At 35.4% G+C, this 56,422-nt stretch overlaps 12 protein-coding genes across 13 annotated transcripts; 8 read left to right on the top strand and 4 right to left on the bottom strand.

Annotated features, from left to right (window-relative positions):
* Window positions 1-7,948: 7,948 nt before the first annotated feature.
* Window positions 7,949-21,627, bottom strand: wgn (Tumor necrosis factor receptor superfamily member wengen). Its single transcript, XM_088043475.1, has 4 exons — window positions 21,268-21,627; window positions 15,585-16,080; window positions 9,038-9,181; window positions 7,949-8,643 (listed from the first exon to the last, which is right to left on the bottom strand). Exons 1-4 carry the CDS (start codon window positions 21,289-21,291, stop codon window positions 8,573-8,575), a joined length of 735 nt encoding a protein of 244 aa, XP_087899601.1. The 5' UTR covers window positions 21,292-21,627; the 3' UTR covers window positions 7,949-8,572.
* A 5,062-nt stretch (window positions 21,628-26,689) lies between these two features.
* On the top strand, window positions 26,690-28,042 carry stas (Transmembrane protein stas). 2 transcript variants are annotated; one of them, XM_088043709.1, is made up of 4 exons: window positions 26,690-26,856; window positions 27,106-27,208; window positions 27,255-27,383; window positions 27,449-28,042. In XM_088043709.1, the coding sequence occupies exons 1-4, from the start codon at window positions 26,832-26,834 to the stop codon at window positions 27,954-27,956; spliced, it is 765 nt and encodes a 254-aa protein (XP_087899835.1). In that variant the 5' UTR covers window positions 26,690-26,831; the 3' UTR covers window positions 27,957-28,042. The 2 variants fall into 2 exon arrangements, with proteins under 2 accessions (XP_087899835.1, XP_087899834.1); XM_088043708.1 differs by having other exon boundaries at window positions 26,690-27,027.
* On the bottom strand, window positions 28,025-29,252 carry LOC148170281 (uncharacterized). The gene is made up of 4 exons (XM_088043707.1): window positions 28,869-29,252; window positions 28,670-28,821; window positions 28,189-28,615; window positions 28,025-28,140 (listed from the first exon to the last, which is right to left on the bottom strand). The coding sequence occupies exons 1-4, from the start codon at window positions 29,221-29,223 to the stop codon at window positions 28,049-28,051; spliced, it is 1,026 nt and encodes a 341-aa protein (XP_087899833.1). The 5' UTR covers window positions 29,224-29,252; the 3' UTR covers window positions 28,025-28,048.
* Window positions 29,253-33,860: 4,608 nt separating this feature from the next.
* Ork1 (open rectifier K[+] channel 1) lies at window positions 33,861-36,642 on the top strand. The gene is made up of 5 exons (XM_088043687.1): window positions 33,861-34,127; window positions 34,175-34,319; window positions 34,366-34,652; window positions 34,701-34,923; window positions 34,971-36,642. Exons 2-5 carry the CDS (start codon window positions 34,175-34,177, stop codon window positions 36,359-36,361), a joined length of 2,046 nt encoding a protein of 681 aa, XP_087899813.1. The 5' UTR covers window positions 33,861-34,127; the 3' UTR covers window positions 36,362-36,642.
* Window positions 36,643-40,716: 4,074 nt separating this feature from the next.
* LOC148170279 (lipase 1-like) lies at window positions 40,717-42,080 on the top strand. Its single transcript, XM_088044271.1, has 5 exons — window positions 40,717-40,822; window positions 40,869-41,555; window positions 41,601-41,685; window positions 41,732-41,874; window positions 41,931-42,080. The coding sequence occupies exons 1-5, from the start codon at window positions 40,736-40,738 to the stop codon at window positions 42,078-42,080; spliced, it is 1,152 nt and encodes a 383-aa protein (XP_087900397.1). The 5' UTR covers window positions 40,717-40,735.
* Window positions 42,081-42,206: 126 nt separating this feature from the next.
* Window positions 42,207-43,775, top strand: LOC148170278 (lipase 3-like). The gene is made up of 6 exons (XM_088043688.1): window positions 42,207-42,278; window positions 42,349-42,462; window positions 42,507-43,226; window positions 43,275-43,359; window positions 43,407-43,549; window positions 43,597-43,775. The coding sequence occupies exons 2-6, from the start codon at window positions 42,376-42,378 to the stop codon at window positions 43,744-43,746; spliced, it is 1,185 nt and encodes a 394-aa protein (XP_087899814.1). The 5' UTR covers window positions 42,207-42,278; window positions 42,349-42,375; the 3' UTR covers window positions 43,747-43,775.
* Window positions 43,776-43,912: 137 nt separating this feature from the next.
* LOC148170277 (lipase 3-like) lies at window positions 43,913-47,237 on the top strand. The gene is made up of 5 exons (XM_088043346.1): window positions 43,913-43,996; window positions 44,046-44,832; window positions 44,881-44,986; window positions 47,003-47,039; window positions 47,088-47,237. The coding sequence occupies exons 1-5, from the start codon at window positions 43,922-43,924 to the stop codon at window positions 47,235-47,237; spliced, it is 1,155 nt and encodes a 384-aa protein (XP_087899472.1). The 5' UTR covers window positions 43,913-43,921.
* Window positions 47,238-47,765: 528 nt separating this feature from the next.
* LOC148170276 (lipase 3-like) lies at window positions 47,766-49,150 on the top strand. Its single transcript, XM_088043501.1, has 4 exons — window positions 47,766-47,885; window positions 47,937-48,656; window positions 48,705-48,935; window positions 48,984-49,150. The coding sequence occupies exons 1-4, from the start codon at window positions 47,769-47,771 to the stop codon at window positions 49,131-49,133; spliced, it is 1,218 nt and encodes a 405-aa protein (XP_087899627.1). The 5' UTR covers window positions 47,766-47,768; the 3' UTR covers window positions 49,134-49,150.
* Window positions 49,151-49,330: 180 nt separating this feature from the next.
* On the top strand, window positions 49,331-51,656 carry LOC148170275 (lipase 1-like). The gene is made up of 5 exons (XM_088043869.1): window positions 49,331-49,417; window positions 50,221-50,919; window positions 50,968-51,052; window positions 51,264-51,406; window positions 51,458-51,656. Exons 1-5 carry the CDS (start codon window positions 49,346-49,348, stop codon window positions 51,602-51,604), a joined length of 1,146 nt encoding a protein of 381 aa, XP_087899995.1. The 5' UTR covers window positions 49,331-49,345; the 3' UTR covers window positions 51,605-51,656.
* Window positions 51,657-51,667: 11 nt separating this feature from the next.
* Window positions 51,668-53,113, top strand: LOC148170274 (lipase 3-like). Its single transcript, XM_088043868.1, has 5 exons — window positions 51,668-51,806; window positions 51,849-52,568; window positions 52,614-52,698; window positions 52,746-52,888; window positions 52,935-53,113. The coding sequence occupies exons 1-5, from the start codon at window positions 51,717-51,719 to the stop codon at window positions 53,082-53,084; spliced, it is 1,188 nt and encodes a 395-aa protein (XP_087899994.1). The 5' UTR covers window positions 51,668-51,716; the 3' UTR covers window positions 53,085-53,113.
* mRpL53 (mitochondrial ribosomal protein L53) lies at window positions 53,099-53,752 on the bottom strand. Its single transcript, XM_088043870.1, has 3 exons — window positions 53,524-53,752; window positions 53,353-53,475; window positions 53,099-53,303 (listed from the first exon to the last, which is right to left on the bottom strand). The coding sequence occupies exons 1-3, from the start codon at window positions 53,667-53,669 to the stop codon at window positions 53,162-53,164; spliced, it is 411 nt and encodes a 136-aa protein (XP_087899996.1). The 5' UTR covers window positions 53,670-53,752; the 3' UTR covers window positions 53,099-53,161.
* Window positions 53,753-54,384: 632 nt separating this feature from the next.
* Window positions 54,385-56,064, bottom strand: LOC148170272 (cytochrome b5-like). Its single transcript, XM_088043780.1, has 4 exons — window positions 55,883-56,064; window positions 54,711-54,839; window positions 54,554-54,618; window positions 54,385-54,507 (listed from the first exon to the last, which is right to left on the bottom strand). Exons 1-4 carry the CDS (start codon window positions 56,003-56,005, stop codon window positions 54,468-54,470), a joined length of 357 nt encoding a protein of 118 aa, XP_087899906.1. The 5' UTR covers window positions 56,006-56,064; the 3' UTR covers window positions 54,385-54,467.
* Window positions 56,065-56,422: the final 358 nt, after the last annotated feature.

The raw sequence follows: 56,422 nt of genomic DNA, 5'->3' as shown, positions 1-56,422 counted from the left end.
GTCGGCAGGCTCCTACCACTGCATCCCCCTCTAGGACACATGAAGCACTCACTCACTTTTTTTCAAAAACGGTTTTAATTTTAACTTTAAGACACTAAAGTAGCTCGCGCACTAAAAAGAGTTTCGGCACTGTTTCGCAGAACTCGACTTTTAACTTTTAACTCGAGGTGGAACCACTCCGCGAACAACTTCCATCGCGAGGTCCATCGTCGTTCAAATCCCGTCATCCAGAAGGAAAAATTCCTACCTTGTGAGATCCAACGTCGCCATCGTCTTCGTACACGGACTTACTGCAATGAATTTTTTTATTAGAAATTTGAACTAACATTTTAAAGTTAGCAGTTAACTTACCCTTTAATCCTGATCCCGAAGCTGCATCGACAGGCTCCTACCACTGCATCCCCCTCTAGGAATCAGGAACCACTCACTCACTCACTCACTTTGTTTTAAACGATTTTAATTTTATTTTTAAGACGCTTCAGAAACTGAACTGAACTATCTACCGCACTAAAAATGTCGGCACTCGAAATTAATAGTAAAATTAAAATAGGAGGAATTTTATGAAAAAAAAAAAGAGGACATTAAAATAGATAAAATGACAAGATGAGGAACGTCGTAAAATGGTGGAATGGAGGAAAATTTAATAAAAATAGTGTTCAGATGGGGAATGAATGGGTGGTTGGGCAGAGTGACTCATCGAAGATTGAACAAATAGGACATAAGTTGAAGTTGAAAAGTGTAAAGTGGCAAGAAAAAATGAATGGAATTCGGGTGACTTTCCCCCTATTTTTTAATAAGAAAAAAAGAGAACATTGAAATAGATAAAATGACAAAATTAGAAACGTCGTAAAATGGAATGGAGGAAAATTTAATAAAAATAGTGTTCAGATGGGGAATGAATGGGTGGTTGGACAGAGTGACTCATCGAAGATTGAACAAATAGGACACAAGTTGGAGTTGAAAAGTGTAAAGTGACAAGAAAAAATGAATGAAATTCAAGTGACTTTCCTCCTATTTTTTAATAAGAAAAAAGAGAACATTGAAATAGATAAAATGACAAAATTAGGAGCGTAGCGAGAAAGGTGGAATGGTGGAAAATTTAATAAAAATAGTGTTCAGATGGGGAATGAATGGGTGGTTGGGCAGAGTGACTCATCGAAGATTGAACAAATAGAACAGAAGTTGGAGTTGAAAAGTGTAAAGTGGCAAGAGAAAATGAATGAAATTCGGGTGTTCCTCCCCCCATTTTTGGTCTCAAAATACACCCCTTTTCGCGAACACAGACACCGTAGGGGATCTTGGTGGATTCAAAATGAACTCAGCTCCCGAAAGTCCACCATGTTTAACGAAACAAAAGTTTATCCCGTGAGTAAGCATCTTGACCAAGGTGTCCCGTAAAGTGTGTCCACCCTTCTAGCAAAACTAACCGGACATTTACTTTCAAACCAACTCCTAGCTAACCGTCTTGAAAAATAAATTACACAAAATCATTCTAAACCTATTCTGAACGCTATGGTAAATTTTGATTCGAAGGGCAGTTGTGCTTTCAAACGACAGCTAGCTAAACTCCCGTCCCTATAGTGTCCTCGTCCCCCTCAACATGATGTTCGTTCATCGCGCGCCCACATACTAAGGTCTGTCGGCTACCAATTGTCCAGTCGAGGCCAGTTTTTCGGTGGTGCCAAATGAATACTGTCCAACCAGTGTTGGAGAAATGAAAGCAAAATACCTCAATAGTTCCGTTCCAACCATTATGGTATAACACAATCCGAGCCTGGGGTATTGAATGACTAACATTGGCCCTGTTTCTAGGTTAGCATGTGATGCGACCGGCATTCTACTTCGGCTTTCTAGCTAATTCCCCCCGCCTTAAGGTTCATCCACCCCCCTAAAGTCAAATCGTGGAGATATGCAGATACAGCTTCAACTAAATGCGCTCTGAGAGTTTAGAGCGGCAAATGAAGTCATTCGTACCCGACGTCTGCTGGTCGGTATCGGATTGACACCGTCGCATCATTAGCTCATACAAACTGAACACCTTTAGAAGACTCTGTAAATGCCGTAACTTGACAAAACTAATGTGTCGGCTACAGAACATGCATGGATGTTTCCATAGACGCACGCAAAAGGTACCTAATTTCCTAAATGTGTGTGCCTACGTGGATGAACGTGGGTCCCCTTACTAGTGTTGGTATGCTTAAGTGTACAGGGTAGGTGGCAGCAAGTGTAGTGATGTTAAATTATGTGCAGAATACAGAACATACATGGATGTTTCCATAAACTCACGCAAAAAGTGTGTGTATCTAATTCCCCAATTTTGTCAACCTACTTGTTTCCCCTTGGTTGTGTTGGTATAAAAGAACTGGACAGACTTTTCCAGTGTTAAGAAAGAGAGGGAATAGAAGTTCATGGTTGTGTTGGTATAAAAGAACTGGACAGAATTTTCCAGTATTAAAAAGAGAGGAAATGGAAGTTCATTGTTGTGTTGGTATAAAAGAATTGGACAGAGTTTTCCAGTATTAAGAAAGAGAGGAAATAGAAGTTCATGGTTGTGTTGGTATAAAAGAACTGGACAGAATTTTCCAGTATTAAAAAGAAAGGAAGTTCATTGTTGTGTTGGTATAAAAGAATTGGACAGAATTTTCCAGTATTAAGAAAGAGAGTTCATTGTTGTGTTGGTATAAAAGAATTGGACAGAGTTTTTTTGGTATTAAGAAGGAGAGGAAATAGAAGTTCATGGTTGTGTTGATATAAAACAATTGGACAGAATTTTCCAGTATTAAGAAAGAGAGGAAATAGAAGTTCATGGTTGTGTTGGTATAAAAGAATTGGACAGAATTTTCCAGTATTAAGAAAGAGAGGAAATAGAAGTTCATGTGGTAAAAGAGCAAAACGTCATAGAAAGGAGAAATTTCATTTCGATAGACATGAGACTAAGAAAAAATATAAAATAGATAAAATTGGTAAATGAAGAAACGATGCAAAAATGCAACAAGAACAGTGAACTAGAAAGATGCAACTAAACTGTCCTACCTTAATCCTTCGTCTTACATTTTGCAAGATGTTCCAAGATTTCGAGTGAAAATTCCGAAGTTAGGATGATATCTGTAACAAATAAATACGAATAAGTAAAAAAGTCGAATATGTATCGAAAAATAGTACACGCCTACATTTAAACCGTCGTAGCAATGCAAGTCCTACCATTAAACTCTGGCAATCACTAAACTGCACTAAAATAAATTTCGAGTCACTGTAGCACGTCTTTCTTACTCAAAACTCGGAGTACAACTAAATAAATAATGGCTTTACGAACGTTATTAGATAACAATGATTTAACTCTTTTTTCTTGAAAAAAAATGACTCCCAATTTATTTGTGATTGCACTGACCTTTTACTAATTAGGAACAATTCCATAATCTGCATTAAAAACAAGCCTCAAACGTACGGAAAAATGCCATACGGTCAAAAAATATATCTCCTGATAGAAAATCTATCAAATTGCTATGAGATTTCGTTACTATTTCACCTCGCGTTTTCAAAAAACATTTCATTTCAACACTCGCGGAAAATATCGTTTCGCCAATATTAAAACTAATCAATCGGAAATTTACCGACGAAATTTTTGTTAAAACAGTTCCCTTACATTAAAACTTGTTGTATTTACCCTGCCTTGCAATATGTATCTAACTTTCTTTAAAATCCGATTGTTGCTAAACATAAACACTCTGTATATTAAACTGTTTGCGTTAACGCTAACAAACTGAAAAAATGGACAATCAAACGCGCCTAACGTGTTTATAAATGAATATAGGTTAGTACTTTACCTTACAAAATATTTTATCATTAACAACACTCTGTAGCACACATCTCTGAAACGACCGTCTTTATCAAAAGTCGAAACAACTGTTTTCAATAATGAGATTAATATGTAATTTCCTAATTGCTTGTAACAAAAACGTACTTTTTTCTTGAGCGAACAAAAAGTACCTAATCAGGTGGCGCTATTGCCATAACCGATTTTTCAGAAGGTCGAGTTCCAAAATAAATCCAAATATACGATTGGTAGACAAAACAGATTTTGCAACTTTACATAGTTTGAAAAATTTTCAATCTAATAATGAAAGAGTAGCAACAATAGTGCGAGAAAAACGTTAAAGAAAACCGCATATTTCTATCTGTCATAGGTCCACAAAATGGATTTACATTCTAATTTAAACAATCGAGTTTTGGAGGTAAAACACGACTTAAAAGTAGTAACTTCTTCAAATTTCACTAAAATTACGAGAGTTATCACTTTTAGTGAAGCATTTGGGCGTTAAAAATATAAATTTCTATTTATGTCTTTTGATTTACAATTTTGCAATTTGGCAGAGTTAATATTTGATAAAAAACTACTAATTTCCCGAAATTTCATAACTGTAGCACTAAAATTACCTTAGTAATATTTTACCTTGCAAGATATTTTCTCAGAGCAGCACAAAACGACCGTCTTTATCAAAAGTCGAAACACAACTGATTCTAATAATGAGATTTATTATGTAATTTCCTAATTGCTAACTACCTTTTTCTTGAGCGAACAAAAAATAATCAGGTTTTTTCAAAAGGCTTTTCATTTCAAGACTTGCGGAAAATACCATTTCGGCAATATTAAAACCAATCAATTAGAAATTTACCGAAAAATGCAATGCAGATTTTGTTAAAACTGTTCCCTTACCTTAAAAACTTGTATTTAGACTGCCTTGCAATAATCAGATTTAATAATTAAACTAAATTTCGAATTTTTAAAACGAAACTCCGAACACGCCTAAATAATAAATAATGAAGCACTGATTTCACTATTCCAGAAAATTTAATCATTTGATTTTCGTGGAGACGCTGATTTTGATTTCTTGTTAAGTATGCAATAAGACGTCTGGGTCACATCAGAATTTTTTAGCGAATTTGTCATATTTCCTCCAAAAAGAAAATCAAAAATCAAGGCATATTTCAACAAAGGTTTATTAGTGTGGTCTTTTTTCTTATAATTGGACTTGAAATTGAGCACAATAACAGCGAAGTTATCAGTATTGCTATCTAACTATTTTTTTGCCAAAAAAACGAATTGTTTATGGGTGGTGCGGTACTGCTCAACTTGTCTGCCTTTCAACTAATTACGTAATTGAAGGATGAAATGAATACATGAGACCTAAGTGAATTCCAGCACGGTAGCGTGAGACGACTATGGAAATTTTTACGAAAAATCCAAGCAAAGAAAACAGAGTTTCTAGTATAGAACACGATTGAGTTCCAATGTGCTTTCAAATAAAATTTAAATCGCAAAATTAATATTGGGTGGCTAATTTTAAGAAATGTTTTCGTCTAAATGAAAAATTTCCAAAATTCTTTGAGCAACCTTCTAATTTTGTTCATTGTATTCAACAGTCAAACACAGGTCTTAGATAAACATTTGTCAGAACAAAAAAGTTTAAATGTTTCTTTAAATTCTGATTACTACTAAGCATAAACACTCTGTATATTCAACTGTTTTTGTTAACATTAACGAATCGAAAAAATTTATGGACTATTAAACGCGACTAACGTTTATTTGATTTGAAAACTCTTTAAAATGTCTATAAATGAAAATAAGATAGTACTAACCTTACAAGATGATTTCTCAGAGCAGCACTGTGTAGCACAAATTTCCGAAGCGACCGTCTTTATCAAAAGTCGAATCACAACTGATTCCAATAAAGAGATTAATATGTAATTTCCTAATTGCTTAGAATATAACTTCCTTTTTTTGGGCGAACAAAAACTAATCAGGTGACGCTATTCTCATAACTGAAGGTAATGAATGACTTTTCAGAAGGTCGAGTTCCAAAATAAATTTAAATATAGGGTCCAAACGATTTGTAGACAAAACTGATTTTGCAACTTTTATAGTACATACTTAACAATTAGTCATATTCGATAATTTCAAATGATTTTCACAAATGCGGCATGACCATAAAAATACGTAGTTTGAAAATTACACTTAACTTTTAGTGAAGCACTTGGACAATTTTTGCTTGGCATGAAAATAAAAATTTTCGTCTTTCAATCTGCAATTTTGCAATTTGGCAGAGTTAATAAATGATTAAAAACTAGTTATTTCCTTAAATTTTATAACTGTTGCACTAAAATTATCAAAGTAACGAATTTTAGAGATGGATTTCTACTTCGCCCTAAAAATAAAAATTTCTAAAATTTGTGTCTTTCGATCTACAATTTTGCAATTTTGAAAAGTTAATATTCAATTGAAAACTAGTAATTTCCCTAAATTTTATAGCTTTTGCATTAAAATTACTAAAATTACCAGGTTTAGGGAAGGATCTTTATTTTCGATTTCGGCTTGAAAATAAAAGTTTCTAAAATTTGTGTCTTTTGATTTAAAATTTTGCAATTGGGCAGAGTTAATACATGATCAAAAACTAGTAATTTCCTAAAATTTCATAGCTGTTGTTCTAAAATTACCAAAATTACGAATTTTAAGGTAGGTCAGAACTTAAAAAAAGGCTAAACTAAGCACAACCACTGTGTATATTAAACTTCTTTTATTAGCTCTATCGAACCGAAAAAATGACAATTAAACACATCTAACGGTTCTTTGAATTAAAAATCCACCAAAACGTAAAAATGAATAGTGTCCATGCATGTACCACTTACCTTGCAAAAATTTTTCTCAGAATAGCACACAGACGCGCGAAACGACTCCCTTCTCAAAGTCCGAAACACAACTGATTCCAATAAAAAGACTAATACGTAATTTCCTAATTGCTTATCACTACCTTTTTCTTGAGCGAACAAAAAATTATCCGGTGGCGCGCTATTGCCATGGCCGAATGTAATATTGAATAACAATGAATAAATAACAAATTGATTATTTTGTTTTAACGCTGCGACTTCTCTTATTTCGCCCATTTTTTTTTAGAAAATCGTATTAATTTAATTTAGAAAAATCAGAAAAATTAGTTTGGTTTATTCTCGACTAGTTAAGACTTTTGCTTCTAATTGAATCGGAAAAATCATTAGGTAACAACTAAAATCGATTGAGATTTTCACTCCAATATTTGCTTAAAAATTTTCATTTTGTAACATGGAAAAAAAACAAACTCGTCTTCTAAACATTTCCCTATTAATTTAAATTGTATTTCCCTGAGACTATAAGTAGTCCCAAAATGTTGACATTATTTTGGCTCTAAGATTTCCGAATAAAATTTATATAAAACTCATCTGTAAAATATTATATTTGACTCAGCATTTCAACTAGCTCCTCGTGAGTAATATGACATTTTCCTGACTTAAATAAATAACTATCACTTTGTGTGCAATATTGCAATGCAGTTCGTGGTCAGGAACTTACTTATTCTTATTACCTATTATTACAAATTTAATAAAATATAATAAAGCAGGTCGTCGAGTTGCAAGGATGTTTCCTGCTGTTTTACTCCAAGAAAGCAAAAACTTAATTTGCAGCATGTAATTAATATTTAGCACGGTACGACGACTTGCAAGACTGTCAAGTATAAGATGTTATCGTTTTTTTATTTTAATATTTAATTTAATATAACGATTGAAATTATTAACCCACTCTGAAATTCTTGACTTTTTTCTCGTTTTATTGTGAGTTTGTTGTTTCCTTTATTACGTCTAGCATAATAAACGTTTTTACATAAGTGTCTCGTAAACCTGTGCCTCGGCAAATGGATAAGAAAATTTAAACTCCCTAAATCTACGTTCTTGCAGAAGACGTCTGTTTAATGTAGTTGGATGTAATAATAATAACTAATGTTCGTTTGACTTTATGGTCGTTATTTATTTTAATTTTGTGTATTCTTGTTCATCAAGAAAAATAGACATTCGAGAAAAAGTTTGACGTTACTTCCGACAGTTCCGGTCGCAACGCAAACAAACAAAAAAAAGGGAAAAGTAGATCTGATGATTTTATTTCATACACTTATACAATAATGGTGATAACATTGTTGATTACAATAAATAAATCTATACAAAAGTTGGAGGAAACGGATTTGTACCACTAAAACTATATCTACAGTAGAGTTTGTACTACCGTTTCTATTACTAAACAAAGGTACTTTTGAGTAATACTAAAAATGGACATTTTATGTCCACGTCTAATTTACAAATGGAACTGACTCCTAATTAACCGAAAGTATCTACCGTTGACAGTTTGATACAGGAAGGAAGTAATGTCGAGGACCGGAAATTGAATTCAGTTCTGAGACACACCTGCTAGTGTTCGTTAACAGCCACGTGGGTGTGAATTTTTCGAAATTTAGGTACACTGAGAATCCAGATGTTGCTTCATATTTTTAGAGCCTCGGTATATTCAGAGTTCATTCATACTTCGGTCTAGACTTTTTACTTTGATTTATTTACATCTGATGCCAAGAATTCTAATTTTAACTAAATCTAATTAAAATAAATAGATTTTTATTGGCAATATTTTACACGTTCAATTTAATAAATAGCGATCCGATTATCTACGCTGGTCCCGGATGCTCGTCAAATGGTCCACATTTTCTTCTCTTGGATGCTATGTCTTGGTGGATTCCTCAATGTAGACATTGCCGCCGTTTTCGGTTCCAATCTTGGTGTCCTTCCGCACTGTAACAGGAAATATTCTACATCACTCATTCCAAAATAACTCGGGCACTCTTTGCGTAATGCGACACATTCAGACTTCCTGTCAGGTCCAGACACGGCTCGATTAGATCCAGGAATCCTAACTTGCCCCCGGTAATCATTGAGATTTTTAAAGGAAAACGAGCAATAAAATCTGAGTATGTCGCGTGCCTCGAGTTGCTCAGATTACATTTAATGGCTACAAGTTGTACACAAAATGTTACATCTGGACAACCCAAATGTGCCCAAACTTGTGATTTTTGAAGGATTTTGGGTGCTTTTCAGTTGTTTGTTATCTTTTTTCTGATCGTTTTTGGGCGATTTAACATTTTATGTACTACCTACCGCTACATGTGTTCATTATCTGGAATCTTACCGTTGAGCAGTTGTTCTAAATAAACACATCTGTTAATGAGGTAGTTTCCGTCGGCGATCGGGCTTATCTTGGGGTCTAGGATTTCACCCTTTTCGCAAGACGTCGCCGCCATTAGACTCAGCTTAGCGGAAAGTTCTTCCACATCTGCAAAATAACACGCGAATTTAACACTTTTACAGACCAGACTTCATGTTTTATTCATGAGGGAATACATTGTTGGAGGAAATACACAAATTGGAGGTTTGGGGGAATAAATCGATTCGACTACAAGTTTACATTTTTAGTCAGTTTATACGAGAGTGGCTTTCATGAACAGAGTTTACTTGTTTTCAGCACATCTGCTGGATGTAATATGAAAGTTGCACACCGGAGTTTTTCGCCGAGGAAAAGCAATTTGCAGTTTCTAATGAAAAACAAACAATTTTACACTCTGGGTAATTTATTAGAGTTCTGTTTTAAAGAATCAAAATTTTCGAGCGTGCGCTAAAAATGAACATCTCTCCTGCCACATTGAGGTATTAACGCATTTCTTTCTCGCTGTTTATTTTTCGGAAATTTCAATTACTATAATGGAACGGAGATGTAGCTTTTATTTTTAATCTACACATTTTCGACGTTGATGGATAGCGATTTAGAGTTTTTCCAAAATTCGAGGCAAACCAACACAACAGGAAGCCCACGATAGGCGGAAATGTGCCTCATTTCCTAGTGAAAACTATCTCGTAAACTACTCACGCCTCGTCCCATTTTTCGCAGACATGGGTTTGGTCGCCCACTCACCAACCCATCGCCGTATTTTTAGCCGTTTTTCCTCCACACGTGTGTCAATAAGATTGAAAAATCGTGGTTTTTTGCACAGCTCGTGTAACTTTTGTTGATTAATGATATAACACCGCTCCCATCCCTCAAGCGGGCATTTTATAATTACCAGAGTATTAATAGAAGCAACGGCTGTTGAAAAATGTTTTTCCATGGATTTCACCTTAAGTTTATTTCTGCACACGTGTATATTTTCGTATTGGGATCGGTAAATGGAGTAACTCGAATTATTGTTTACAGCTGGAAGCTCGCCAACCACAATATGCTAAATCGTTGTTACAACCTATCGATTGCTGAAGGAAAATTGATTGAATTATAAGAAATTTTCAAATGTGCGTAGTTGCTAAAATTAGAGACATCTTCGCTTATCCATTGACATAAATTTTGTTTGTGTGGTCTTGAGAGTTGAGACGACATTCGCGTTTAATGGGTACTAAGAATTAATTGCAGCGTGCGGGAAATAGTAGCTTTTTAAATTTTCTTCAAATTCAAACGAGACAAATCGTTTTAGTGCAACCATAAAAATTAGAGACAGTTTTTGGTAAGGGCGGCGCGCATACAAATTGCGTTAAATCGACTATTAACAGCCATATAAACACTATTAATTGGTATGAAATATTCTACGCTGCTTCTGGTTAGTATGCATCCTTCGTGGTAGAAAAATTCAAAGTTGATTATCGCGAATCTGGTTAACGTAACCGAATAAAGGCAGTGGAAAGCAACAATTCCGTTCTAAATCGAGTTTTATTGCAGAAAGAGAAATAAAAACTCCACGACTCCATAAATCAGAAAGTCCATTACGTTTCTCATAACCCACAAAGCGACAGATCTGCACCTGTGGGGACAAATCAGACCATATTGGGCCAATGCGGCCATGGATAGCATTAAATTAAAAGCGAGATTGCATCAGTGCATTCGTAATCAGCTCCTCCATAATCTATGTCATTGATAACGCTCCATAAAGTCTGCTTTAAGCTTTAAAGTACTTTAAAGTCGCTCCATAAAGTGTCTCCATAAAGCTACCATTGAAGATATCTTCCTGTGTTTACGTAAAGTCCACCATGTGCATTACGCATGTTGATTTTGAGTCGCTATCGCGTGTTCTGCATCTTGTATACAAAAGAAATGGCATAAGAACAACCATTTCCGTTTTACGATTTTATTACACGTGCTGTGAACTTGATGTAAACAATTAATCGTTTACAGCTGGGCCCTTTAATCCGGGGATAACGACCTATTATCGAAAGTGCCGACTTCCGGAAAAATTCCACAAAATTTTAGAAACACAACCCAATTAAAATCCGACACTTTCCGCTATAAACAACTCCAGGGCCCACGTCCAAATCTGCTAAACAAACCAATCCGTTGATTGATTATGATAAACCGTTGTTTTGTCGAAAATTAGGGTAACAAGCCTGTTCTGTGGATTTATTTGATTAGCGAGGAGGCTCGAGTCGGCAAATCAGCAAAGCGCAGAACAGCACGACCACAAGAAGTGCTTCCGATTAGAATCATCGAAATTCTAAGCACGGATATCCATGGCCTCGCCGCTACGGAAGTGACGTACACTCATCTCGAAACATTACCGATGGATTTATATATTTTCACGAGGTAGACATGTAAAATTATAGACAATTTAATTTAGCTCCATCGCTGTGTGGTTGGCTGCACTAAGAGGTTTTTGCGCCGACAGAATCAGCATTCAGTTCATCTTCTGCTTGCAAATGCGGACAGGTCGTATATAAAATCGTAAATGAGACGTCCAACGAAAAAAGCCCACAAGGACGTCGGATAAGTCTTGCCAACAAAATCAAAAGCGTGGATTATTAATATGAGCAAAGAAAGGAGCTGTCTTTGTTTCAAAGGGGCAGTTGTTTGTGTTCAATCTTCGTGTCCATCCCTTATGCAACACCGGAGTAAAAATAACCAGATCCCCGCCAGATTTTCGATGAAGAAACAGGAGGAAAAATGAAAAATAAATAACCTGAGAATGTTTAGATATCTGCAGCTTCTCTTTTGTCACCGTCTCAGGATTTTCGGAAGTGGAACAGGACACGTATTGCCTACGTTTGCATGCACGATTGGTGATAAGCCCGAGGTTATCCGGGAATGGGACAGCATTGAATTTTAATCATGCAGTGTTTACGAACAACTGGAAAGAACCGTCTTTTTGTCTTTCACAAACTGTAATAACTCCAAGGAACGAATTTCACAGTTCGTAGATCCACTTTGAGCTCTAAGTTTCTGCGACTTAATGTGATTAAGTCCGACCGGACTTCCATGACCCAAGTGCCTTCGGAATTACCACTTTAATTTACCATCCCCGGGCCAATTTTCCAAATTGTAAAAACTTGTATTTTAATCAATCACATTTCCGTCCCACCAAAATACCGTTCCGTCGCTATAATCTACATCACGTCCTATTCAAAGACCCATTATAATGCAGTTAGGTATTCAATCAAGAAAGAAAGAAATATGCAGTGGCCATTACACGCCTGGAATTTCAATACAGTGTCGAAACATTTTAAACATGCCATAGGAGAATTGGTGCAATTTTTTTAACGTGGCTCTATCTCTAGCTTATTAAAGATGCTAATTCATGGGCCCCGGGTTCTATTATCCTCTCGCAAATTCCATTAATATTGATGTCTCTAGTGTCACATCGGCACGTGCAAATGGGGCTTTATGTTGCTTTATTTACTCCTCTATCAAATTAAGAGGAAAGTGAGCCGGTATGGCGGGGGCGCTCAATTTCAGAAAGCCCGTTTATTGCACTTAAAATCCAAAAATAAGTTTGAATATTCTATAAACAAGTTGTACGAACGGCAGTATAATTTTTACTATCAATTATCCAGACTTTTTCTGCGAGTGGAGTTTCTCCAATCACTCCGAGCCATCCATTTGGAGATTAAAGTTAAAATTGCATGTAAGATGCATGTTGGCGGCGTTATTTAAAGGCTCGTGTATGTTTTTATTCGGGTAAAAGCAGCGTGCTTTTACTTCTTTGAAGATATTTCACCGAAGGTGATTTACGAAGGGACGGTGAAATTAAAGGGAACGAGTTTTAGCTTAGAAATTGGTGTTTAATTTTCTTGTTGCATGCCTCGCGTATAAATTACATCATAATTTACAAACAATTTAATGGATTAGTGCTATTAATGGTATTGTTATCAAAGCAAGTAACCACCTGGACAATCGCATGTTTGTAAACCGCCAACAAACCGCATAAGAACGTCGCTTTGAATTAATAACGTGCTTCAAAAGAATGGAAATGAAACCCTCCACTAGCTTGTAATTAGAAGCAATTAATATAATGGCTAACCTCATGTCATCGCACTTAATGTAAAACAGATGGCTGTAATTGATACGAAAGCGATTTCTTCTCGTGTTTACACAATGCTTGATCGCTCGCAGTTGATTCTTCCAAAAATAGTGTCACATTGCCAGACGTGTTTTATTGTCGCGCTAATATTAAACACGCCAAAACGAGAATTTACAGTCTTCGCGAGATTTATACAAATGGCCAAAAAACGTTTTTTCCCTCCGCGACACACCTGTGACAAGTGCAGATCTCGTGAAATATTGTGTTTCACTAGATTAATCATACAGACGTTTCGACTGCTCTATTTCCAACGACCAACAAAGGAATATTTGCGCATATGAAGACTATTTATGTAACTGTCTGTTGTGTTGAACATTCCTAACGATTTTATCGACATCAAAACACTTTTAATAACAACCAGTCGTAAATCTGAAACTGAAACATCCATCAAGTCCTTCACAATTGGAAAATGCCAGCGACTTGAGAGAGAGCGTCTTCATCATATTAAAATAATTTATCGCGACTCATTATTAAATCCTCACTCGGTATTACCCTCGTAAATCAACGCGAACTGACAACACGGAAGTTATACGGAGCACGGGCTTTGTCTTAATTACTTAATTCGTTTTTGATTCGGAAAAACTTGGGGCTTCGATTTCTGGACTCTTTCGCTTTAATCGGAGGCCTGGGGCTCCCATGATACGGACCCTTCCGTCGTTTCCGTCAGATGCTCCGATTTCAGAGGACGATATTGTCCTATTCTCCACTATTGCAGCATTTTATTATATTAGGAAGTGTACTTTCGGAGGATATCCTCAAGATTGCGGCAATTTAGAGGTTTAAAGTTGGGGGATTTACAGAGGAATTGCCCGGATTTAGCCCGTACCCACTGTGTAATCTTCATTTTCAAATTTTAATTTTCGCGCCCTCAGTTTTATCACAGTCTGACAGATGTCAACTTCATAGTGTGACGTTCAATCCAACGCAAACTGTCAAACGTCGCAGATAATTTTAGGTTATTTCTCCTGCAGAGAATTTACATTTGGTTGGATTTGCGGGCTGTTTGTCCCCGACAGTTCGTCCCCGCAAATTGGTCCCCAAACGTTTTCGTCTCCGGTCAATTCGTCCCATTGAAAATTCGTCTTCTGCAAATTTGTCCCTGAAAGCCTTATTTACATGCGCTGTAATAATAATTCTTCGTCAGATTCTTATTTATTTGTAATACGTCTTTATCGCATGCTAATATTGCATTTTTTTGTATGTTTTCTCTATAAATGTTTTTATTACCAATTATTACAGATATCAATTTATATAAATCACATTCTTCAGTTATTATCAAAGATCACACAAAGATAGCAATCTCTCCAAATTTCATTCGAATAGCATTTAAATTACGGGAATTACAAATTTAACTAGAAAATGTCGAGATTCTCGTTCGCCCTAAAAATAAAAATTTCTATTTTTTTTCTCCTTTGCCTTATAATTTTGTAATTTGGCACAATTAATAAGTAGGTTTGAAATAGCAATCCTCCAAAATTTTGTTCGAATAGGATCAAAATTACGAAAATTACAAATTTAACTACAATATGTCGAGATTTTCGTTCGCCCTCAAAATAAAATTTTTTAAAAAATTTCTCTTTTGCTCTATAATTTTGTAATATGACACAGTTAATGAAACGGTCTAAAATAGTAATCCCCCAAAATTTAGTTTAAATATAGGATCAAAATTACGAGAATTACAAATTTGACTAGAATTAGAATTTTTCTCTTTTGCTCTATAATTAAACTGGGGCTAAATTGCATTGGGGACAAAAGAATCCGGGACGAATTGTGGGGGGCAAACTGTCGGGGAGGAACTGGTTGCATCCAATTTGACTGTACGAGCTTGAAAAAACATTTAGTAACTCGGTCTGCTAAACGACCAATCACAGAGTCGCATTTTAAATTTAGCGCCTACAAAAAAATTCTCTTGAAGAAAAATAGTCTTTTTTGTGATTTTGTTTTTATGACCCTAAAAAATCTGCGGCGCGAGTTTTGAACCGCACTTTGTTTGCAATTAACGTGTCATTGCCACATCTCGCAGTTCTTTACTCAATTAGAGCCAGAGAAAAAGTGTCGACACCGTTAAACAAAACCGTTAACGTAACAATGTGGGTATTATCTACCTCGCTCGGGCTCAGCCCACATCAAATTACCAAAAGTGCGAAATTTGGTGCCGATTTCCAGTTGAGAAACTGCAAATAGAACGGACTGTTTGAGGCTCAATTCTATTTAAATTAGATAATGAGGAGCGTCAAGTAGATTTACATTTTGATGACTTCATAAAGTGGCATTTACATACGAAATTTATAGCGGACGCTGCTCAAGTGAACACTGAAATTTCTGAAGGATTTCGAAAAAACTTACCGGCATCGAAGGTGTCCTTCAGCCGCCTCCACTGCTTTGCTTGATGTAACGAGTACAAAGTAATCGCTAGAAAAAACAGAAAGCAGGCAAAAACCGCCGAACTCAACGCGATGGCTTGCCAGTCCCAAACCAACGTTTCGGCGTTTGAAAAAGGAGCTTCAGTGCTCGTTATGTCAAGTTCCGGGACTTCCCCGGAGCCTCGCTCATGGGGGTGTCTTTCATCTTCACTTTTACCATGATGCACCGGTCGAAACTGGTGCCCATGTCGATGGTGATTGGGTTGGATGATTTCTTCTAAATTTTCTTTGATCGCTCGACATAACGTATCACGATGTGCTTCACACGGACGAATTACCATCTCACTGATCGCGCACTGTGTACAGTTCACACATGTTTCTAGTTTTGTGTTAAGATACTGTTTGCCTTGGATACAAAATGAAGCCGAACTCATGCACACCAAGCTTGAGATTACCAGCAAGGAACCTGACACCATCACCTGGAAAAAAAAACGGAAATTTTACAACTGTGGCCACAAGGGACACGGAATGCGGAAAAGTGGCCAACAGGAGAATTTTAATTGGAATGAATGGTGAAGGCTCCGCTTCCTGGAGCCACTTTTTGCCATCTATATCTATTAAAGCCTCAGCTATTGTCCGCTTTTTGCCTTAACGAGCGCACATTATTCATTTTTCAAAGAATGTACGATACAGATTTCGAAACTTCAAACAATTACTGGAACAAAATGACGAAGAAGCTCGTACTTAATCAAAAAGAAAAGTTTTACCACTCTGATCGAGCGGTGTTAACGTAGCGGAAAAGCTTAAAAATTCCCGGCCAGCAGAGTGGTTATCTACATTTTCCGTTACATTTACTTAGTCACTTTGGATCTGGTATTTACATACGAGAAGCATTGTTATGGAAATGATCACAAGATGAAATTTTCATCACTGTTTATAATCGGGACTTATCTCGGAGCTAAGAGGATGAAAGACATTTTTAATTCGTGGTCTGTTTTGAGGGAAATTTTTTTGTTGAAAGGACTTTAAAAAACATTTTTCGCCAGATACTGTAATAAGTCATTAAATTTTAACTCTGGTTTCCTTCGTGTTTCAATTCTGTGCCTAAAATGCGGCAAATTTCCCCCTCGCCAGTGGCGTAGACAGATCATTCCGTTCCAACTTCGCAGAACTTGTTTCATTTGTAATGTGTCAAGATTAAAAGACAGTCGACAAGGAAATTATGTTTTACAGTTTTAACTCCCTGCAAAATCCCACTTTCCAACTCAAGAGCGTGTTAAACCCAAGGCCAATTTCGCGTTCTAAATCTGCTGAAGGAGTTACTTCCTAATTCCACCTCCGATATATTTGATTCGTAATAAAAAATAAAAATAGCCCTGTAATCATAAACATAATTCTGTCTGGATCGTAAAATTCCAAGAAAGCACAGCTGATATTATTTTCATATTACCATCCATAATAAAAAGTTCCATTTTATTATTTATGACTTCCTGAGTCAGTAGCAGCGACCTTTAAGGGTGGATCAAAGACAGGTGCGTCCTTTGTATCCATCGTTTACCTTGCGGAATCAATTTATTTGGGTCACCTACTTGTTTCTAGGCCACCACGGCTGATTTAGAACCAATTGTCTATTATCAATTAAGAAAATTTCCAAGAAATCGTCATTAGTCTGGCAAGAGACCAGATGTTGGATGACAATAGAGAAACATCCACTAATTTAAACACAACACTAACAGACGTCGGAACGACACGAAGACATTAATTATTTTTGAGACTGTTTCTCGATTTGCATTTTGCAGTTTTCGGTAGGAATTTTTAAGCAAGAGGTCGTCGCCTTCCACGGGAACGCGTCGCAAATATTAATAATTTCAGCGATGAAGGGTAATGTTTAGATCATTAGGAACTAAATGGGAGGAGTTAAATTTTGTTTTATTTGATAAGTTTTAGCTTCTTAATTACACCAAGCTCACTTATGTTTATTTTTAAAACGGGCTCTAGGCTAAACTTGTCTTCAAAGATATACATGCAGATGCAGAGGTCGAATCTTTAAAACAATCAATTTTCTTGTGGTGAACATTAATATTGTACTCAAGGTGACTTTCGCAATGTTACATAATTCGGTGTTAGCTTCGATTAGATGTTTCGTTAGTGTGTGCATTTATTTGTTGTTTTGTAACGGCAAACGAACCGAACATCACTGAATTTCATAAAACTTGGCTGTTGCGGTATGCGTGCTATAAACCAATCATTTACCATAACTTTTCAATTATCAAAATATTATTTATTATTTAGGTAAAAATAGACAGCCTTGTACGCTCACCAATTTTAAAATTATCACAAAAACTGGTAGTCGAAGGTCGGAAATTATTGCTTGCCCATTATTGGGAATATCTTTTCAAATAATAATCTAGAAAATCCATCAATTGCACTTGTCTCATGCAGAATTTCTCGACAAAATCATCCTTTCCAACAGCCAAAGAGGATAAAAGAAAATAAACACAAAAATAAAAATTATGTGTCTAATATTCAATCAATTTCATCGTTATTTACATTCCTACTGTAAGTAGGACTTTATGGCTCGACATACATTGTCGGCTCAGGTGGCATTTGCTAGAGAGACGTAAAGTCCTTACAGTGCTAAATTTGTAAAAAGTTTTTTTGGTGTATAATTTTTGTTCTGGTAAAGATTGCATTCCTTTTAAATGCCCCTGAGCAACCAGTGACTTTTTTGCCGCACTGCTGCAACTTTTCCGCACTGATAACCATTGCACAAAAAGTGTGATTTACAATTTAAGAGGCCAAACATTAAATTTTCTCCGCTTTGATTTCAACTATAATTCAAGTGATTCAATTTAAAATAGAGAGAATTTTTTTAGACGAAATTGAAGTTTGTAATTTGAAAATTTAATCCCGGCGCTCTTATTTTAAGTCAACCCCAAGAGCATCTCCTCTCAGCTCTCAAGAACAGTTTTAATTGCCACTTCTTGCGCCTCCGGTTGTTGCACCCTGAAGTGAAAGCGCAGCGATCCCGAAAACCTCAAGTAAAAAGTGAAATTCCACTTTTCCCTCGCTTTTTGTAAACAGTGACTGTAATAAATTATGTATAAATCTGAGTCAGCACGACAATTTTACACGAATTGTGTTGCAATTCCATTCCGAAACACTACCCGACGCGACGTCTTGATAAATCATCCTTTATCCTTTGGATTAACATAGATTATCGCAGTCCTTAATATTCAAGACGTCAGTCGAAACTGTCCTTCATCCCGATTTTTTGCTTTCCATTTTCGGTTTAATTAGTATTCATGTTCGTGCACGAATTCAATTTAACAGTCCTTTTGTCGAGGGAATTTGTTGAACATATCTGTATGAAAATCATTGATTTTGCGTGGAGGAAAAGTGGATAAAAGGAATAAGCAGATTTCGTGGAAAGCTGGTTGTTCTTTAATTAGCAAAGTAATTAATTGCCGAAAAATAGCAACGCGAGGACATGAAGTACAGGGAAAATTATGTTATCGTGCAAGTCGTGGAACTGAACCACAGAGCTTAATTAAGCTTTATAATAGCACCATGTCTTAAGCTTTGTTAGCAGAGCTTTGGAAATTTATGGTAGGTTTATTGATTGCGTGCACTCAAATTGACTCTTTCTCAACATACGAGAACCGTGGGAAATCATCCCTTTGAAAGTATCTTGACTAACCGCCACAATTATGGCAGCTTCCATTAATTACCATCGAACTTTTTCCCGTAAAACGCTGTCCATTAATCATGGCGACATCTCAGAAGCTCGTTAAATTCATCAATGATTTTCTTGGGGTGAATCAACTCGATAACTGAGCTAATTGCTGCAATGTCTGGACTTAAGGATGTTGTTAAGGTTTCCGGTGCACATCTTTTCTTTAATTTAAAACACCGTGTAATTATGAACATTCTGTGCGCTTTGAAGAGATTTTTTAATCAGGAAATCGGGAACATCTGGAGTTTTTATTACGGTAATGCAAACATGGGAGATTTTCATTCCATATTTGCATGCAAGTTGCGAACGCGGAATTAAGTCTTTTGCTAGAATTCGTCCCTTTCGAACCCAAATCGCATTAGAGGAATCTTAGGTACAACATTCCTCTTCCAGGAACAGAGTCCCGTTTCTGCAAAAGCACAAATAGCATTCCCGTTTATCTATAGCATAAACCTACAATAAAATCGTCGCGTAAAATGTCGAAAATAAACACAAGGCAGACGACGCATCTTCTTTAAAATCTGTGGTGTTCTTTGAAGCGTCAAGTCATGCTGTTTGCATTAGCTGAGGTTGTTGTAGGTTGGTGCTTTTGACATATGGTTACCATAATACCGTCACCAGCTACGGCCGCTTCTTCCTTTCCTGCCTGTCTTTCATAATGAAAAAAGTCTTCAAATCAAACCACAATGTATTATTATCCACTTGGTCCAATTTGCACACACTGTATAAATTCTGCACGTGTTAAGGACAATTTGGTGCCCACAAAATAGCAAGGGCAAACCAACAAAATTGGAATCATCTCACCACAGATGTCATGAAAAGATAACATGGATTTGTTTTAAGATGACGGATTTATTATGGACGTGGGACGGCAAATATGGATGATAGCCGCGGGGAGTTTGTGGCGCGAAATGAAGTGGAAGATTCATATTTCCCATCAATAACATTTTATTTTATTTCAGGACGTTTAACTACATAAACAATCAATCTGTGTTGGATAATTTTAGCCACTATCAATCGACTGTAACCCAAAAATTGGAGCACAGATCGCAAATCTGTCGTAAAACTTTTACGGGGCTATATTTCGCGAACCACTCGAGGAATCTAAAAGAAAATTGCTGAATTTATAAAATACTGGACGTGACAGAACACTGCAAAAAATCGCATAATGGCGCGAACTTTGAAATTTGAAAAACTAGTAAGTAAATAAAATCATTAAATTCTTGATATAGCCTGCAATTAAAACATTCGAAGACGTTTGTAAATACCATTTGTTCCAAGGTTCAGACCAAAGTTCTGACACGTTTTCCCTGAACGGTTAATCAGAAAATACTAATTCTCTGAATTAATTAACTTTCGTAACATTGCGTGACAACTGAGGATTGAGCCGCTGAGAATATTGACTCGAAATTTACGTGGGGTTGAAACTGGGGTCATTGTTCAAATAATTTTTGGTTGTTTTATAATCCAAGAGCCATTGGGAAACTCTGCTTGTGACTCGTCGAAAAACCCAAATTACCCCAGATCAGGGTAATTAGCGCTTTAATGTCAATTTAACGATTTGGTCCCTGTCACTTTTCGTCCCAGTAAAATTACCCTAAATAGTAGCTCGAGGCACTTGACCCGCTGTAACGGGGCCATCTGGTCTTGTTTCTTTAATTTATTGTAGCTGCTTTAACAATCTCAAGATTTAAACGAGTAATAAGCTCCATTATCTAATTTAAATTATTTGTAGACAGCAAACAAACAAAAAAAGTGCGAGAGTAATCGAGGGAAGTTTCGTTCTTTCAAGAGAGTCGGGACAATACCCAAATAAATAACCCAACAATGGGAATTTTATGTATTCAGATTTTTCACGTTTCTTTGTGTCTTGAGATGGAATTTTATGGTTTTTGGCCCCAACAAAACGACAAAAATCAGACGGTCTTACCTTGAAACTTTTATGAATCTCCATACGTGCTAACACTTGAATCTATTTATTGCAAATAATCCAGCTAACGAAAACTCGCACACTTTTACGCCACATATTATATCCAAGTGTTGAACACGTCTCTTCTATTCGACGTCGTGCGTACTTCTGTGAATCGCAACTTCAGTAGCGGGCTTTATTTCAAAATTAGCTTTCAGTTCGTCGTAACCGAGTCGACGCGAAAATGTAATTTGTTGTTTACACAAAAATTTACTTAAACTTACATCCACTAATGGACATTTTCGGTAAAACACCGGACACTATTTTGGAAGCGGAACGTTTAGTACACCACGGACTTGTAACGACTGAAGAAAGCTTCCAATAGTTAACTTTGCCGAAGAAGTGGCGTAAGGCGCGGTGGGGGAAATGGGGTGCGAGCAGCCCTCGAAGGGCGGCCCAAGGGCTATTTTTGGGGAATTAAATCCATCTTCAAACTAAAATCAAGCGTTGGCGAAGAAATGAAGCGTGAAATATTCATCCGGACCGTGCCTTTATTAAATATTTGCGTTCTTTCATAAACCGATTACGAGGAACATATTTGGAAGTTTTCTCTACTTTCACGGATGTTCTTACCGTACTGAATTCTAATTCATCAATGGGGCGTCAAATAAGCACAAATGAAATTGAGTTCAACAATTGTGCGCTTAATAATAGCCGGAATAATTTTGCATTTTCGTATTAGAGGACTTATAGTGGGAAAACAGGGCTGGAGATTTCGGTATTTTGTGTTGATAGAACGAGGGATCCTAAACTTTGAAAAGGGTCTTATAAGATGAGACTGTTTAGATTAGAAGTTGGAAATATTTTCAGGAGTTTTTTTAAGGGGGAGAATGTCTAAGAAATGCGTTTGCTTAACAGATTTAAATTAGGATGTCAGAATTCATCATTACACGAAATTTTCACTTCCTTGAAGCTTAAAAATTGAGTTGATGGTGGTGGCATTTTTAGTTTGAAGATTAAATGTACCATATCTTCAGGATTAAGATAAAACTTAAACTGCCTTATCAGCAAAGTTTATAGTCCAACTGTCAAAATTTTCATGTTTCAACTAGTTCAACGTCTAAAAAATTACTGAAAATATGAGAATGTGTAAAAGGTACAAAGTCTAAACTGACTTTTTTCCATTTTTAAATATTAATTTTTATCTAACTGAACTAAGTATAATAAATACAACTTATAAATATGATCAATATTAAATTTTGAATATGGGCATAACTGTAGGAACTTTAAACTTTGTTCAATAAAACGAAAGTTTACAAAGCTTTTTCGAAAGCCTTTAATTTTCTGATCTAAAAACTCTTTTTTTGTTCTAAGATTTTGCACTTTGGTACAGTTATTGAACACATTAGAAATAGTAACTTCCCTAAATTTCATTGTCATAGCTTAAAAACTAAGAAAGATATAAAATTTAATAAAAAAAGTTTAAAATTCTTTGTTCGTCCTAAAATAAAATTTTCTAAAATCTTTATTTCGTGTTGTAAAATTTTGTACTTTAGCACAGTTATTGAACACTTTAAAAGTAGTAATCTCCCCAAATTTCATTGTAATATCTTAAAAAGTAACAAAGATACGAATTTTAATTAAAAAACGTTGAAACTATTTGGTTTCTCCTAAAATAAAATTTTCTAAAATCTCTATTTTTTGTTCTAAAATTTTGCACTTTGACACAGTTAATGAACACATTAGAAATAGTAACTTCCCTAAATTTCATTGTCATAACTTACAAACTAACGAATTTTCATAAAAAAATTGAAAATATATGGAGGGTGAAAACTTTTGAACTTTACTGTATTACTAAAAATATTAAGATGACTTACATTTTATTTACTGGACTAAAGTCGATTTTTCCACGACAAATATAAAATTGGCATGTCAAAATTCATCAGTATTCAATCTTTCATGGGATCTATTTTAAAAATTAGCAGTTGAGTTCATATTCGCGTTATTTTCAGTTTTTTGGAGACCCGTTACTTACATGGTCAGTAAATATACGAGATGAGTTGCAATATATTTAATTTTAGCTTTTAATCAGTGACAGATGTGAAATTAAGATGTTAAAATAAATAGGAAAACGTACAATTTTTCATCTTAAACTGAGGATATTTTTCAGCAGCGAAATACTTTGTTTTTATTTTCCTTTTAGTGGACGAACGTGAGACACGAGGCAAGCTTTAATTTATTTTCGATTTTCCTTCAAACTCTGGGATAAATATATTCGTCAACCTTTAAACTTTAATTCAATTTCCCAACCCGTTGAGTGTGAAAGGTCATATTAAATCTAATCTCGGCCGCCACCCCCAAAATCACTTTGAAGAACCTCTCCAAACTATTCTTTTTGTGGCATCGAGTCATAAAAAACGAATCGATTGTGTGCTCGTTTCGGAAACGATTGCACATCATACAACGATTCGCGGTAGTCGGAATTGAACCATTATGGTTTTCCTCAAACCAGTGAAACTTGAAATATTGTACTGAAGGTTTCAGTGAAAATAAGCGCGAGCACGTTTTATGTCGTGTAATATTTTCGAGGCAAAACTTTTTATTCAACTGGTCGTGGCATTTTGTGTCATTTAGTCGAAAGCTAAAACTGCTGCTGTCGTAGAAAAGAGAACGAAATGTCAATAATAGGGTAAATGTGCAGCTGTTTAAAAAAACAAAAAAGTAATAACACGAGTGCAACGAATCTTAGACAACGAAACTGCCAATAAAGTTTTATGTTTTTCGTTAATTTGAAAGTGGAAACCGCAGAGAATGCTGAAAAACCACAGTGAATTGAATAGAGCGTTTCAATTTGATCGAAGTTTTTTGCATTTCAGAGAATAAGGTTTTATTACCAACGAAATTATTTTTATTGTTGCTTTTAAAATTTCTGGTCAGTCTTAAAAAAGTACACAGGAAATTAACCAAACAAATTTTGTTTATTTATTTATCCTTCGACCGGAAACTAATCTGTTTCATTAAACATTTGCGTCAGTAAGAAATACGTTTATTCAACAATCATGTAAAACTCGCGGAATCATTCCTGAAATACTTGTAATGAATTTTCAATAATCATATTAGTATTGAATCTGTGCCAAATCAGATTTTCCACGAAAACACATCTCTCGACGCCAATATAAGAAACGTGTTGGAAATAACCGTGTTTTTAGTCCTTGCATCAGAATTTAATGTCACTCTTCGGTTATTGCACCTAAGATTTCGTCCTCTTCGGTTCTAAGTTTAGTGCAAATACTTCTCTCGTAAAATGAAGCGAATTGCTTCGTTCTCCGCAATTAGCGAAAGTTACTTCATGAATGATTCTCAAATTAGTTTGTCCAGGAATAAATTCAATTTCACTGTCACGAATTACATTTTCTAAACACCTGTGTTTTGGTAAACCAGGTGTTTTTAACAGAGCGAAACGTCCATGTAATGGTCTTTTTGTACCAACAAATTAATTACGTACGCCTCGACTATTTATATCGTCTAGCCATGTGCATGTTGCTACTTACCGCTGCCAATTTTCTAAAAAAAATAACGTGGCAGCTAGTCGAAAAATTACGTAATCATCGAAAATAATCGATTATTATCACTAACTGTTGTTTTGTAATTTGCGGTTTTATGCTACGACGAGAGAATTTTATTTCGGGGCGAAGGAAGTGCTTACTACATTTCGGAGTTTTTACTACACTAATCAATACGCAGGTGGGTTCTTCCACGTGTAATTTAAACACGGAAACAAATTTATCGTAATATCGACGTTTCCACGCACGTTCAAAGCCAGAAGGAAAAATGACGCTAGGATAAATAATAAACAGGACAGGAGCAAACTTAAAATTCTAATACTAAAAAATCGTTTATTTATAATAATTGTATGCGCAAATGATTACCCCTGTCTATGGAAAAACACGAAAAATATTTTCAGTTTTTTACTAAAGGGAATCCAACAACATTACATTCTTTTCTTTGTATCTATTTGTACAAATAATTCATTTCAATTCGGAGCAAATAAAACTTCTTGTTCTCTTCTTCCTCGACAAAGATCTGATTTGTCTCTTCTTTCTCTTACGTTGACTCCATCTCTTGTAGGAGTCTCCAACTGTTAATAATAGAATAAACTTCTAGAAGTATTCTTTCATAATATTCTATTTCTATTTATTGTTTGTTTTTAATTATTTTGTGTTTTTTTTTATAAACTCGAAGCAGTGGTGGTCGTAGCTTCCGTGGCCCAAAATTCTGAAACAAGTGCTGTACTGCTTATACGTAATTTTTCCTGCAGACTGCAGACAATTTACAGATTTACAAAGGAGCAAGCAAATCATTATAAAGGACAAGTTAGATACCTGTAAAGAATACATGTCAATTTGATGGCTCCACACGCAACTGCCAAAGTTTTTTAGTACAGTCGGTTTAGGTTGGAAATGTCTACTTTGGCAATTATTTTATATTTAATCTATATTTAAATAATCTATATTGAAGTTAATTTTAAATTTAATCTTTATGAATAAACTTTAGAAATTTCAAAATGACATGATATTTGTCAATTTTAATATGAAATTTGGACCAATCACAGAACCACAATTTAAATTTGGCGCCCACAAAAATTTTCTGTGAAAAAAACAACGTTTAGAGAATTCTCAGCAAATTTTGGATTAATGCGGCTGCGGCAACCGCTGCTTCGAGTTTATAAATAAATGAAAAAAAAATAAGAGAGTGATTATTAAACAACATCACGGACCATTTTTTTGTTATTTCAATTTGAAAAATAGAAAACCATAGAAAAGAGCTTGTTTTTTCAAGTTTATTTAAAATATTCACGTAGTTATAGTTATAAAAATTCAAAATATTACAGAAAAAACAAGAATTTAAAAGAAAAATGATGAAAATCTGTGCGAATCAAAACTGGTTTAGACTGCCTACTTTTGCGAATTTTTACACTCACAAAATTCAAGCTTTTTACACTAATTTTGAATGAATTGTACTTGAGCTGTTTCATGATTTTTATTTTGAAAACAAAAAAGTTTAATACTTGCAATATACTCATAACCTACTTGATCTAAAAATTAAATTTAAAAATAGGTATTCTTGAAAAGACGTCCCTATAACTTCTAAACGCGACGTGATAGAAACTTGAGGTAAACGACATGTTTTATAAAAATGTGGGCTACTTATTGCATATAACAGTTTTAAGAGTACCAAAACCTTGTCATGCAGTGAAATTGATAATTAAGTAGTCGCCACTGGCACCCGGCGCAACCACCATTTTTATATAGCCACGTGATAACCAAAGATAAGAACATTGATGGCATTGACAAAATGAAAAGGAAAAGGAAATAAAACCAAAATTTATTCTCAAACGAAGCAATGGAAATTTTCCGTACGGTCCTGCCCCATTTCGCGATAGGCTGCCAGCCTATCACCTCATTCCACACATGTCATTCTTCTGTCATCTGTCAAACCCGTTCAAAATCCATTAAAACCAAAAACTAAACATAATAGAATGAATAATTAGGCACCAAGCAGTGATAACAAGTGTACACCAAAAAATGACGACTCAACAAAGAACTCAAGGTGACAATCAAATTCAAGTTTCCGATGTTTCATCCACTTCAGACATTTATAATTTTCCTTTCCTCTCAACGTACCAAGTTAGAGGTAGACCTAGTTATCGCAGATCCTATCAATTTGATTCAATTCCTTGTACCATGAACCAGAATTATAGAAATCCTGTCCCAAAAACAAGTAGGTGACATAACCTCAAACTCATTTATCATAGAAAAACTGCAATTGTATGTAAGTTACGAGTCTGTTTTTTTGTAGATGCAGTTTCCACGAGGGTGGCAGTGGTGTCTGTAGGTATTATTTTCATGAGCTCATTGTTTGTGTTGTTTTTAGTGTACAGCACATTCCCGCAAGTCACTGAGTAAGTAACAGGAGATTTAAGCCCCCCAAGTTATTGATTTTTGTAGGGAAGAAAAACAGCATATAAAGTTGCCATGGAACTTGGAAGACGCGAGGCAGTTAGGTCTCATCTTGAAGCGATATAAAGGTGACCACTATTTCCAAGTGATGGCTGGTGTTTTTGTGACGTACATATTGTATCCTTTTATTAGAAATAACCACAACTACTTTTTGGTACAAAACGCTCCTTGACTCTCTACAGTTTGCAAACTTTTGCAATTCCAGGATCACTTTTCCTATCAATCCTCTCAGGATTCCTGTTCCCGTTCACAGTGGCTTTAAGTCTAGTTTGTACCTGCTCAGCTCTAGGGGCCTCCCTTTGTTTCCTACTATCTCAACTACTCGGTAGAAAACTAATCCTAAAGTATTATCCCCAGAAAGCGCAAACCTGGGCGACTCAAGTCGAAAAACACCGTGATAACTTATTTAATTATATACTATTCTTAAGAATCACCCCTTTCCTCCCCAATTGGTTTATAAACTTGACCGCGCCTGTGATAGGAGTCCCGTTGTTGCCTTTCGCTTTTGGAACATTTTTCGGGGTCGCTCCTCCATCGTTCATTGCGATTCAAGGAGGACAAACATTGGAAAAGATGACAGCTGATGATTTTGCCATAAGTGCAAGCTCACTCACACTACTGATAGTCTGTGGAGTTGTGCCACTTCTCCCCATCGTCTTCAAAGGATGGTTGAAGAAGAAAATAGAATAATAAATTATTTGTGATTTTAAAAGAATTCATTCCGTTGTTTTGTATTGAAAGTGACAAGCACTAATAAATTTTGTTGTTTTTTTAAAGGTGTTTTAACAGTAGGAGCTAATATACGTAATGGAAGGCTCGGTGGAGTTCTCGGCTGGAAGACTAACGGGGCGCCAATACCACCAATTGTACCACACTAAAAAGAAAGATTCAATGTGGGCAATTTACAAGACACCACCCTTACAAATGTAGGGTTGCTTCAAGACCACGGAAATTGTCTTGCAGACGTCCCCACATTCCCGTGAAGGTCTCAGGATGATGGTCCTCTCTCCTGAACCTTGCGTTAGGATGACGTAGCTGCACTCTGGATTTGGTAACACGTATGGGGGCGCTTTGGGGCCATCTATCATAAGAAAACGTTCAATGCTTTGGCCTGACCATTCTGAAATGACGTTGGGTCTTGGAAACAACGTGCGGATTATCCTCCCTGGTGACATCTTGTTAATCCTCCAGGAGACATGAGTAGAGGGGTGAAGTTCCTCCGCAAACAGATGTGCCAAATTAGGGATAGAAGCATTGTTGGATTTGAATTTCGCGGATGTTTCTAAGACGTGTCGATTTTCTAAATATAGCTGCTTTAAATCTTCAAAAAATATCTCATTTTGGTGCGTCTGTAAAGAACCAATTAAATTACATTACATTTACATTATGATGTCAGTTTTTACTTTAATTATGTAAGGCGTCCCTGATTGGTACAAACTGTGATTATCAAACCCTGTTAAGTCAATGACAGAGTGCACACTCTCACAGGGCCAACATTCCATGTCAGAGACATAGAAAAATGGGTTTTCCACCAAACAACTCTCATCATATAATCCTAAAATCAGTAATAATTACTATAAAAAAAAGTTAAGAAGTGACAACCTGTTAGTGACGGAAATTTCTTGATAACAGGCACTGATAAAAACCTCAGTATTTTCAGCCCTGGATAAATCAGGCCTTGGACATTTCGAAGCACGATACTGGAAGTGGGTTGGTGCACATTCAATAGAATATAAATAATAACACAGATCGATGTAAATACTATAAAAAATTTAAGTAAAACACGAAAAACATTTTGAGCATTGGGATTTGTGCTGGCACTTTCTTGCTCTAATTCTTTAAAACATTCTTTAAATATACGGGTAATTTCTTTATCACTGAAATTCAAGGATTTGGCACATTTTCGGAGATTGCTTACATCGTTTTTATATTGTTGCAAAAGTTCGGCTTTTGACATTTTACATAACCTCAAATTGTGACAGCACTGTCACTAAAACTTATGTTCCAAATATGGAGTTTTTTAATTAGGAAAATTTGAAGGAAACGCATTGATATAAGAGTCTAGTAAAACGACTTTTTATTCAAGTAATTAACTACAAAGAATATTAAATATTAAAAATAGTTTTCAAATTAGAGAACGTGTATTGTTGGTTGCCTGACGTATTACGAATATTTTGGTGATAGTAGCGCCGCTGCGTTGGTAATACAAAAATTTTGAAAGCACAGGCACCAATAGAAACCTGTGGCACTTTTCGAAAAATTGAGGCGCTGTTTTCAAATGAAAGAAGATTGATAAAAAAGTGACTAAATTACCGTTACGCTGACTTAAATAATAAACTGTGGGTTAAGACGTACATTAAAAAAGTGTAAAGACTTACAAAGTTTCATCCAAAGCACACACCTCAAACTGATTTAGTACCTGTTTAAAATTCCCAATTAGTGTTGGCATAAGTACTTAGAAAATGATTAGGTACATAAATACGCCTATTGTTAACATCCAATCAAATTGAGGTCATCAGATTTTTCTATGATTAATAGTAAATAATAATAATTAGCAGATGGTTAACAAGTGCCTCAGACAAATTGTTTATAAAGACAACAAACCGTCGTGACTTGTTGTCAACATTTCAATTATCATATTAGCCGTAAAATGAGGATAAGTTCACGTGAATGTCCTCGTTCACTTTTATTGTCGCAGGTACTTTTGGTCCTAAAACATTTAGTTGGGACATTTTTTATACGCATTGTTTACAAAAATAAGAAACGGAAACATTTTCTACTTCGACGTAGACGTACAAAAATCTGACACCGACAAAGCTCAAATCATGGATTTCACAATAATACCTGAGATAAGAAAAATCAGTGCCCCAATCAATCACAGTTCTGTCACTCTACAGGTAATGTTTTTCTGCAAATGTGAAAATCTTATCGTGATTTATTAACAAAAATTTTTACAAAACAAAACATTTATTCAATTTGAATGGATGTGTAAACGTTTTTTGTTTATAACGACTTTTTGAAATCTTACTTGTTCTTTCAAGATACTTTGATTATTTTAGAGCCTACCTAGAACCTACTTATTTTAGAGTCGTCACAGTCTATTCCGCGTTAATTTTTTTGAAGACGGTGCTCAACTTTATCTACGTTATCAGACATTGATTTTCGAAATCAGAACAGTAGCCACTTACATCCAATATTATGACGACTAATGCTGAGCACTATTTAATTACTGGATATTGATAAAAATTAAATTTGAAGCAAAGTACGTCGCTGAGTGGTAACGGCGAACAGCACCTTGCAAATAAAGAATAATTCGAACCGATCAAATGAAAAACGAACAGCAAAGTTTGATTTAACAGAGGAGCACTTTTACACTACCACATTGTCAATTCCATTTCTTAGTAGCAATGTGCGTAATCGAAACCACAAGTAGACATAAATAATTTAGTGATTCTTGTTGGATTGTCATCATCAGTTACCACAGTCGTTTCCCATTGAAAGGAAAATCGGATTCCAGTAGCGGTGAATTGAAAGATTTATGGGTGGACTTGAGAGATCGCAGATACATCGATATTGTTTTTTTAATTTGTTTTCAATTTGAAAACTCCGTACCGCTAACTTGAAATGAACCTCTGAGTAAAGAAAATAACATACAATACCACCATTTTCGCCACTTGCAGTCTTCATAATCACGATGAAATCATTTTACAGGTCCAGATCTTTTTGCACTATGTCTTACTAAAATGAGTTTTTTTCAGAGGGTCAGAGGTTTGTATCAGTGAAAACCTTTTCTCTTGATGAACTATTTATTAATAAGTACTCCACATACTATTATATTAAAATCAAAATCAAAATCAGTTTATTATGTAGTAAATCAAAGTTCTAGGGTAAGTACTTTTGTTAAAATAAAGAAGAAAGTATATCAAGGGTAAATTTATGATAGATAAGTGATAATAAATAGGTCAGGAACTAAGAAACTAAATACCTATTTTAAGTTTGTACCGTATACAGGTGTTCTAAAATGGCTTCGAAAAATGACAAAAAAAAACAAACTGTGTTAATGTTGGTTAATCGAAATTCACAATTAAAATTTCATTTTTAGGTGTCTCAATCTTTTAGTCTAAGGAAAATGTAGATTTTTATGAATGCAATTTGTTAACGGAATTATTATATTATTGTGTAATTTAACATAATTTGTTCCTAGTTTTATCTATAATTTTTTAAATAAATCTGTTGAATGTTACTAACTTTAAAGCGCTTTAACTTTCAGAAAACAAAAAGTGTTCATATTGATTCTATTTTGTTGTATCTTCTTTTTGCGGCAAGTTTGGAGCACCTGTGTTTGTTAAAAGAACTATTTTTGATTTAGATTTAGCTGTAGAAAGTACTTCCCACTTGTTTACTACGAGAGCTTATGACATTAAAAAAAGATTCATAGGGTTAAATATCATTAAGACTAATTCACCAATTAATTTTTTCCCTGTTTGATTTATTATGTAAAATAATATATAAGTAGTACAAATTGCTTACTTATTCGGTACAGATGCAGCCACAAAAATACCAATTAAATGTGTTGTTGTTTATGCTAAACATCTGTAGATATTTTGTGAATTTCCTGGGCAGTAGCACATGAGTGATCGAATTGATATTGGAACAAATTATCGGACAAGGATTTATATCTCATAGAGTAACCAGGTAGGTAATAAGAGCTCTTTACCAAAATTTATAATGTATATAAAATTGTAATTACCAGTTATAATTAACGTAGGCCCAATTTAAAGAAGTTAATTAAATCTTTAACTTCAATTAAATAATCATGTTAAAGTGACATGTGATCGATTTTCCGCCAACCAAATGTCAGCAATCGTCAAATTAGTTGCGAGATTAACTTAATTTCAATTAAATTATTGGATAAATCGGCCCATAATGTTTTTATTCCCCAATCTTCTTCTTATTCCCCGTTCTTCACAATGTCATGCAAACTTAAAAACTTTAATCCGGAAATTGGGCGTTAATAAATTAAACACTCATAATAACGTCAAAGAACACAAATTGTTATTAATTATATAGACTGAAACAATTATGAAAAAATTTAATTTAAAGTCCACAATTTAAATATTTGCAAAAAAAATTGTTCTCTCGGACTAGAAAAATATTCCTTGAATAAGTGGTAATATTATTTGTCACCAACTAATATTAAAATACATATAAAAAAACAAAAGATCGTAAATCAATCAAATAATTGTTATATTTTTTATGCGGTTAGTTGTACTTATTTAAATTGTTATGACGATTTAAAGAATTGTACTTAAAGTATCGTGAAAAAAAGTTTGTTATATAATTTCAAAAAAATGTCGTTGATATAACTACACAAGTATGCTAAAAACAAGAAACACTTTTACTATTTTTGACGTAAATGACTTTTGCTATCGTATTTTTAAATGTTTCCTTTTAATTTTAAGAAAGTCCTTGCAATTTTACTTCCATATTATCAACGCAACGATAGGTAAAATACATAGCGTGGGTTAACAACTTCAAAACAATTTGACGTTATTTACGTCGTCTTCACAATTGAAAGTGTGTTTTGTATGGAAATTTGGCTTCACAAGATTTATTATATCTACCCAAAAAAATTTTTTCATGGTCACAAAAGTGCAAAATTAATTTCAATTCAAGTCAACAAACATGATCTGTGTCAATTTTTTAAGTAATCAGAAAACAATGGAAATCTCTAACAAGATTCATGCCGATTATTACCAGATGAAGCGCTTGATAATCGCAATTTGAACGATGCGTTCATGTTAACAAAAGAATTTCTTTTACTATATTTGTGGTATTTCGCAAGGCTTGTTGGCCTCTTTTACGTTTGAAACGATCCCAAGGCTTGATGCTGTAAAATATGATTTTGTAGGAAAATGCAGTTGTAATTGGTTTTCTATAAACCGACGTGGTACTTGAGTTGTGATTACAAGATATAAAAGTGACGTCGGAATGGAATATTTCTTCAAGATGATCAAAGTGACAGTTTTTGAATCGGTTTTGCAATGTAATTAATACACAAAATTCCAATATGGTGAGGATTAATTCGATCGTTTTACAAGGTGACAAGAAAATTTCGAAATTATCGCGCAACAGACGATTTCTCTATCATCATCCCTAGTAATAACAATCCGAGAATAAACGCAGTTTAGTTAACGCCTAATTTACTAAAAAACCAGCAATTTATTATAATACCACCGCCAATGTTTTGAGTCAACATTACCTCATTTCGTCCATTTCGTTCGAAAATTCTGCATTTTTACTCGCCATAAAAATTCCCGAGAGTTTATTGTAGTTGTAACTATGATGTTTGATTTTAAACTCAATTAAAGAATTAACATAAATTTCGCATAATTCTTCTTGACAAGTATTCCAATTAATCCATGAGATTAGAACGTTTCAAAACAACCGACCTGATTGGAGATAAATCAGTGAAAAGCGATTTTTCACTTTTCTCAATCGCGGGTAATCTTCAAGTGGCCCCCTCCTCGTTATCCTCATATCGCACATTTGACTGAGACAAGGACGGCCATATCATAATGGATAAATGTTTCGAAAAGTTCACACTTTACTGGTCGACTATCAAGAAATCAGTTCATCACTCGGTACCATCGTTTCGTCATGAAGGATAATAGAGTACTCAGCCGCACCTCGAAACTCTCCCTTCATTGTCATCCAAAACTGATCGATTGGTAACGACTGCCTTCAGTGCGTTTGGTGGAAGTTGATAATTTGAGAAACAAGTGGATAATCACTACATTAAACGGCGGATAACACCACTAAACTACTTGTTACTACAGTTTACGTGATTTGCATTCAAAGGTGAGTTTCATGAACTCTTCGACGCTTTTTTTTAACACTACTCGCAGATGATGTCCAAGAAGAAATGGTTTATGGTATTGTGCATTTTTATCCTATACCTCCTCTTGGGGGCTGCTATTTTCTACATCATCGAAGCAGACGAAGAATTGAGAAGAATAGAAGAAACAAAGGAAGAAAGAAACACTCTCATTGGTAACATCTTTTAGTGTGATTATCACCTCTTACTCGCGTCTTTCAGAAATGATTAACAGTCTCTTTGAAAAGAGTCAGAGCCAAAGAAAAAAATTTGTCGGAAAACTTGAAAACTACTGTGGAAAATCTTTTGAAAAAATGGAACAACCTCAACTCCGCTGGGATTTCTACCACTCAGTTTTCTTCGTTATTACCGTCGTTAGTACCATCGGCTACGGTAACTTGGCACCCACAACAATGTTTACAAGAATTTTCATGATATTCTATGGACTTATTGGAATACCGATGAACGGTATAGTCATGGTAACCCTCGGAACGTATTTCGGACGATCGGTAAATATACCCAAACCCATTAAAACCAAACCCATCATTCTTTCTTAGTTCACAAAACTGTACAGCCGATGGAAAACCTCTAAGAACCAGTACGATACCACCCGACTCGGTTTGATTAGCCAAATTGTCCTCTACTTGGTCCCCGGCTTCACTTTCTTCATTTTCCTCCCATCGGCTTTCATGATGTTGTTTGAAGGATGGGACTATGACGTTGCGGTCTATTACTGCTTTGTCACGTTGACTACCATCGGCTTTGGGGACTACGTTGCAGGTACAGTTCACAAAATCTCAAACATTTTTTTAACAAACTGCCAATAGGTGTTGAAAATGTTAACGAGTTTCGAGCCGTTCCATACTGGAGCTACAAAATCTTCCTGTTGATTTGGGTCATCGGAGGCCTCGGCTACGTCGTGATGATCCTAGGTTTCATCACACAAGCTCTTCAAAGCAAAAAGATGCATCAGATCGAAGAGATCATTAAAACCAACATCAAAAAGACTCCTCTTCGAATTCGTCAAGAACTACGCACAGTTCTCCAAGAGTTCCTCTTCATGAAAGCTAAACACACTTACAAGGGAGGTTTTGAGTACGTTCCTACCCGACCCGAGAGAAGCCAAAGTTGTCCAGACCTCAGTATATTCCAACCGATTGATCAAGTTCTTGGGCCTGCAAGAAAACGAGCGTTTTCTGAGTGTCCTCATCATCTGATCTTACGGTCTGACAGTGAAACCAATGTCTCGGAGCAAGACTCAATGCAGAGCGAACTTTTAATGAAAGTTGTGGACGCTCTAAGTATCATGGACGACCAGAGCGATGTTGGTGAAGCCAGAGGTTATGAAGGATTATCGGACTCAGAGATCTTAGCAAGCGAGAAGTACGGCAGCAAGTGGTCTCTTAGAAGCCAAACTATACCGATGCCCAAAACGAACCCACGAAGACGCGCTGTTAGTGATGTCAGAGTACCATCGATGTACAAAGTGGAAGCTCATCAAAACATCGCTTGGTATGACGCTGGGAGTGGTAGCAACTACCAAAACTTCCTCCAAAGAACGCGGACGTTATCGGTACCGACAGACGACACAGAGAAAACTTCCCAGAACTTTATCACGCGGATCAAAAACAGGTTTATTTCTTCGAAGGACGATAAAAATGTGGACGTTGAACAGAACAGGCGGAAAGCCACCGCGGACGTTGACCAGAAGAAAAGACGAGCCAGCATGTTTACCCCCAACGAAGACCGGTATCTTCGGCAAACTAGTCGAGGCCGCGCTTCTGTGTTGTCGATTCAGCAACAAGAAGCAGTGTTGGAACAAACCTCCATTGCTGACTTTATCCGCGCGTTGTCTGCAATAACAGTTCCGGATGCAATGCTGCAGAGTAGCGGACCGAAACGAAAATTGGGAACTGCAGGGTTGACACCCCCGAAAACACAGTCACCACCAAGAGCCCGAAGACCTGGAATAAGACCAAATCTTCAAACTCGTCGGACGTCGTTAATGCCGGATTCACATGTCGTTCCGACTGAGCGACGACGGCTTTCGTTATTACCTGTGGAGGAGAATTTGTTGGCACCTCCTCCGTACTCCCAGAAACCACCAGAAGAAAACAAACCCATTAGAAAGTTTTCGAGGACTTTGAATGTTCCAAGTATCAGTATTAGCCCGGTGCAAAGGCAACTGAATAAGAGAGAGAATAAAGACGAATCGTGACCTGTATCAGGTTGTAGGCACTGAGGGCTCCAAACTTTTCTTCCTGTGATCGCAAAATTTGTCCTAATTCAATTTGAATGAAATTTATTTATTGTTGTAGTTATAGAAGCCAAGAGATACTCGAGATATTGTGATATTGAGATAAAGGGTGACGTCCTGATTTGTGATTAGGTATCAAAGAAGGTTTTTGTCACAACATGGCTGCGTGGTACAAACTCACAAAATGCCAGTGTCATGTTAAATAAGCGACTCGTGATTGTAACTCATAGAATTGTTTAAATAAAAATTAAAAAAAAAACGTTTTAAATTTAATTTCACCAATTTCTTATTAGCAACAACTAATAACCAGTGGAATTTCTTGTCACGCTTCCATTATCTAATTAGGTAGTACCTGAAAATACTTTTAAAACTATTTAATTTGGCCATCAACTTCCGTATCACTCTCCTTGAATATTTTACATATTTTAAAGAAAAATCACAAGTATCTTGTACGTTATGTAAATGAGTCATACCACACATATAAAAAATAGTTACGTGTCGGTGCCCCATCGTAAACAAACAAGAAATATCTCCGTTTTATGTTGTCCACCATCTGGACAATTTGAAAAATTAATCATGTTGAGTGTGAAATCGATTTGAGTTTGTGCACGCCCAATGAATCTTTTTTAATTATATGATAAAGGTCACGTTTTGAGAGTCGAAAAAACGTGTCAGTACGTAACCAAATAATAACATTACACAATATAAAAAAAATAGTCCAATAAAGCGGAATCAGTGAAGATAAATTTACGGAATTAAAAATCTCATCTAATTGCGTGAATTGCTGAGTGTAGGTGTCAAACACTTAAGTGTAATTTTATGTCCAGCAGGCGCCAAATTTCCGTCCAATTTTTTAAGAAGTGTAATCAATTATCAACAATGTGTCAATCTGGGAAATTTCACGAAATGTTTTGAGATGAACGACTTATTCAAGTTTGAACTGATTAATCGCTGTGATGCAATCAGTAATTGAGTAAACATGGAAAATAAACAAATGTTTATCACGGTTCTGCACTCATGTTATCGCGTGCGAGTTTGATACCATCTTAACTTCCCGATAAAATGAAGAAGTTGCAAACTTATTTTTGATGCAAGATGTAATTGCAAAATTGTTCATTATTATGAATACAAATTAATACAATTATAAAGAAGTTACAGGGTGACAGGTATTCTAATTATAAAGCAAAATTGACTAGGAGTATAATTTATAAGAGCATCTACGTGAGCATTTATATCTGGTATCTCATACTCAGAATGCTTGAAGTAGCGCTATACTTATGTGTTAAACAATACGGCATGCGTACAATAATTTTCAAATTTTGGTCCATTAGATGATTAGGTGCACTTCACAGTGTTCTAACTGCAGACGAAATGAAGATTTAGTGCTCGAAATTGCAAGAGATGATAACAAGCTTCTTCCTCTGGATTTTTCGTTTATTATTAAATCCGCATTAAAATGAGCCTTTTATTTAAAGTTTCATCATAAACAATCTTGAATAATATTTTATTTGAAGCTTTGGTTTGGTATTAAGATACTTCATCTGAATGAAGTTAGAGGAAAACTAGAAAACTGGTTTAGGGGAAAGTAAATACGGCATCGTATTAGAGGTCCATTTATTTGTACAAAACATAACATTCAGATAAAATAAAATTATCCAGCGGTAACTGTCGCTACCAGGATTGGAGCAGTCACTACAAGTAGGTACTTATTTTATCAAACTTAAAACAATCAATCACGCATTATGAGACTTTATTCCACTTCACAAAGTCCAGCTTAGTAAATATTGTGATCGCACCGGATTGTAGCTTTCTGGACTCCCAAATTGATAATGAATGTTGGCGGATAAGCACGTGGCTGGAAGAAGACGAGACTCGCCCTCAGTAATTTCCTTGAAAAGCAGAAGTTCTGGATGTTCTTCACAAAATTGTAGTTTCCACACAAAAAGTTGAAGACAGAAGTTTCTCGAGGAGGTGGGGAAGGAGGAAGGTGAATGATGTCCAGAGAATGGCGGTGTAGAAAAAACTCGAGATAATCGACATGGAAGTACAGAGTTGGCAGAATTAGCACACGCCATGGTGATAATTTTTCTGACTGGCGTCGTCTTCGATAATTTTAAAAGTTCAAGTAATAACACAAACAACACTGGAGATATGAAGTTCTCCCCGAAAATAAGGGGTTCTTATACTGTCTTTAAATCTTGATTGGTTTTATTTTCTGGACATTCCATTGGTTGCTACAGGGGTGATTTTCTCCCCACTTTCAAAAAGAGGTGGTTTCTTAGTCTATTATGAATAAGAAGTCGTTGTACGGTTTACCTGTTTGGCAGTAAATTTTGTAGAACAGTTTATTTAAGATTTTACGACTTTTTGTCTTTTCTGGACCTTTCAGGTGGGTGACTCTTACTTACATTTTATGGTATTTTATGGGAGGTTCTTAAGTTAGAATCTGACTTTAAAGTGCAGGTGATTTATAAATCCTATTGTATTCACTGAGAGCTTAAGTGGTGTTTGTATTACTTTATTGGGGTGGCCGCATTTCTTAAAAGAGTTTGAATAGGTAGAAATTTGGGTTGGAGTATTGATTTGTCTGCCCGAAGTAAAAATATTTTTGCAGGTATATTTCTCGGAAGGATAAGTTAGAATTATTGGGCTTGGCACCAACAAGTGTGGCTAATTTCGATTCTGAAAAAAAGTATGTAAAGGTGTTAAGTAATTATAAACATAAATAAAAAGTTTTGTATTTATTGAAGATAAGTATATTAATTATTTTCTGAACACGCTTTTCATAGAGTGTTCATAGAAAATAAGCAACACAGTAATTTCAAAATTTTTGGGTAAAACCAGCACAGATAACATTACCTACTACTCTATTTAGGTGTCAAACTAAAAAATAGATTTCAAAAATGTTTTGAAAGCGACTAAAATTTTGATAAAACTTCGATAAAAAATTAAGTAACATATGTATGTATACATATAATTTCAAACGTTTTGCGTGCAACCTGTATTTAGAACAATCTAAAGAAAACAAACTTTTCTAAGTAAACCGGTAATTGACGCAAGTCGCGATTAAATTTATTTATGTCGAAAGTAATAAAAATATATTCTTAATTTGAAGATATGATCACAAATTTTGAGATTTGTGAAATTTCTAAAGCTATATTTTGTTATTTTATTATTCATTTATTGACAATAATAACAATTAACAACAGTAATAACGCGTTGTCCTTTCAAATGTGTTTTAAAAACTTTAGTGAGAAAAAAATAAATTTCTCTAAAAACAGGAAATAAATGCTTCTTTTTTAATCAAAAAGCAAACACTTATCTATTTTTCTTCAAATTTTAGAACAATCCTGCGATTTATTTGCCACCGGAATTCAGTAAAATCTTTAAATACTTTTTATCTTCAATTTTTAATACCCAGAGTTTAGTTTCTACTCTTCTTCCAATTTTTCTTGGGAACCACCTGATTAGATTACAAAACATAATTTTTCAAGTAGATACCGACAATTACATCCATTCATTCATTTTTTATTCCTAGTATCTAGAACGAAGATTTATATGTACTTAGCTTGAGTTTTTATAAAAAATTGTAAGTAAATATTTTTTCATTGCAGAATATCACACTTTATCAAAGACGTGATGACCCAGTTGCAATGTGCAACGTCAATATAATCAATCAAACTAAAGAAATAACAGTTATAAAGGTGATAACAATAACATGCAATAATTAATTTTATTCTTATCTGCATTAAAATGAACTTGTTTAACTAATAACAGGTAAAAGGGTATTACGTTTAATGGTCGATAAGGATGGCAACCCAAAATACACTTTCGATTTCTTACGCGTACACAATATTTTTATTTTTAATTAGGTCAAAAATAACAAAAATGGTTCCTCCAAAAAGTGTATCAATTGTGTCAATATTTACTAATTTATTGTTAAACAAATTATTTCAGTCCAAAATTAATTTACCGTCTTTTGTAAAGTGGTTAACTTTTACACAATGGCAGAAATTTATGACAATCATATAGCCTTAGCTCAGTTGGAAAAGCATAATTACTAATTACTTTATGTGCTTACTTAATTAATTAATCTTCTTGTTGTAGTAAATATTATAATTATAATTGCAGTGCTCTTGTAAAACTTTATTATCCATTATGCATTGTCATAAAAATCATTAATTCGTGTCTACTATAATATTCTGTTTCTCCGGTATTGTAATTATTTCTTCGTTATCATAACACACGTGAGTATTAATTTATTCAAGATCAACTAAGTATGCAAATAAAAACTGCAGTCTACATTCTACAATACATTTAACGAGTAACAAGACAATGAAAAAAAATCAAATTTTATTCCTGATTGCCATTGTAAGCATTTGGGGCACTGTAGCACCGAAATCAGATATTGGCTTAACTCCTGTAAGTATTTTTAAACTTTGGGTCATCCTCAACTCACCCAAATAAGGTACAAATAATTGAGAATCACGGCTACCCGGTGGAAACTCATTACATAACAACTGAAGACGGCTACATCCTCACCTACCACCGCATACCTTCCACCAAACCAGCCATTTTTCTGGAACACGGAATGTTATCTTCATCCGCTGATTACATCAACATGGGTAACCAAAGCTTGGGTTTTTTCTTATCAGACGCTGGTTACGACGTCTGGCTTGGTAACGCCCGAGGAAACTCTTTTTCTAGAAACCACACAAGTTTAGACGCGGAGCGCGACAAGAAGCAATTTTTTGATTTCAGTTGGCATGAAATCGGATATTACGATCTACCAGCTTCCATTGATTATATTCTTGCGTTGAAACAAGAAGACAGTCTTTATTATGTTGGGCATTCACAAGGTACCACGTCTTTTTTTGTAATGGCTAGTACCAGACCGGAGTACAATAAAAAAATTAAAGTAGCGCACATGTTAGCCCCAAGTGTCTTCATGGGGCATTGTCCAAACAAATTAGTAGTTGATATAAGCCCATTATTCAACCAATTGGATAAAATTTTAGAGCAAATGCGGATATACGAATTGCCGATGGTTAATATCTTAAGACAAGTGGGTTCAACACTTTGCAAAAAGCCAAATTCACGTTTTTTTTGCAAATTTTTATTTGATATGGTTATCAATTCAACCCTGTTTGATAAGGTAAATTGTTTAGGTTTTAACACCCTCATACATTCGTGCTTCTAGGACATGATTCCAGTACTCCTCACAAATTTTCCTTCGAGCATATCAATGAAACAGATTGTCCATTACGGTCACTTGGTTCACACTGGTAGAAAACCACTTTCAACTTCTTTAAAGTACGCTGAAACTTTTAGGGAAATTCGTAATGTACGATCATGGACCTAAAAAAAATATGAAAGTTTATGGTACCAAGGAACCACCTCTGTATGACATAAGCAAAATTACAGCTCCAATGGCTATGTATTATGGAGCCAGTGATGGTATTCAGGCTGTTGTCGTAAGTTTGAAGTTTGTAAGCTCTGACTTGTTTAAAATGAGTTGGAGATGTTTCAGGACGTCAGAGCTGTCATAGCCCAACTTAAAAATGTAGTGTTGGATTATTTGGTACCGAGGGAAACGTTTAATCATTTCGATTTTATTTTGGCCACAGATGTGGTCACTTTAGTCTATAATAAGTTGCTGGAAACGAATAGAAACTTCTAATCGTAACTACAACTGTATTAACTCCTTAAGATTAGAGTAGTATCATAATAAATGAGTTGATTATATTGTTAATAAACGATCAAAGGTTTAAAATTCAACTAGATAAGAAATGAAGTTAGAAAGGAATACATATTAAAAGACGTCAAAACTAAATTAAAAGTGTATTGAATTGTTGGAAAGTAATAAAAAATATTAAGAGTAGGTACCGCTTTGTTCGATTCTTATTTATCAACAATTAATCTCAAAGTGTTTATATCGCATCTCTTAGTTGAAGTAACTTCATCAGCCTGTGAAAATGTTTCTCCACGTGGCGCTAACACTTGTCTGTTTCCTCAACTTACAAACGGCATTATGCGACCAAACTGATATTGGTTTAAACCCAGTAAGTCTTTCCTTCACACAACTCATTTTCTAATTTAACTCAAGCTTGAAATGATCAAAAACCACGGCTACCCCGCCGAAAGCCACGAAATCACAACCGAAGATGGCTACATCCTCACTTATTACCGCATACCGCACGGAATCGCCGATGACGGAACCACAAAAAGACCTGCAGTTTTTTTAATGCATGGTGTGACAGGTTCTGCCTCGGATTTCGTGGCGACAGGGCCTGCACGTGCCCTTGCGTACGTCCTAGTAGATGCTGGGTACGATGTTTGGCTGGGAAATGCCCGTGGGAACGCATTTTCAAGAAAACATTCAACAATCGATCCGGACGCTGATCCCGAAGGATTTTACAATTTCACGTGGCATGAAATCGGGTACTATGACTTTCCAGCCGCTGTCGACTATATTTTAGAGTTGAAAAAAGATGAGAGTTTGTATTTGGTGGCACACTCTCAGGGTACCACCGCGTATCTCGTTTTTGCGTCAACAAGACCGGAGTACCATGAAAAGATCAGATTGGCTTCACTAATGGCGGGGGCAGCAATTCTTAAGAATTTCCCCAATGTTTTAGTAAAGGATCTCTGCAAATATATCGACAAAGTGGAGGTCATTCTTAAAAATTGGAACATTCACGAGATACCGTATTTGAAAGAAATCCGAGATTTTGTTGTCACGACTTGTGCCGATCCTAGTTCGAACTCACTGTGCGATATTATCTACAATTTGAGGTATTCAGGTGATGGGGGCCAAGTTGAGGAAGTAGGTGCAAAATTTTCAAATGAAAAAGTAATTAGTTAACAATTGTAGGAACTCTTGCCTGTACTTTTTAGCAATAACCCCTCAAATGCCGGTTTGAAGCAGTTTGTTCATTTTGGTCAGTTAGTCCGAGACGGTACGTATCTTCGGACCTTCAATGTTACGGTACTAACTCGTATTTAGGAGTTTTCCATTATTATGACTATGGAACCGAACAAAATCTTCAAGTTTACGGAACTGAAGTTCCTCCAGAGTATGACTTGTCGAAAATTACCACACCGGTGGCTGTCTACTATGGCAAAAACGATGGTTTGATAGCTGTTGAGGTACTATGTCCCTTTAGAAGTAACAAAAAACAATTGAATGTTTCCAGGATGAACAAACTTTGATTGAAATGTTGCCCAATGTAGTCAATGACTATTTAGTACCGTACGACCTTTTCAACCATAGTGATTTTGTCTACGCCAAAGATGTTATCGAGCTCCTGTACAATGAGTTGTTGGATGTTATGGCAAAGTACTAAAAATTTTTGAATAAAAAAACTGCACATCATGACTTTGTTTCATTTAGATAATATTAGCACCACTCCAACAAAAACGCAATTGATTTGTACTGTTAAACTTTGGAAGTACTTCGCGATAAGATACTTGACGATTATAACTTCAAAATTCCGTTGTTGTTATCCACAAGTCAAGACGATGTTTGCCACGCTCCTCCTCTCAACAATTCTCTTCTGCCATGGAGCTTTCGCGTCAGATGTGGGGCTCAACACAGTGAGTCACTTCTTAAAAATATCAATCATCACCAATTTAACTTCTTTAGGCGGAGATGATTGAAAACCACGGCTATGTTGCTGAAAGCCATACAGTTACCACGGAGGACGGTTACATTCTCACGGTCCATCGCATTCCCCGAAACGATGCACCTGTTGCTTTCCTTATGCACGGTTTGACTTCTTCCTCCTCAGACTTCGTCAACATGGGGCCTGAGCACAGCTTAGCGTACCTCCTCGCCGACGCAGGTTACGACGTTTGGATGGGAAATGCACGTGGAAATGCGTACTGCAGAAACCACACGACTTTGGATGTAGTAAACGACGCAGAGGAGTTTTTTGATTTTAGTTGGCACGAAATCGGATTCTATGATGTGGCAGCTTCAATTGACTACATCCTGGAAGTTACAGGCGAAGACAGTTTGTATTACGTTGGTCACTCTCAGGGTACGACGACGTTCTTCGTTTTGGCCACCGCACGACCGGAATACAATGATAAGATCAAAGTAGCGTCGCTGATGGCACCAGCTGCCATTTTCGAGCACCGGAAGTTTTCTTTGACTGTTGCATTTTGCAAATACATTGAGAAGGTTGAAAAAATTTTCAAGAACTGGGGGATTTATGAACTTCCCTACATGAACGAAATACGGGTATGGGGAATGAATAACTGTGGATTGCCAGAGAATCTAGAAACTTGCAAGAGTCTCTTTTCGCTGATAGGAGGAGACCTTGATGAAACTCAACTGGATTTAAGTTTGATACCCGTTATTGCCACCAACGCTCCTTCGAATGCTGCTATGAAGCAGTTCATTCACTATGGACAACAAATTAAAAACGGTATGTAAAGATTATTCGAACAGACCATTGGTAAAAGGGTTGGTTTAGGTGGATTTTCGTTTTTTGATTATGGTAATGAAAAAAATTTGGAGCTGTATGGTAGTGAAACTCCTCCACCATACGATTTTTCTAAGATTTCAGCACCAGTAGCGATGTAGGGGAGAGCGGGGCATACTGGACATAGTTCCCGAAAAATGCATATTTGCGAACATATGTACGTTGCATTAACGGGATAACTCTTTATGTGTACGCGTTAGACATTTAGCTGCATTAACCATTTCTGGCATGTTATCCTGTTTAATTTTTTGATGACTTATTTCTAATTAACTCTAATGCTGCAACTGGTCCACTTTACCTCATACGGGTGGGGAAAAGTGGTCCTCCTGGTTGGATAAAGTGGGCATGTTCATACAAACTATATTAGAAGTTTCATTGGAACACAATAACTTTTGAAAAAACAAAAAACATTATATTTTGTTATAAGAATATAAAATACAGATTTTTCAATAAAATTAACATGAATAAATTAACAATGATATCAATTTTAATTACAGATATCACAAACAAACATTTCCATTCTTTTATTATACCCTGAACAAGCTTCGTGGGCCCATTTTTTGCAATTGGTGCACTGCACCCACCTCTCTTTGGCTTTATAAACACTAAATAGTGAGCTACAATAAATGCATTCAGCGTCATCTTGTTCATTTTCAACAAATATTTTCTTTTTTGGTATGTTCTTCGGTCGTGTGGGAGTCTTTTCTTGTAGTTCTTTTACATAGGGGCTTGAAGTCAATACAGCTGTTTTACCCTTCTTATTATTAACTTTCTAACTTTGGTTTTATACTGCGCCTTCGGCAAAGGCATAATATCGTTGGGTGAGTAATACTTTGATGTGCTTGGTTCTACATCAAAATTGTCTCGCGGCTCATCATTTTCTGGTAAGACTAGAACATCAAGAATTTAGATTGTGGCAGGAATTTCTACAAAATTAGAAGGGATTTCATCAAACGGTGTTATGACTGCAGTCATTTCTTCATCTAAACTTTGCACTTCTAATAAGTCTTTATTTATCTGTTCATGTTCAATTTGTCGTTTTTCTTTTTTTGATAGAATTTCAGAAGATTTGTTGGGAACTGTGGTTATTGACGCTTCATCAACGTTGAAGATTCTGCTGGGTGGAAAATTATAGGAATCCGTAAGATCTGTTAGCAAATCAAAAAACTTATTTACATTCACTTGATTAAACCCCGATGCCCTCTGGCAAAAGATGTATTTTTCTGGAGTTCTAAGTGACAACTCGGGGTTTCTTAACATGAATCCCACGCATCCAATCTTTTCCAGCTAATCCCTTGAAATTATTAAACGGATGTTTGATATTATTTTTCGTGCGCTAGTCGAATACTATGCGTCAAAATTCTTTTTGTGTTAGGCCAAAAAACCATCGTTCCATGTCAAGTAAATGTTCTTTTAATTCCTGTTCTTGCTGCTGTGTAGGAACAAATCTTCCAAGTTTGACGTTGTCTGTGTTTCTAGTTTTATATTTTTTCATTAGTGTAGTTCTTGGTATACCGTATTGTTCAGCTGCCTGCCTAAAGGACATTTTATTGTTTCGAACTCTTTGCAACGCTATTAACAACCTTTCTTTATTTCATGCCTGCTGCATAGTTTTTCTCCTATATGTGCGTACTATTTTTCTGTTAAACTTGAAAAGAAACAAAACTATTTGTAGGAAAACAAATCACAGGGTAAAGTGGACAGAGGTTCATTTTGCCCCAACACATAGTGGACCAGTTTACCCCAAAGTGTTGTAAAATGATAATGTAAGTTATATTTTGCAAAATATAAAAATATGGAGTTAATAGGTGAGACGAAAAGGAAAAAGAATATCAACTTTACACATGAATAAAAAGGCTTGTTTAAAATAACAAATACTTTTTTAAATAAAGCTTGCGAAAAGTACATAAAAACTTACCGTTTGAACATGTCCAACATACGTACCCCTACTAATGACCAAACCATCAGCATCAGGCACTACATTTTTACGTCAACGCCATCTCAGAACGATAGATATGCATTAACAAAAAATAGACAATTTTTTCGTATGAAGAAATCGTTAAAATAGCATATGTTCACTTTGCCCGACATGACTATTTTGCCCCGCTCTCCCCTACTACGCCAAAAATGATGGTGTTGTTCCATATGAGGTTTTAACAAAAAAGTAAAGTTTTGAGTTATTACAAGAGATGTTTTAGGACCAACTCACTATAATAAGTAAGCTTCCAAATTTGGCGAACGATTATTTGGTGCCGTATGATCCGTACAATCATTTGGACTTCGTTTTCGCCAAAGACAACGTGGACTTAATTTATAACGAGCTGATGACCGTAATGAAGAAGTACTAATGTAAAATTAAAAAACAATAAAATGAAAAAAAAATAAATTACGGAAAGTTTTCTATTTTTAATGTATAATCAAGTTGAGTAGTTAAATTGTTAAAAAAACTGTTTAATATCGAAAACTATCAGGGCACAATATTAAAATTAGATAGTAAAACATGTTTAATTAACAATAAAATCGATACTTTATTGCTAGCGTAATTGTCGAGAGCTCAAAAGTCAGAGTCTAAATCTAAACATTGCCGGAAACTCGTATAAACCCAATCAAATCATATTATTTTGAACACGTGTTTCGAGAAACAGATGTTAGAGTTCAAATATTGTAAATATGATCTGCTTCAGATATTGATATAATTTGATCAAAAAAAAATCAGTTAGCAAAACTATCTACCACCTGTTCTGAACAGATATAGACCTAAGAGCAACAAGATTGTCAATAAACAACTCAAAAAGCTACTTATCATCATAATAAAAAAAACTTTCCAAGCATGTCCTTTATTAAATGGCAAATTCAGATAAGATCTTATTGTTATAAGAATGGAGTTGGAGATCGTGTCCAAAACCATCATGACCGTCATCTTCATAGGTTTCTTAACTTTGTTGGCCCTTCTGGGGTCAATTTCGGCAGATGAGTCAGATGTGGGCTTAAACACTGTAAGTACTGTTTTGAGTACACTATCACCACTTAAACAATTCTTTGACAAGGTGGAAATGATCGAAAAGCACGGATACCCCTGTGAGTCCCATGACATAACCACTGAAGATGGATACATTTTAACGTTCCATAGAATACCCCATGGAATGAACGATAATGGTTCTACCAACAAACCACCCGTCTTTCTAATGCATGGTTTGCTGTCATCTTCTGCAGACTACGTCAGCATGGGACCAAACATCAGCCTTAGCTACATTTTAGCCGATTTAGGGTACGACGTTTGGTTGGGAAACGCTCGTGGTAACGCGTGGTCCAGAAATCACACAACTTTAGATGTAATCGTCGATGGAGTCGAATTTTATAACTTCAGCTGGCACGAAATTGGATATTACGATCTTCCAGCTGCTATCGATTACATTCTAGAAGTGAACGGAGATGACAGTTTGTATTATGTGGGTCACTCGCAGGGTTGTACGTCATTTCTGGTTTTGGGGGCAACGCGACCTGAATATGTTAGCAAAATTAAAATAGCATCTCTGATGGGACCTGCAGCGTTCATGGTAAATCAAAAAAATGCGATCCTTGACGTGCTATCTAAGTACATCTACGATATAGAAAAAATTCTTTTAAAATACAAGATTTACGAACTTCCGTACCCTGAAGTACTCAGTGCTCTGGCTTCTGGAATTTGCTCAGACCCTAAAAATTATAATATCTGTATATACGCTGTTGGTTTGGTCGATGGAATGGACGCCCCTCAGTTACCACAAGTACCGTAACGTACCATTTAATAAAAATGTGAAAAATTTCAATTTTAGGAAGAAATTCCGGTTGTTTTGTCCAACGTTCCTTCGAACGCTGGAGTAAAACAGTTTCTTCATTATGGACAAATAATTCAAAACGAGGGGATATTTAGGAAGTACGACTTTGGTACCGAAGACAATAAAAATTTGTACGGATCTGATACTCCTCCGGAGTACGATTTGTCGAAAATTGACACTCCCGTGGCGGTTTACTACGGACCCAACGATGGTTTGGTCAATTACATGGTACGTATTTTTACTAAACCCACAATTTGTACAGTACGAGAGTTGTAGGACGCTAAAATTGTTATCCAGAAGCTCCCAAACGTGGTCAACGACTACTTAGTGAAGTACGAGAAGTTCAACCACATTGATTTTCTCGTTGCAAAAGACGTGGTGGATCTCATTTACGTAGATTTACTTAAAACCATGCAAAATTATTAATAAAGATAACAAAATCATTCTTTTTATTTGTTTTTGTACATAGTAGCGACAAAAAACAAGGAACTGAACCAACAACCCTGTAAAAACCAGTAAACCGTCGCTCGCGGAGTAAAGGTTAGCAATTAAGTGTAATTTTGTTGAAACAAATTTTAATATAAAGATTCCAAAGATCAATGTTGTAAGCATTTAGTCGAATGTGTACAAAACAGAAAATGTTTGCGTCAAGTTTTATTTTATATTATGTGCAACTCGCTGCTGCAGTAACTGATATTGGGTTGAACACGGTATGTATAAGTGCTTCTAGAAATTATTCTTGCATTTTTGCTTTTGTGTTTTTGTCTTATCTTGTATCAATGTGCATTCTTTTTCTCATCTCCTTTTTTGTATTACACAGCTCAACAAAAAAAATTTTTTTTTTGTTGCCCTGAATATCTCTGCGGATTTCTATGTTTTCAAGACCATAGTTTTCGAATATATTCTTGAAAGTACTAAGTTGGCTCTGGTTTTTATGATTTTGGCGTATTTTATATTTTTAATAATTTAGACTTTGAGTCGGTTCTTCAGAACACGAATTTAATAAACTGTTCATTATTATGTTAAAATTCGCTTTTGTGCACGTCACGTGACCAACAAAAGTTGGAATGCTTCAAGATTTTGAGTAAATAAGGGCATAAAAAATATAAAAGACGCGCTTATAAAATGCGTTTCATTAAAGTTTAACATAAGTTTTTTTTTTTTCTTTTTCAACTTCTATGTACATTAATTAATAATTCAAACGAAACAATTTGTAATAATTTCCAAAAAAAAAAATATTTGAGAATATACTTGCTATTTCTTTCTCAATTTTACAGATTTTTAGTAAAATATGAAAATCAAGATTTAAAAAAAATCAGCCAATTTTCCAAAACCATTCATAGTTTCGTGAATTGTTGGCATAGAAGTATTCGAAACCACTCTTACATCAAGGGCAACAAAATCACTGTTGACCAGTGTTATCTTCTGTGTGATAATCTTTCTGTTTTCCTCTTTCTCTTCTCTCATTTACCTGTACCTCTTATCAGAACTAACCATCTTAAATTCACTGAAGGTTGAACTAATTGAAAGCCACGGCTACTTTCCCGAAACCCACCACATAACAACAGAAGACGGCTACATCTTAACTTATCATCGAGTACTGAATGAACAAACTTCCAAATGTTGTGGGAAAAAGCCAGCAGTACTTCTGATGCATGGAATAATTGCATCTTCGGCTGATTTTGTTAACATGGGTCCTAAACGAAGTCTTGCCTATATTTTAACTGATTCTGGGTATGATGTTTGGATAGCAAACGCTCGTGGTAACGCCTGGTCTAGAAACCATACTACTCTCAACCCAGATCTGGACTCAAAGCAGTTCTATGACTTTAGTTGGCACGAAATTGGGTACTACGACATCCCTGCTGCAATTGATTACATCTTGGCTGTTAATGGAGACGCTAATTTGTATTATGTCGGACACTCACAAGGTTGTACTGCTTTTCTGGTGGCAGCATCTACAAGACCAGAATACAACAAAAAGATTAGACTCGCGTCACTAATGGCACCTGCGTCTTTCATGGAAAATCCAAGTCCACTTCTGAAAGGAATCAGTCGTTATGTGTACGCAATAGAAGCCATCTCTAAAATGTATGAAGTTTATGAGATTCCTTTTACCGGCGAGTTTCGCATGTTCTTATCTGTCTACTGTCAGCTTAAACCGGATATATGTTCTGAGATTTTTGGACAACTTGGGGGAAATGCAGCCCAGGTATACCCATTCTGGTATTTTAAGTAAAATATTTAAAAAAAATTGCAGGATAGGCTACCAGTGATCTACACAAATATTCCATCAAACACTGCACTCAAACAGTTTTTTCACTATCTCCAACTAATGCAAAGTGGTAATAGTTATTTAAGTAATCAATGAATAAAGTGTAAGTTTTTCACAAGACGAGAATTTTGTTTCAGTAACTTCTAAATAAGTAACAAATGGGTTTCGTGAAAAATCCAGTGCCATGCATTTTTTATACAAATTTATGTAACTTAATGTGGACTTTTTTAGCATGAAAATACATTTTAATGAATTCTCCACATTTCTTGTCTTCATTTAAGGTGGATTCGTGCAATACGATTATGGTCCTGTGCGTAATAAAAAAATCTATGGAAGAGAGAATCCAGCGAGTTACGACCTTTCAAAAATCTCAGCTCCTGTAGCAATATATTATTCGAAGTCTGATCGAGTAATTAATTACAAGGTAAGGGATGAGTTTATAATAACTTATAAGCAATAAATTAATATCTTTCAGAATACACAAAAATTGATAAAGAAACTTCCAAACGTTGTTCATACTCAAATAATGACCAATGGTTTTGAACACACAGATTATATAACCGCAAAAAATGTCGTAAATGTGGTGTATAAAGAATTAGTATCAATTATGTTAAAGTATTAAAAAATAAAAGAAATTATCGCATGTACTATCTCTTTTCGATCAAAGTTCACCCACAAAATCAAAGATAAAATCTTAAAAATCTTCTCTACTTCAATACCGTATCATCACGACTATGAAGTTTTTGCTTGTCATACTGTTTTTCCATCATGGGCTCTTATCCATGGCAGTCCCATCAGATGATTCCGACATCGGTCTAAACACCGTGAGTACCCCCATTTCGTCAATTTTCTAATTTTTGAAAAAGGTCGAAATGATCCAAAATCATGGGTACCCTTGTGAAAGCCACACCATAACAACACAAGATGGTTACGTCCTCGTCTACCATCGAATTCCTCACGGAGTTAACGATAACAGTACTAAGGGAAAACCTCCAGTTCTTTTGATGCACGGTACTTTTTCCTCCTCAGCGGACTACGTGAGCATGGGACCTAATCGTAGCCTCGCGTACTTGTTAGCGGATATTGGTTACGACGTTTGGCTTGGTAACGCAAGAGGAAACGAGTGGTCAAGAAACCACACTACTTTAGATGTCGTCAACGACGCGGCAGAATATTTCAATTTCAGTTGGCACGAAATGGGGTACTATGATCTACCAGCTGCTATTGACTACATTTTGGAAGTTAACGCAAATGATGATTTATACTACGTAGGGCACTCTCAAGGTACAGCAGCGTTCATGGTTTTGGGTACCACCAGACCCGAATACAACGATAAAATCAGATTAGCGTCATTGATGGGGCCGCCTTCTAAAATGACCCATCAATCTAATGCGCTTATTCTTGAACTAGCCAAGTATGTAAATGAAATTGAAGCAATTTTTACCAAGTATCAGTTCTTTGAGTTACCAAATGTCAAAGAACTCCGACAGGTACTTGGAGCATTTTGTTTACAACCTGAGTCGTTTGAAATTTGTGAAGCTGTTCTGTTCGAGTTTATCGGAGCTGATGCTCCACAACTTGATATAGTGAGTAATGAAAACGCCTGTAAAAATATAAGGGTTACTTTTTAGGAAACCCTGTCACTGGTTTTGTCTACAACCCCCACGAATTCAGCGTGGAAGCAAATGTTCCATTTTTTACAGTTAATTAAAAATGGTAACTACAGAAAGATCAGTCAGAGTGGATATGAAATTTGTTTCTAGGGGGATTTTTACAGTATGATTATGGATCACAAAAAAATTTGGAAGTTTATGGTAGTGAGGAGCCTCCGGAGTACGATTTGTCAAAAATAACAGCTCCAGTTGCGGTCTATTATGGAAAAAATGATGTTTTAGTCAATTATTTGGTAACAGTTTGATCAAATTTTTTCTTACATTGATAATTATCTACAGGATGTGCAAGAGTTTATTGGAGCGTTACCAAACGTCGCTGAGGATTATCTGGTACCAAATGATCTTTTCAATCATTTCGATTTTATGTACGCTAAAGACGTCGTGGATCTTTTGTATGTTCCTCTAATTAAAACAATACAGAAATATTAGAAAATATACCAACATCTTCATAAGCATTATATTTACAAAATTCTTTCTACTTTAGCATCCACGTTTTACCCTCCATTCTACCGTTTCTTTTGCTTCTTCTTCTCAGACTTAGTAACCTGAATAACAGTTTCTTCTACTTTTACTGTACTGCTAATATGTTTGTTGAAAGATTGCAGGATCTCCAGAACTGTTAAATTATCTCCAAGATACTTAATACCTCTAAAAGTAACTCAATTATGCTCTATTCACCTAAATTAGGAGTCTTTACCTTTTATCTAATAAATCGATTTTTATTTCAGGTTCACTCCTATCACAAACAATTACTGGTTTCACAATACAATTCAAATTAGTCTCTAAAACCTTCGGTCTTGTTATGTAGTACAAAAAGTCTCTAAAATTAAAAAGACAATTTTAAAATGTTAAGTGAGGTTATGTTTACCTAGCTGTCACCGCATTTTGGTGAAAGGGATCAAATTGAACTTGAATTTTTTTGACTGGCTTTAAATTTACTTGTTTTAATTGTTTTGTTATTGCGCTAGTGATGCCCCCAGAACGGCCCAAAGTACCACTAAAATAAATCGACATTTTTGGAAAAACTGACAGCCAGAAAACGAGGTTAGGAAATAGAGCGACTACGCTAGGGATTTAATTTTTCTTACTCGCTTGCGTGTATTGTTGGTTGCAGATCTGCTAGGAGTTTATTTTCCACATCAATAAAATTATAAGAGTAATTAATGTAAATGCAAGCGAAGGCAATTGGACGTATTTTATATTTAGAGTGGATCTGCGCATAAAAAGCTTCAAATTAAACATTCTATTTTGAACTGAACAATGCTCATTCAAGATCGATTTTTTATTTTAAGACGACTAATCCTTGTTTTTTAAACGTGAGTTCTACTGTTTTCGAGCGCAATCTCGTCTGGAATAAACAAATGAGAAATCGCACGAAAAGCACAGAAAAAAGCTAATATGACTGTTTTTTTCTTTTTGTCCGCAAACAAAAGCTCACGTTTCCCGAGTATCTCATTCAAGCTCCTATTCAACAGCAACACGTTGTTGAAATTCTACGACTTGCATTGAGGACTACTCCAACTTTATCGCTTTAGTTACGGGTATCTACAAAATGTTGAATTTCGGAAGTTTGAAAGCAAGAAAATTGTGGAATTAAAGCTGTAGGCCAGACAACAAGACCCTCATTGATTGACAAGAGTCGCACCTTTAGTCCGGTGTGTTTGCAAAGTGCCTGAAAGATTGAATAGCCGTGTTTGCATTCAATCCAATTGCAGTCCTTGACGCCTAATCGGCTATGGTAAAATATTTATTAACCTTAAGAATAGACAAACTAACATCACAGCTTTGATTAAAATGTATCACAATTCGCCTTCATCCGCACAAGCCGCAAGTTAAATAACTGCAAAAACTCCTGAAAAAAAATTCATGCATTAATGATCTCATCAATCGGATCTCACCTCATATTTTCCTTGTCTTTAACGTCTGTCGTTACATTTTCTTTCTTTTTCTGTTTCCGGTCCTCCTACAATTAAATTTGTGTCAATTTGAGTTTTAACAAGATCCAACAAAGTTTCGTTTAAATATTCAACAGTCTGGATCCGTTTAATTAATTACCTCTCGGAGTTCTCCGATTTTGTATTGTTTAAATTCTTTTTTTGCATCACTGGAATGACCTGCATCGTCGAAAGCTCTGGTGCACTCTTTACCAGCCCATTCAGTGATGAGTTCGCCGCCCCCGGGGTGCTAAAATAACACATTTAATAGAATATTATGATTGACACTCAATTAATTTTTGGTTTAAACCGTATAAATTATGGGATTAAAGGATTATCCAAAAATATCGCGACAATTTTGATTCAAGTTTTTCTAAAATGGTCCAAGTTTCGAGTGCAATCGGATCTAAACAGATATTCCGGAACAAAATAAATCCACAAACAAAGCGAGGATGGAAATGACACCACTAATGCAAATAACAATAGCGTGCGCTAAATAATATTTTGATGAACGTCAGTATTGGAAGTTTTCAATATTTTAATCCAGACCTGTAGGTGTATAATTTACAAAATTTCATTAAATCAATCAGTCAAAACAGCTGCAAAAAAAACAATTACAGTTGTTGTAATTTAATCCAAAAAATTTCAAATTTGAAAAGTTTTAATATCAGCGGATTTTATTTTTTTCATTATTATGCGGTTTTTATAAATGACAGACTGCCACTGTAATTTCAAACAAACGTTGATTATTTCCAATCTGTTTTGTGTTGTTTTATGCATTAAACCGCACCTGTTTGTGTAAATCTGTGGTTAATAAATTTCGTGTAACGTTATCATCATTATTAGCTTGTTTATTTAGAATACATTAATTTGGCCGTTTATTCTGGTAAAGTTATTTTCAGAGAACGCAAATGTCACAGTGGTCATAAAAGTGAAATAAAAGGAAACATACATTTTAATAATAAATCATCGTTTTAACAAACTGTCGAGGTAATCTGAAGAATTATTTATTGGTGGTGCACACATGGATTATCGGTTTTCAATAAGTATCATGAATAAATTCATTGCCTCACCACGCAGATAACCTTCGTTTTACAGTATGAATGGGAAACCCACACATTAAGAAAATGTAATTCCCCATTTAAATTATTGTCCTAAATTCAAACGACACAAAATTAAATTTACCTTAATTTACACGTAACACGATAAGCATTCCATTCATCGGCATTTTCAAAACCATAAGAACAATAGAAAGATAATCTTTTTTTTTAAATAAAATGATTAAACAATTACCCCGTCTAAATAATCGGTGACATCATACACAATATTTTTAACTAGAATCCACGTCCGGTTTCCGTTTTTACTGTCATTTTTCGCAATTTCTTCAAGCGAAAAAAATTTAACTTCGGGCTCCATTTTCACCACATTCACTCAAGAGTCTCAACCTTCACTGAATTAATTTAAAAGCGTCTATCAATTTATAAAATAAAACGTTATCTGGTATTACCAACTATGGAAATGTCGTAATCGCGACGTGATTTTGATCATCCGTTAAAGAAAGATAGCGGAAATCTACGGGTTCATTGTGATAAAAACACATTTTGGCATTTTGCAATAAGAAAAATACGCCCCCTTTTATTTAAAAAGAAACAAAGAAAATATGTTTTGTGTTATTTTACTTGTTTCTTTTACTTTTCCGGGAAAACCTAGCAAGTGCGCCTCGAAATTAAATATTTATTTCAAACGGACAATCACAGTTTCCAAATTGTTGTCTTTATGTACCGCAGTGTTTTGTGGATTTTTCCAATTTTCCGAAGCCGCGGAAATTTGCTT

This window comes from Gnatocerus cornutus, chromosome 8 (assembly GCF_029298725.1).
Source record: "Gnatocerus cornutus isolate USDA-ARS CGAHR chromosome 8, icGnaCorn1.1, whole genome shotgun sequence".
Classification (NCBI taxonomy): domain Eukaryota; kingdom Metazoa; phylum Arthropoda; class Insecta; order Coleoptera; family Tenebrionidae; genus Gnatocerus; species Gnatocerus cornutus.
Note: the sequence above shows the minus strand (reverse complement) of the source record. Positions and strands in the feature narration are given on the sequence as shown.

Excerpts from the sequence above, each read along its gene's own strand:
- wgn (XM_088043475.1), bottom strand. The coding sequence starts at position 21,291 with ATGGAGATTCATAAAAGTTTCAAG. Across the intron at positions 16,081-21,267 it reads AGATTCATAAAAGTTTCAAG|GTGATGGTGTCAGGTTCCTT; the intron begins GTAAGACCGTCT and ends TTTTTTTTCCAG. Across the intron at positions 9,182-15,584 it reads GAAGGACACCTTCGATGCCG|ATGTGGAAGAACTTTCCGCT; the intron begins GTAAGTTTTTTC and ends GTTATTTTGCAG.
- stas (XM_088043708.1), top strand. The coding sequence starts at position 26,832 with ATGACGACTCAACAAAGAACTCAAGGTGACAATCAAATTCAAGTTTCC. Across the intron at positions 27,028-27,105 it reads AAATCCTGTCCCAAAAACAA|ATGCAGTTTCCACGAGGGTG; the intron begins GTAGGTGACATA and ends GTTTTTTTGTAG. Across the intron at positions 27,209-27,254 it reads ACATTCCCGCAAGTCACTGA|GGAAGAAAAACAGCATATAA; the intron begins GTAAGTAACAGG and ends TGATTTTTGTAG.
- LOC148170281 (XM_088043707.1), bottom strand. The coding sequence starts at position 29,223 with ATGTCAAAAGCCGAACTTTTGCAACAATATAAAAACGATGTAAGCAAT. Across the intron at positions 28,616-28,669 it reads GGACGCCTTACATAATTAAA|ACGCACCAAAATGAGATATT; the intron begins GTAAAAACTGAC and ends GGTTCTTTACAG. Across the intron at positions 28,141-28,188 it reads CTTGAAGCAACCCTACATTT|TGTGGTACAATTGGTGGTAT; the intron begins GTAAGGGTGGTG and ends CTTTCTTTTTAG.
- Ork1 (XM_088043687.1), top strand. The coding sequence starts at position 34,175 with ATGATGTCCAAGAAGAAATGGTTTATGGTATTGTGCATTTTTATCCTA. Across the intron at positions 34,320-34,365 it reads AGAAAGAAACACTCTCATTG|AAATGATTAACAGTCTCTTT; the intron begins GTAACATCTTTT and ends CGCGTCTTTCAG. Across the intron at positions 34,653-34,700 it reads GAACGTATTTCGGACGATCG|TTCACAAAACTGTACAGCCG; the intron begins GTAAATATACCC and ends ATTCTTTCTTAG.
- LOC148170279 (XM_088044271.1), top strand. The coding sequence starts at position 40,736 with ATGAAAAAAAATCAAATTTTATTCCTGATTGCCATTGTAAGCATTTGG. Across the intron at positions 41,556-41,600 it reads ATTCAACCCTGTTTGATAAG|GACATGATTCCAGTACTCCT; the intron begins GTAAATTGTTTA and ends TCGTGCTTCTAG. Across the intron at positions 41,686-41,731 it reads CGGTCACTTGGTTCACACTG|GGAAATTCGTAATGTACGAT; the intron begins GTAGAAAACCAC and ends TGAAACTTTTAG.
- LOC148170278 (XM_088043688.1), top strand. The coding sequence starts at position 42,376 with ATGTTTCTCCACGTGGCGCTAACACTTGTCTGTTTCCTCAACTTACAA. Across the intron at positions 43,227-43,274 it reads ATGGGGGCCAAGTTGAGGAA|GAACTCTTGCCTGTACTTTT; the intron begins GTAGGTGCAAAA and ends TAACAATTGTAG. Across the intron at positions 43,360-43,406 it reads TGGTCAGTTAGTCCGAGACG|GAGTTTTCCATTATTATGAC; the intron begins GTACGTATCTTC and ends ACTCGTATTTAG.
- LOC148170277 (XM_088043346.1), top strand. The coding sequence starts at position 43,922 with ATGTTTGCCACGCTCCTCCTCTCAACAATTCTCTTCTGCCATGGAGCT. Across the intron at positions 43,997-44,045 it reads CAGATGTGGGGCTCAACACA|GCGGAGATGATTGAAAACCA; the intron begins GTGAGTCACTTC and ends TAACTTCTTTAG. Across the intron at positions 44,987-47,002 it reads ATTTCAGCACCAGTAGCGAT|CTACTACGCCAAAAATGATG; the intron begins GTAGGGGAGAGC and ends CCCCGCTCTCCC.
- LOC148170276 (XM_088043501.1), top strand. The coding sequence starts at position 47,769 with ATGGAGTTGGAGATCGTGTCCAAAACCATCATGACCGTCATCTTCATA. Across the intron at positions 47,886-47,936 it reads CAGATGTGGGCTTAAACACT|GTGGAAATGATCGAAAAGCA; the intron begins GTAAGTACTGTT and ends TTCTTTGACAAG. Across the intron at positions 48,936-48,983 it reads ATGGTTTGGTCAATTACATG|GACGCTAAAATTGTTATCCA; the intron begins GTACGTATTTTT and ends CGAGAGTTGTAG.
- LOC148170275 (XM_088043869.1), top strand. The coding sequence starts at position 49,346 with ATGTTTGCGTCAAGTTTTATTTTATATTATGTGCAACTCGCTGCTGCA. Across the intron at positions 51,053-51,263 it reads TCTCCAACTAATGCAAAGTG|GTGGATTCGTGCAATACGAT; the intron begins GTAATAGTTATT and ends TCTTCATTTAAG. Across the intron at positions 51,407-51,457 it reads ATCGAGTAATTAATTACAAG|AATACACAAAAATTGATAAA; the intron begins GTAAGGGATGAG and ends AATATCTTTCAG.
- LOC148170274 (XM_088043868.1), top strand. The coding sequence starts at position 51,717 with ATGAAGTTTTTGCTTGTCATACTGTTTTTCCATCATGGGCTCTTATCC. Across the intron at positions 52,569-52,613 it reads ATGCTCCACAACTTGATATA|GAAACCCTGTCACTGGTTTT; the intron begins GTGAGTAATGAA and ends GTTACTTTTTAG. Across the intron at positions 52,699-52,745 it reads TTTACAGTTAATTAAAAATG|GGGGATTTTTACAGTATGAT; the intron begins GTAACTACAGAA and ends ATTTGTTTCTAG.
- mRpL53 (XM_088043870.1), bottom strand. The coding sequence starts at position 53,669 with ATGTCGATTTATTTTAGTGGTACTTTGGGCCGTTCTGGGGGCATCACT. Across the intron at positions 53,476-53,523 it reads CAAAATGCGGTGACAGCTAG|AGACTTTTTGTACTACATAA; the intron begins GTAAACATAACC and ends TTTTAATTTTAG. Across the intron at positions 53,304-53,352 it reads ATCGATTTATTAGATAAAAG|AGGTATTAAGTATCTTGGAG; the intron begins GTAAAGACTCCT and ends AGTTACTTTTAG.
- LOC148170272 (XM_088043780.1), bottom strand. The coding sequence starts at position 56,005 with ATGGAGCCCGAAGTTAAATTTTTTTCGCTTGAAGAAATTGCGAAAAAT. Across the intron at positions 54,840-55,882 it reads TCACCGATTATTTAGACGGG|CACCCCGGGGGCGGCGAACT; the intron begins GTAATTGTTTAA and ends GTGTTATTTTAG. Across the intron at positions 54,508-54,553 it reads AAAGACAAGGAAAATATGAG|GAGTTTTTGCAGTTATTTAA; the intron begins GTGAGATCCGAT and ends ATTTTTTTTCAG.